The sequence below is a fragment of the Protopterus annectens genome, chromosome 2.part1 (genome assembly GCF_019279795.1).
Source record: "Protopterus annectens isolate FY-2018-M chromosome 2.part1, PAN1.0, whole genome shotgun sequence".
Taxonomy (NCBI): Eukaryota; Metazoa; Chordata; order Ceratodontiformes; family Protopteridae; genus Protopterus; species Protopterus annectens.
The window spans coordinates 1,275,001,454-1,275,073,542 of NC_056729.1; positions in this window are offsets into that span (position 1 = coordinate 1,275,001,454).

Here is a 72,089-nt window from a genome sequence, read left to right on the forward strand (position 1 = left end):
ACACAGAACATAGCTCCTTTTTACTGTAAGCTCTGTAGTACAGCTGTCTGCCTTAGGTTTTAGCATTCAGAAACATAGCTTAATCATACTAACTAAGGAAAACAATAGAGCTCCCTGCATAAAACATATAACATTTGAAAATACATAGCATAATCCTGAAGCAGCGGTTTAAATTCTTGAGCTCTGTATTAGCCCCTCTACACTCGCCCTCGCTATGCTTGGGCTTTCTCCACGCCCCACCCTGCCCCCAAATTCCACCTGCCCTAGAGGTGCTACATTTATAGCCACAATTGCCACTCCCCTAATTATAGAACCAATCAGCAATTGTAAGATCCACCCTAAAAGACAACACACTCCCTATTTATCTACTCTCCCACATCTACTACCCTCCCACCCCCATTCTTAAACAATTGTAAGTTGCAAACCCTCTTCAATGCCTCTACAAGCCTCAACCTCACCTTTCACTTCACTTCAAAGCCCTCCTACTACCTTTTACCCTTGCTGATAATTACGTATCTTATCACAGCTTATGAACATCTCTCCCTCCCAGGCTCTCACTACCCAAGATCACAGACCACTATTCATGCTCTTCCATATAACCATAATCACCCACTACTCCCCCTCCAACTCCCATACTACAATAACACTACAGCTCATTCGTACCAGTTATGTTAACCCTAGAACTAAACACTACTACAAACTTTTATTCAAACTTCAAAAACTAATAATTAATTCTCAAACTAACCTCACAATGGATGGGGACATCCACCCCAACCCAGGACCACCCCATCGGAAGCATCCAACCCAATATATAACATCTCCTCTAACCTTCAAAACTTAAACATCTCCTCTACCTCTCTCCTCATCTGCCACCTAAACATTAGAAGCCTAAACATTAGAAGCCTAATTAATAACATCTACTACCTGCATGTACTCTTGACAGTACACTCCCCAGATATACTATGTCTTACAGAAACCTGGCTTAAGCCATTCACCACTGACAATGAAGTTATTCCTCCAGGTTACAATATAATATGACTGGACCGCACCTCAAAGAAGGGAAGGGGGGGTAGCTGTCTTATATAAATCTTCAATTAATGTAGCTATTTGCAACTCTCCTCAAGCTCCCCAAGCTGATAAAGCTGAAATACTCTTTACAAAACTACAAATCAACCAGCATAAGCTTTCTATATAGGAAAAACTATACGTACACTCAGAGAAAGAATGTACGAATACCTGTATAGTATAAAAAACGGTAAACTTGACAATGCTTTGGCAAGACATATTACGGAGTATGTAGGACACCACTTCAGGTTTCAGGTCATTGATCAAATAAAAATGGATGAAAGAGGTGGACCTGCTAGCCTCTTGTTAGAAAGGTTGGAACTAATGTGGCAACTTTACACTTATGCATGTACCCATCCAGGTATCAATGAAATGTCCTCGATACTCTGTATTCTTAGACTTAAGAACTTAGATAGAAGTCACTGATTTCATTATTTATACAGACTTTACGTTTGTTAGTAGCTCAAGTCTAGTGTAATATTATTTTTAGTACATAACCTTGAGATTTGAGGCTTGAGGGTATCATATAGGTATACCCATTATTGAATGATGTTATAATGTTATTTGTACGATGAAGTCAGAAAGCGACTATACTTTTTGTTGGGCAATTATGTGCTTCCAATTGATGTATAAAGCCTTCTATCAACAAATAAGTGTATTTATGTGTGTATAGATGCTTATGAGACTATCTTAGACTATATATAGCATAGTCAATATTTATTGTACTTATTTACATTACAATAGTTTTCTTATAGATATTGTCTTAAATAGTTTCTGACTTCCATAACTTTGACATCCATAGATGAGATGTATTTAACCAATTTATAACGAAGTTGATATGAAGAACAACAAGACTTGCACATTTCTGTTATTGCATGGTTGTAGCATTTATAACATTAAAATGAAGTCTACACATAGCTGTTTTAGTAACTAATCAGGGTGGTAAAAATATATAAAATAATTCAAATAGAAAGAGTATGTATGCTGCAATGCCCTGAACATAACAGGACAGGACTATGTAAATATTTTTAAATAAGAAATGTAAATTTACTTGGATTGCTTTATATTAGTGTTCTAATAGGTATGTGCTGGTATAAATACAATTAATGTAGAGCACACTAATATTATAGAACACATATACTGTAATAAGCTTTGAGATTGTAAAGCAAAGTTTTTATCTGTTTAAAAAGTGTTTTATGAATGACGATTTAAAGATGGATAGAAAAGGTTTTATTTTATTTATTTTACTTGACCATGCTGCACAACAAAGAATAATTTTGATATTGTAGAAGTACATTGTATTTAATGTGTTTTATACCTTTAAGGAGAAGTGATGTCATGATCACTATAAATAGAAGGAAAGGGGCGGAGTACAAACCATTTGAAAAAGTTTTCAAACCTTTGGAAATGAAAAGCGTTTTACTTGTGTTGTTTTAATTAACCAAAAATATTGAAGTTGGTATCGCTTAATAAATATTTCTTACTTCAAAGTAACACAGAGTTGCTGGTGTTTGGATATAAAGTTTACATCACTTGGATACAAGCGCAAAGGAAGGGAATTTTGTCAGGTACATTTGCTATACTTGGTCTGTTTTTCTGCAGCTATTCCAGGCCTGTTGGTTTCTACAGTTATTGAGTTTGTCAATCATGCACCCACCCAGACCATCAGAACAAAGAAAAAAATAGCACCTTGGCTGTCCAAAGAAACTAGACAAAAAATGAATAGATATAAGGCCTGGTCCTCTTGGAAATCCAATAAAACCCCTAAGGATCAACTTATTTATAAAAAGCTAAGAAATGATGCTACGAAGTCTATAATATTAGACAAAAAGACAATTACTGTAACTTGCAACACAAACATCAAAATCGACCACAAAAATTTTTGTCCAGCTTAAACAATCGTCTTCATCTGGGTAATACTACTACCCCTACCCCTGCATCTATCCTCCAAAAACCTCCAGAAAATATTGCCAACACCTTCTTTATGGAAACTATACAATCCTTTGCCAACCAACTAGGCCCCAACAACCTAGACCCTATTGACCCCATATCCAATACCCAACCATCCTTTAACTTTCAACCTGTCCCAACAGCATTTATCCGATCCTTAATCAATAAACTAAAACCCACCACCCTATCAGCAGACCTAATGCTGGCTGAATATCTTCAAAAGACTGCAGATGCAATAGCATATTCCATTTCAATATTAATTAACAGAATCATCTCTGAAGCATATATTCCCTCCATCTGGAAAATGTCCCATGTAATTCCTCTCCATAAAGGAGGTAACTCCACTGATCTATCAAATTACTGGCCCATCGCAATTCTCTCCCCTCTGGCTAAATTTATGGAAGAATGTATCCACAAGCAACTCCTTCATTACCTCAATTTAGACGGTCTCCTAGCTGCCTTCCACCATGGATTTAGACCCCACCATAGTACCCCCTCAGCCCTTCTATGCTTTTCTCAAACAATAAATCAAATCCGTAATAATAATAATACTCTCTCCTCAGCCATCTTTCTTGACCTATCTAAGGTATTTGACATGGTAAACCACCAACTACTCATTCGAACACTAAAACCTTTTGCCATAGACAGCCTGGCAATACGCTGGTTTCAGTCCTACATAAGTGGCAGACAACAACCTGTGCTATGGAAGGATAGCCTTTCCTCCCTAATGCCAGTCACCCTTGGAGTACCTCAAGGCTCTATACTAGGACCTCTTCTAATTTCCATTTTCATTAATGATCTTCATACAGACATCCCCAAAGCAACCTGCATTCAATATGCAGATGACTACCCTAATCTGCTCTGCCATCTCCCCATTAGACCTGCAGACCGTAACCCAAAATACTTTCAATGTAATAGAAATCTGGCTCACTGGCAGGTGTCTTCTATTGAATCCAAATAAAACAAAACTGCTACTCTTCACCCCCACCCAGAAAGCTACACTCCCATCATTTACCATAACATACAATAATGGCACAATAATTTCCCCAGAAAGTAATACAAAACTACTAGGTGTAATTGTTGACAATGACCTTAAGTTTGACACCCACATTGACAAAACCATTAAAGCAATCAACAAAAAGCTTGGATCTCTATATAAGATTAAGGCATTTCTATCCCCAACTGCTGGGACAGCGATTGCCTGAATACATTTACTTTCAACCCTTCTTTATGCCTCCCCAATCTATACAAACCTGAGTAAATCTGACCTCAATAAGCTCAATAGCTGCTACAATAACATAGCCAGATTTGCCACAGGCTCAGCATATAGAACCCACCACTGTATTAACCTATGATCTCTAGGCTGGCTAGAGTTTCCTTCTCAAATCCAGTATAACCAATTAATAATAGCCCACAAAGTCGTCTATCAGCCCGAATGCACACCCATACTCAAAAATATAATTACCCCATACAGTAACCTAAAAACTCTATTGGCACAAACTGTTAAATCTAAAAACTCAGCAGGTGAGTCATTATTCTGGAACTCTGTTGGTACAATCTGGAACCGATTCCCTGCCGAACATATAGCAATCAGTCTATAAACCAATTTAAAACATCTCTCAAAAATTACCTAAAAAGTTATAGGCTGTGCCCCTGTACCTGCCCTGACTAGCCAGCTCACCACTTTCTTCACTACCTGGCTGTCTGTAAAATAGTCTCACATGTCTGTAACATTTGGCTATCATTCTCATATATATTGTACTACTGAATGATATGCTGCCTTATTCAGTCTTGTACCACTAAAATGCCTAAGTTAGAACAAGAAAACTAATGTTGTTAAGTTTTAAGTATGTATGTATTCCAAGTTTTTAAGTATGCATGTAATCCTATATTTTTGTACTGGTAGCTATATGTAACTGTATAAAACTGCTACTGTTAACTGTTATGTAACTATCCACATGTGGTGCTTTTCTCCCTGGGTCTCTGCTGAAAATGGACATGTGTCCATTCGGACTATCCCTGTTAACAAATGTAAAATAAAAAAAATAAAAAATAGGTGTTGAGGTCCTATATCTGTACTCGGCCTCCTACAGGTAACTGAGAGGTGATCTAGGCCTATCATATAAGGCATCCTCAGATTCAGCTTTGATGGATCTCTTGCACAAATACAAGACAAACAACACCAGAAACTCTAGATCCAAGGACCTGAACTTTGTCTGCAACAAAAATAGAACCTGCTGCAGGGACCAATATGTGTCTCAGAGAATCTCCACACTATGAAATAAGCTTTCCATCTATGTGAAGCAGAGTTCATACCTGACTTGTTCAAAACAAACCATGATCATTGGATGGGAAATTTCAGATTCATCCCTGGCTTAGCCACCATGTCTCTGATGGACAAAGGTATACAGTAAGTAAATTAATCCCCTACTAACATACCACCCCACCACACATAACCCTTAGCTACCTCATAAATAACATACTCCACCATTTAGACATGCAAGGATCTCTGGGACAAAACTGGGTTGGGTTGTATGGCTAGGATTGTAAAGACCATGGTGGTAATTTGCCTAGTATAACTCTATGAACCAAAGAACCTATGAACCTGACTAGACACTTGGGACAGCTTGAGACCACAGCAATTCCTCACAAAATGAATATTGACAAAAAGTCTTATGCAGACAGACTAAAAGCCCAACCCCTGTAGTCAGTCTCCTACAGACCATGGAATGGCAATCTATGCTAGCCTATAATGCATCCTCGCATCACACACCAATGAATCTGTTGCACATCTGCCAAACAAATTGCATAAGAAATGCTCAATCTAAAGCTCATCTGTGACATCAACAGGACATGCTAGATAGAAAATTATATGTCTCAAAGATCACCCATTCTCTGGAACAGTCCTCCCATCCATGTGAAGCAAAACTCATCCTAAACCTTATTCAAACGTCCATATTTGACATGCTTGGGTATGTATAGACTTGCAGTGCTTGGTAACAGCTGTGTTGTATGAATGCATGTGCCTTAAATAGAGCTCTATTTAATAGCAATGCGGCATTTGCAGTCATACACTTATATGCTTTCCAGAGGTCAACAAACAGCATTCCTGCATTTCAATGACATGTTGAGGACCACAGATATTGAGCTTTATACCTGTAGTAGTTTATCCAGTTACCCATTATTCTGGTGGCATATGTCCAGAACTGACAATGAATACCTTCAGGTCACTCATGATGCTGCATTACTAGGTAACTGGTACAGTGGTGGTATAGCTGCCTCAATCCAGTGACATGGGTGATGCACTTCCAACCACACATCCTTGCCAAAGAAGCTGTCCTTTGTTGTTTGATAAGTATGGATAATAGAAATCACAAAAGAAGATGAAAGATACGGTCCATAGCTTGCCCTACCTCTCTGAGCATGGATATGGCTGACAAAATTTAAGGGTAATGAACAAATGTAAACACTATAATATTTCACAGACATGCTCTCACAGTAGATTTATCCTCTCTAGATGTGACAAAATGGGATTGGTGTGAATATGGGACTGGCAAAAGTTTGGTCTTGTCTCTGCCTATTAACAAATAATTTGTAACAGTAATACTTACTTGTTTTCCCATAGCATAAGTGACTTGCAACTGCTTGGGCTGTTTTTATATGACTGTCATTTGGTTACACACATAAGTGTTGGTATGCATCTAAATGCCAAGTATCACAAAGTAATTTAGAAAACAGCAGTCATTCATATTCTGTATATCATACTTATACAGCTTTTTTCTTGGAGTCATACTGTTGGTAGTACTGAGTATTTCTTGTGTAACTTTAGTATGTTTGTAACACTTCTTGCTGTGTTCACTGAAAAAAACTCTATTACTGCTATGACAAGCATTTAAAGATTGCTGTTTCTGTGGTAATCTGGAATTATTATTACTCTTTATAGCAAGGAACATGGCTGTATGTATCAGTGTGGGGGAGTCATGCTTCAGCTGTGTGAATATTTTTGTGACAGAAGACAGCTTAGAAGACATTGTGACAGATTTCATCCTGATGGTTATGCTGTCACCCTGCTGGTGGTGTGCAGCCTATGTGCATTTCTGATATGTGCTACCATGGGTATTTTACAAGTCCTCAAAAGCAAGGTATTTCATATACTCATGACAAATGCCTTTATTCTTCTCTTCATTTGTGTTTTGTTATTGCATCGTGTACTCATTATTGAAAAGATGGCTTCTTTTGTGCTGTACAGGTCGTCTACACCTTCTTGTAGCATTCATTTTTTTTTTTTTGCTCACTGAATGTTCTACGGATATTAATAATTTCCATATGTTATTAGATATAGGTCAACTGTCAATAAGATGTAATTCCCTAAATACTCTGTTTTATAGTTTGCTTTAGATTATCACTTAATAACTGTTGGAAATATGTCACTCAACTATAGAAGGTTTCAGTGAGCACCAGAGCAAAGAAAATAACTAACTGAAGGCCGCTTTCAGTGCATCTCAAACTATTATTTTCCTGGACTCAACATGCGGGGAATACCACTCTACATCATGAAACTTGCATACACCAACTCCATGGACACGTATCTGTTGGGCAAATGGCAAATATCATTGGTACTGAAAGTCTTTTTCAACACATTTGCTTTCCATCACTGGCACTCGATGAAATATAGTGTAACTGTAAATAACTGGTTGATTTTTTTTTTTTGGATTAGGCTCTAGCCTCACCACTGTTTGCTTATATACCACTTTGAATTTCTCCTATAGTAGCTGGGGCATGCATTCCACGTGGAATACTGTTTGGGCTTACACTGCATATAAAATTGTTCTTGTCACCTGGTGGCATTTTATTCTGTTTTAGCTGAGGCATATGTGGACCAGTCTTCCTACCGAGTTAACAAGTAAATAAATACAAGTCATTTACTGATCTAAAATATACTTATCATTTGTTAAAGCTACTGGGCACTGTTGATTGATACATGCTTTGCTTTAGCTGACTGACACAATTTGTTTTGTTGATCACCATACACTTTGCTTTATGATAAACATGTAATACTAACCTACTTCATTATTTAAATACTAAAAAAGGTTTAGTTAGTGCCATGCTTTAGCCACAGTGCAAATATAAATGGTGGGAGCTACTTCCATGATTCACATTGCAGGAGTTTGTTGCACCTCAGCTGCAGTTGAGGATGATATCTTTTTCCATGGCAGTGGTATAGAGATGTGTTGCACATGTACTGCATTCTAAGCAGATGTACATATACACAGTTTGTGCTTCCAACAGGACTGTTATGACCACACAAAATAGCAGCAGAAGCAGTTGTAACATCTGAAAGGTGAAGTGAAACAAGACATTTTGATTAGTTATTGTGGAAACATCTCCCACCCAGCAACCACTGGGACATGGGGCCTAGACTGGGATCAGACACAAATGTGGGGCAAGATAAGTGCATATACAACTTCACCTTCAGATGCATCATCATCATCATCATCATCTTCTGATGGTTCCATGATACATTTATTTGTCAGATTCTGAGCCAACACTTACTTGCTAGTTACCGTCCTCCATATTGTATTTCTTAAAGTTGCAGAAGTGAAACATTCATATTCAGGGGAGATGGATATACATGAGTTTATTAGGCCAGTGTACTTCATTTGTGTTAAATAGTTGCACTGGCAGCTATTCTATTAGCTCTACATGCCATTAGTTACATAATTAAAATATATGTGTACATGTTATCCACATAAGTGTTTTTGTTTGTTATAGTGGTTCTTTGAATGTGTTTGGGGTGACACTGTGCCTCATGGTGTAGCTCCACATGCAATCCACATTTACTACCCACAGAATATCACGTTTGGAACAGTGAGATTCTAATAATTAGTATTCTGTATTTGACTCATGACAACAACTATATCACAGATTTAGGTGATAGGCAGATATGGCTATGGGTGATGCAGAGCTTCAGTAAACTTAACAACTGCTGGGATTTGTGGTTGTACCATCAGACATTTTTGACAGTGTGTATTTCCTGATAAACATGAAGAAGACAGTAGCATTCCATATTTTCAGTCAGATGTAGCTGGCTGTGGTCATTTCTGACAATACTGACAGTAATGGGCATAGAATAGCACATCCTTCTGCTGCAGTTGATGATTATATTTATGAGATATCAGATGGACTTGAGCTTGGCCAGAATATCTTTGATACTATATACACTTGCAGATGTTGATTGCAGTGCTAAGTGTAGTGGGTCATGCTGTACTTATATGTGTAGATAAAATTAAATAAAAAAATATTATCTTCAAACCTGCAGATGGAAAAGCAACATTTGAAAACTGTCTAAAGGAAAGTAAATTAAAAAGATTGTTATTGTGCTTCAAGTGGATTGATGTTTCTTCTATTCACTCCATTTAGCAAGAGTAACACTGTACCTTTTAAATTAATGATCATTTGAACTTTGTTTGATGGTGCTGCTGTTTACAGTCCTACATATCACAGTGCAGGAAAATATAGTAAGAAACTGTGATAATTTTGGATGAAAAGATGGAGAGAGAGATTTATTGAGAAGCTCCAAACCAACCCAAAAATGGCAATGGTAAGGATGACCAGTAGACAATGATAAGGCCTGATGTGAAATATGCTAGAATTTCATTAGATGGGGGATTCTACATGAGCAAAGATATTTAATAGGAAGTGTAAGTTCGTGATAAGGCAGTTGAGACATATGGGCAGATGTATTTTTATTGCTCAGCTATTGATTTCAAGGAAAACTGAAGCCAGACTAAAACATTTGAGGTTGAATATAATGCTGAAAGATGAGGAAGGGGAAGATTAATTGGACTCTTTCAAAACAATTGTGGCATTTTGAGAGGATGGTTGTGTTGATTTGCTTTATATTTCCAAAATTATAAGTATGGTTGCTTGAGGTTAAAATGTAGGGTTTCTTTTGTCTAATCAGCCTTCCAATGAGTCCATTTTTAATTCAATATAGTACAAATTCCTATGTCTCTAATTGCATGTGATACCTAGACCATGTAAATTTGTTTGAAGGGTGCAGAGCCAAGAACCGGGCACTTCCAGGAAGTTGTGGCATGCTTGATTGATGGAGTATGTGGTTGATCCTAATACATCTAGTGGACCCTCCCAGCAGGAGGAGGAGGAGTGAGACATGAGGTTGACTGTGACATTGATTGGGAGATTTGTTAAAGTAGAAATCTAGAAGAAGCTTTGCTGTGTATAACTATGAAAGTTATATACTTACCATAATGACTGATCTGTATGATTGTGACTCATCATTTTCAACACCATTAGGACATCAACTTCATGATTTGGTCAGGCCAGCAAGAGAAACTTTCCCAGAATCTAACTCCTCCTCTTTATCCATAATGCTCCACTAGAGTGTACCACTCTAGCATAGTGCAAAGCACATCTAGAAAAAGTCCTTATACACACACACACACACACACACACACACACACACACACACACACACACACACACACACACACACAGACACACCTGCATATAAACATGCTTTCTAGTAAATCCCAACTGCCAATGCTGCGGGAATGAGGGTGGGTAACTTGTAGATGATGCACTAAGTGTAGTTCATCCTTTTCAATGCCATTAGGGCAACATCCCTAGCTTGTCCTCCATTTGTCATCAGGAATGCATATATGGTTGACTGGAGCCTTGAAGGCTGACCTAGATTTAGTAATCACATTCCAGCTTGTATGATCTTGCATTAGTATTCAAAGAAGACCAAGCTGCACCTATACAAAAGTCATCAAGAGATGCATTGTCAAAGATTGCTTGATATGTTACCTCTGGTCTAGTGGAGTGTGCTGTAGGGGTAGCAGACAAGGTCTAGTCATATTTGAGCTTAATGTACTCTGAAAGCCACCTAATCCAACTGATTTTCATTAATATGGAGTCAAGTCTGTCAGCAAGCAATTGACACTGGTTTCTAATTGGTTTATATTGTTTCTGTAGAATCTCAGCTACATATGCACATCAATTCAATGCAATAAATGCTCTCCTTTATTAGACTATCTTGGAAAGAGTACTGGTAGGTTACTTGATTAATTCAGACCTGACTCATTTGCTGCTCCTAACATGATAATGGGGTTTATGCAAAAAGTACTCTATCTTTATTATAGCCATGTACAAAAGTAATGCCAAACAATGCCTGGAATTCAAAAAATCCTTACAGAACTGGCAGCCACAAAAATAAATGAATGAATAATTAAAATAAAATAAATAAAAAGATTCCTATGAAATACATTCCTGCCGTGCTCTGCTTTGGGGCTGTCTCAATCAGAAAAGAATTAACATTTCTGACATGAAATACAAATCCTGGGGAGAGTTTACTGAATCCTTATACACGAGTCTGATGTGGAATGTACTCCTCAGAAAAGCCTTGCATATTTTAAGTGATGTCAGAGAAAAGTTATAAAAGCCCTGACGGAAAGCTAAAAATTGCTGAAAAATTAACTTTAATGGAAGAATAACTAACTCTTGTGTCAAAAATCTGATAGAGATAATCTAAAATTGTTGGTACTGGTGCTTATAAAGGATGTCGACCATTTGAAGTGCAAAACATACCTGCTTGTCTTTCTATGTTTTTCTAAGGATTGATCTTTGGGCAGAAGTTAAGGATTTGGATATCAGTAAAAGTATAAACATCATCTCTAGTCATGAACTGTTTGAAGTAACCATGTGGTCATCCAGATGGAATGAAGCTCTGGGAGAGATTTCCATGATGTGTAAGGCGATTTCTGATGAGGTTCTTTCAGAACATGGGGCAAAAAAAGAGGGAACCATACTTGCTGAGGCAGAAAGGGTCATGATGTTGACCTTGGACTTATTCTGTTAGGTTTTCTGAAAAAAGAAAGTTGTGTATACAAGGACTTGGAGAAAGTGTACAGTTGTCCTAGTAGCAATTTCTGTGCAAAAGAGCCCCTTTACTACTTTCAGAGATGAGGGCTCAGGAATTAGGCGTCACTGCATTTGGTATTGGATGAAGATGCAATTCCGTTTCAGCAAGTCTACCCCCCACAGTAGTGAAGCTTATTTATGATGCAGAAGCTGAATAAACACTTGTGAGGCATTAGTAAACAGACAACAGGTGCTGAGACTAGCAACCAGGAAAAAAATGATTTCCTTAGGAAGAAGGACGGAGGATGTCTATCAAAGTGTTTGGATGAAACAGACGACTACCATATACATGCAACTTCTTAACTTTGCTCATATTTAAGCCTTGCGTTTATTCACTGCTGCTGTTTGAGCAGAGGTGGTTAGCAGTGCCTTGTGCAGACGTAAAAGCCTAGAAGCTCATTTTTTCCCTAAACAGCTGTCAGTGAAACCCTTCCAAGCTTTTCTGGTGCTCTAGGAGCAACTCAGCTGCACATTGAACAATGTTGCCTTACTGATCATTCTTAGCCTACACAAAGTATAGGTCCCAGAGCTACAAGCGCAGTCCTGTCAAATTAACCCTGTCCCTTCTCTAATAAAACATACAGTAAAAGCCTGTATCATGGACAGGCAGTTTCCCATTATCTTTCTGGCCAGTCTGATAGACATGAGCATCCTGAAGCAATGCAGCAATTGTCTCATGTATACTGACAACCACTTATGCCTTAAAACAAACAAATACTTTATGTGAGAGATGTAATACTTTCACTATGAAACTGGAGGCAAGACTCTCACATAAGGACAGAATGAATGGCAAAAAGGTTGTCAGCACACACACACTTCCCACACTAAATAAGGGTATGACCTGTCTCCTGTAGAATTTTGGATACTGACAAAGGCATTAGCCACCCCCATTGTGCCTTTTTTAGGCAGTGTCAAAATAACCAATAATAAGGGTATGACATGCACATATGTAGAGGTATTCACTACTAACTTACCAAAAGATCAGAGATGTCCAAAACAGAAACCACTTACACACAACAATGCAAAAAAAAAACAACCACAATGCATAATATCATAAACACCAGTGTCTCAAGAAATATGCCTCTAAGGTGTAACACCACAAAAGCTAATGTATTGGTCATAGGGGATACCATACTGAGACACAAAGATGCTCCCCTCACCAGACTGGATTAGAAACATTACATTTAGCTGGCTGTCAGGTGTCAAGGTCCATCATATCACGCAAGCACTCAAGTCACTCAATCAGAAGTACCAGTATGACTCCATCATAGTCAATGTGGAGTTGAATAACTTGAGACATAGCTCACTGGACTATATGAAGAGAGACATGACTGTGCTCTCAGATATGTGTCTTAGGCAGGTATAAGCCTAGAATTAAGCAGCATTCTACCTTCTCCAAGGATGATGCCATAATACAAACAAAAAATGATTAACTTTAATAATTGGCTTAGCTTCTGGTGTCAGTTCAAGAGGATCCATTCTGTCAACTTGGGAAGATATGATTGACAGGCCATGCTGCTTTGCCAGAGATGGTCTGTACCTGTCTCCTGTAGAATTTTGGATACTGACAAAGGCATTAGCCACCCCCATTGTGCCTTTTTTAGGCAGTGTCAAAATAACCAACCACTCAACATAACAAAATCCTCTCTAGATAAACTCTATGTACTGCTGCTCAAAGCTAGGCATCTAAACAAGAAAATGCACTCACTGGAAGCGCTCCTTAGTTTGGAAAATGCTGACATCTGTGCAGTCACCGAGACATGGTTCAAGGATGTAGAGGGCTACAATACCTTCCATATGTTCAAACCACAAACTGAGCATGAAAGAAGCAGATGCAATAAAACTTAAGGAGAGACTTCTATGATGTGTGAGTTAGGAGAATTCTGATGGGCTTCCTTCAGAAGATGGGACAAAAACAGAGAAGAAGTACACCTCTAGACTGGTCAAACCGTATAACTTTTTTAAGCTACTACACATCCAATTAAATGTAGGCAAAGCCCCCTACCACATCATAGCTTGCTATAGGTGCCCTGTGGCTGGTTCAGAGGGCAGTCTCTGACCTGGCCCTGATAGAAATGCTACACATTCTTAAACTGAACTACATGAAGGTCACTCACTCTAGGGATATTTAACCTAGCCTATGACATGAATAGGTCATGCTGGAGAGATATACACATCTCAGACAGACTGCCACTTGTCTGCAGCAAACTTCTAATTCATGTGAAATAGAGCCCCACCCTGACCCTCTTCAAATGCAACCTAGATCAATTGAGGCAACTCATAATAAATATGGCTTGGCTTGTAGGGCTCTAGCGCCATTAGTCTAGTAACCATCAATGAACCTTGGAACCTATGAATAAGAGATATGAATAAATTCATCCCCACTTTTTAGGTACTGGGGAAGGCAATTCTAAAAGGTCTGCAGATGAGACATATCCTCCTTTTCTGTATCATTTCCAGTACTTTCCTAAATTTGGGATCATCTAGGGAGAAAATGAGTATTCTCTGGCACCTCTGTTGTCAGTATCTGATATTCCAAAGGGCAGTCCATGTGTTTTCCTTTACACAAATGCTTAGTCTTTGACCTTTTTTTAATGAAGGTTCACAGGATGAAGATAATGAAGCAGATGCATAGCCAAACCCTCTTGAATAGTCTTAGTGTTGGTCCCCTGATCCTCTACCTCTATGGTAAGAAGAGGGGGTGGGGGAAGCAGGTACAGATTAGTGTAATCAGCCAAAGCTAGGACTTTTATTAAGGTGTTGAGGGGCATTCAGAAATGTCTGCAGCATAAATGTAGCTGTCCATATTTGGGAACTATTCCATTCTGAGGACACTAATGCCAAAGAACTGCTGTCCATGCTGACCATCTCTGAAATTGACAACTTTGATGTCACCATCACATATGGGCTGATTCTGACCATTGATGATCAGACTACTAGTTTAACCAAGGTAGGCACTGAGACTTTTAGAACCAAAAGTTTAAAAGCCAAGAAATCAGACTGTTGAACACTGAGCTTGACCTCTCAACCCTGATACTGGATACTGAAAAAGTACTTTGCGCAAATAATACTTATGCCCACCTGCCAACATCTATGGCAGCATCTCTAGTGAAGCAGCTATCTGTACCATCTCCAGTGCTTGCACACTTCAGTCATGCAAGAACTCGTACCATAAATGGAGGTGATGAAGTGATAATGAAAAAGGAAGTGCCATAAATAGATGAGGTGGTAATGAAATATGGTGGCAAGGTAGAACAAGAAGGGATAAATTATATCTCCACCTGCATCTGCATTATGCAGTCATAATATTTTAATAATCAATATCCTTGATGAGTGAACAACTACAATGGAAAAAAAGATTTTAATGACCTAGTAGATGAATCACTAGAAGGGAAAAATAAACCTAATTCTGCCTGTGAACACCAGAAAATACTGTAGTTATGCCCAAAGTATTCACACTACTTAAAGCTTACTTGGTTAGACTGCAAAATAAAAAAAGGGAATTACACTTCTACAGTGAGAATTAACAAAAGTCAACTGTCTTACAATATAGCACTACTAAGCTATACCTCTATTAAATCTAATCATAACTGCAATACAACAAAGACTCTCTAAATGTAGACCCCATGTGATTGACTATGATCCTTCCATATAAGCTATGTAAAACTATAGGTTTTGTAGAATGATATGCTTCGACTGGGACTGGGCAAGGTAGAAGGTTGGATAACTATGAGATCTAAGAACCATGAAGACATTTTCTCTATTATCACTGAATAAGGTTTTGTCATTTATGAAAATGTAGGCATCTAGCTGGCTCCCTAATGAAATGTTGCCACTTGAAATGCCAAGTGCCTAAAAGCAGAAAGAAAGACCAAAAAAAAAAATATATATATATATATATATATATATATATATATATATATATATATATATATACCAACACTGAAATAGCCATACCTCAAAGAAAATGGAATATTCAAAGTAATGGTATCTCGGACTTAGGCTATACAAATCTTTTGGCTATTCAGTCTCTATGTTTCAGGACTTGCTCTAGAGGGTCCCAGCATTTCAAGTGGTGACCCATCTGGCTCATTTAGGGGTTTATGATTGAAATACTGAATTTCTATGATAAATTCTACTGAATTGTTTAATTCCCTATTTCCAAAGATGAGGAGAGGTATTCTTATTGCTATACAAGGGGAAAGACTTCAGATACAGAATGAAAAGTTATACCTTGGAGATTCAGTCAACTCCTTGTGTGCTTTGAATGAAGCCTACATGGAGTTTATGTGTGTGTGCAGTGATGCATGGTGAGCAACATCATTAATTACATATTCATGCCACACAATGCATTTAAATGTAAACAAGTGCAATTTCATGGCTGGCAACACTGTTGCCGGCCAGGAAACCATGTAAAGCAACATGGATAGCAAATCTGTTTACATCAGAACACAGTGGGTTAGCTGGTTTGTGTGGAATGCCACAGTGGTCACCAGGGCTTAACATATAGTGATCATAGCTCTCAACCTCTTAGTGTAGGAAATCTGGACAAAGCCCAACATAATGGGGGGTGACCTAAAAATAAATACAAATTTTACATATTTGCTCTTTTAAACTTAGAAATGTGCTAGAATAACAAGGTTTGTGTTGATACATTTTCTAAAAGATTTGAAGTCTGAAACTCAAATGTATTTAATTATTTGGTAACTTCAGTCCTAAGATCATCCCAGTGATATGGCAAAAAAACACACATTTTATAAGGAACAGATCAAAAGATAAAAGGCAAAACATCTTGATGTTTTACAAAAATCTGGATAGCTGAGATAGTTATGTAAATGGTCCATACATAGTACAAGATAGTGTATACAGTGAAGAGTATTATAAAATTCTGTACCAAAGTTGTGTAAATGATCTGTAAGGGTACATGGACTGCCATGTAAAATAAACACTCAGTGGAAGTATGTGTATCGAATAGGGACACACAGATGTATTGTAGGAATGAACACAGAGGAAAAAGGACCCGTGAAAAAGCTTAATGTACAGCAGACAAGGGTATGTCAGTGGAAGACAGTTGTAGCAGAAACATCAATCACATATAAATATGGTACAGTACAGACTGCACAGTGAAAATGTGTATTATGTGACTGTCACACAAGGTGACATAAGAATGGGGAAGATGTCTGTGTGACATAAGCATTCTTACATGAGCAATGTAGAGAACATCTACCAGGGATGATATGTACAATTGGGGTAGGGTGCATATTGTGCAGCTGTGCAAACTAATTTGTCTGAATATGAGTGTAATCTCAGCAGAGGTCTCCAACAAGAGGGACATGGGTAAAGGCTCATGGACAACAGAAAAAAAGGCAATGCAAAATCATGTACAATAGCAGTATATTACCACCACTAATCCCATGTCTCTGACATACCATATGTGATTTAGAGTGATCAGAGATGGCTCTGCACAAGCACACTTGTACAACTATTATGACACATCTGGACTCTATGAGGGTAATTATGCACACTATCCTGATGCTGTAACATTTGCGGGAGGTATTTAGGAGGGACATTGCTATACCTGTACGTGAAATTATGATCAACACAGGCTAGTTGACTGGTGTGCATGGCACAATCCACACTGTCACAAATGTTACCCATGTCATCAATGTTGTCAAACAGCTAGGTTTTTAATGGTGCATCACTGGAACAGGTAGCACACCTGCATCTGGTGTAACAACTTGATGGGGGCTCCACACCATCAGGGAGTAATGTTTATACCACAAAGAGAATACCTAGGTATGGCCAATAAGATGTGTGATAGGTCATTGTGGCAAAGGCTGTACACTTCAGTTACATACCACTGGAAGGTGTGTAGTGAGGAACATGAAGAAGGGTGCATTGTACTCAGTTGTTGCTATGATGAAGGCTGTGAACTATGGAAGTATTATGGTCTTTGATGTGGATGTCCTTCACATACTCAGTAGTTGTGTTACATACAAAGAAGTAGTCAGCAATGTGGCCACATGCTGGTGGGTGTTCCACATGATATCTACCCCAAGACAAAGGTCACATACCTAGTGGTTTGATTATAGGATGTGATGTGTACATTATTCTAGGGTTGTTGTCTTCCTGATGTAACACATCCCACCATGTTTTTGTTTCATTGCAGATGGTGTCATGGCTGTGGCAGCAATCTTTGGTGTGTGTTGATATTGCTTGTATTGTACTAATATCATAGATGGAGTCAATGATTGCCCACAAACAATAGTCCTTCAAACAGATATGTGGACACAGTATGTGTATGTAATTTGTGACATCTATGAATTAAATAATGGACAGGAAAGGGCCTAGCAGACAGCCCTGATGTATGGACCTGATAACTGGACCTGAAATATAGGTCAGTTCACACATTTCAACATAATTAGATGCCATTAGATGTGATAAAGTGGTCTCCACATTTGGTGATCTAGGTGTGTATAGTCACACCTGACAGTGTTCAGTGAATATGTCACTGTAGATTTGTGTCAAATGCCTTGGGTTTGTCAAGTTCAAATTGATAAAACAAAAAACAAAAAACAAAAAAAAAAAAAAACACCAGCAAGTAACAAAAACCTATAAAACAACAACCACTTGTTTGACACACATACCATGGCCTGAATCACCACAGCACTTTATTAAGAAAATCATTAAGTGCTTTGTCCCTCTTAAAGGAACTTTGTTAGAACAAAGAATATTAAAAACATCACATTTAAAAACACTAAAATCTTCTACCTCATGATCTCATCAGACCAATAGTAATGATCAAATAATAAAATCATTACAATGTAAAATGTTTCATTTTCAAGACAGGATTACTAGAGCACACATCATCGAGTCCAGAAAAACTAGTAGCACCTAACTGTACTTCCTATTCATGTTTGCATTTACCTAAATATTTCTCTACTACTAACCCTCGTAAATCTTTCTGAACCTGCTCTATGACCAGAAAACCAAACCTATGTGAAAGTTCCTTTTCAGTATGTTTATATAATGCATTGGTTGACTTGTTTTTGTGACTATCAGCCATATATTCATAAATGCATTATTTTTATTTTCTAGATGTTATTCTCTATATAAAATGCTGGACAGTCCCTGCACTGTGCCAAATAAACCATCATTCTAGAGTCACATGAATATTTTCCCCTTAAAAAGTATGCCACATCTTTAATCTGAAAAATTTTATTGACCAAGAGAGCAGCATCCACATTTAACCATACCTCTGTTTCTCCCCATGTTAATATGTCTACTCTCTGAGGCATTATTTTCCTAAAAAAAAAAATTAAAAGATTTTGCCTTCCAAGCTTGCAAATTTGTATGATTCCTAGTAAAACACTTAGGACTAGGAAGTTTTGGATCATTTCATGGAAATGCCTGCACAAGTATTTCTATACACTGCAGTGGAAAGCTAGGATATTTTGATCAGCAAGGAATACCAGTTGGAGATATACTGAAGGGGAGGGAGGTGATTGGCAACATATATTTTGATGGTGTGCTGAAGTATAGGGTTTCAGAAAAGGATTTGCTGAATTAATTTAAGAAGTGGTAGGAGAAGGGAAGAAATTCCTAAAAACAGCTACTTCCTAGGTCTGTAGAAGATCCTAAAGAAATCAACACTGAAGAAAGTAGAATTGCTTGGGATCACAGTACTAGATAATAACAAAAAAAAAAGTACACTACAAGATGGTGGAAAAACTGATAGGTCCCATGGGCAGGAACGATAATTCAGATAGCGGTAGAAATAAGGAATAAGGAGGAAATAACTGCACCTTATATGTCAGATTTAATCCATGATTTTAACCCAAACTGCCCCAATAGAGCACACACCCCAGATCAATATAACCTGAACTTCCAGGCCTAATCTCAACCATAGGTTTAAGCATGTGGGTTGTAAGTTAATTTGAATAATGTTTTTCCATCACACTATCCCTATAACCCAAAGCCAGACTAGTGCTGCTGTGTTAGCCTGTAGCCCAGCACAAGTCATTTGCTAATACTTATAAATACAAGCACACAAACACAGATACACAATTTGTGGGATAAGATTACACTTGTAGGTAAGAACACAATTACTCTAAGCCCTTATCTTCACTCTCCATGTCTAAGCCCTGAGCACTCCCTGCAAATAAAAACTCTGCTCTCATTCTTGACATAAACTTATTCTTAGGAATTGTTCTAGTCCTTGCTGTTCTTTGTTTAATTTTATAATTATTCCAGACCTGGGATATACAATTGTTCTGAACCCTTGCATATACTCACTATGTCTCCTAAAGTGTAACCAAGCCACCAGCATAAGTGTAGCCTTCAAAAGTTCCACAATAATAAACCTAATCTTGTCATTTATGGTTATCACTTCCCAACCAAGTTGGCATGAGGAGTTTTTCTATGCAGTAAGCAATGATATAGTTGACTTTCACAACAAAAATGGTAATCATGCACACTGCTAAGGTGCTGTTAAGACACACTGATTATCACCCTTTGTATATTACATACTAGCTAGTAGGTGATAGAATGTTAGTCCTTCCTAATAACATAATACAGTCCATCGACACATGGCAAGGCCTTTATTTCCAGATATATGCAATCAAGAGAACCAAGACTTCTGGGGAATAAGGTGATGCCAGAGAAGCCAGTGTAATGTTTCTCTTCCACAGAATGTTATGGACATGGATACATTTATCCACATGGAAGTAGCACATCGAGGAGCATACTGATTATTCAACAGACCAACACCTGCAATATGCAAAATGTGCCACCTTTTTATCTCTGGAACTTCACTGTAGCTAGTATAGTAACTGCTACATATACCCTGATGTAGGAGTCTGTCAGTACAAGAAGTCCTCATATTCCTCCTAATCTTGTTTATGGGTAATATATGTCAGCCAATGACCATTTAAAGTCCTTGCTTGCCTGAAAATAGTCTGTCAGCTGTGGGGCAGTTAGTTGGTGGTAGGTCATACACTGCCAGTACCATTTTCTTCCTCACTGCCTGCTGTCTTTCACACTACTGAGTAAGGGATAGCATCATTTGTAGACAATTAGTCCTGTTATATGAACTCTATTACTGCACCTACAATCTTTGTTTGTTGTAACTCTATAAATTTCTACATGCACTTTTGCTCTTATAGTGTTGCACAACTTGCACCATGCCTACTGCTCCCAGTTAGTTGTGATCTGCCTTAACTCATTACAACCTGAGGAAGTCTCCAGGTGTTTCAGCAGTTACTTCCTACTGATGCATCTAGTCATTAAATATCATTCATATTTACATTAATAATTCCAAAATGGCGCTATCTAGAAGGTATTAGAAGAATTTATCTTAAAGCTTACATGATAGTGAACACAACTGTTTTAATATTTGATCTCTGTCTGGTGCAGCGGGATATTAAATATTACTTGTATGCTATTTATGTGTATGCTACTTATTTGCATTGTAATAATTTTATATTTCTCCAATATCTCAACAATTAAGTGATACAGTGAGAACTGCTAACATAATATGAAAGCTATGGTAAACCAAAAGGAGCAAAACTAAGAAAATACAAAGCAAACTGGATGACCAGGAAAATAAAAGTAAAATTTTATTGAGTGCTTTCATTAGTATTTAACTATGACTTCTTCAGAATAAAATCAAGTTACACACCGAGTGTTATATAACCATTGCAATAAATCAATTAAAAAAACTGTAAAAAGTACATCCACTTTTAAAGGTACAGGCTCCCTTAATGTATTTTACTAGCAAGTCATGTAAATTTTGACCATAGGTATTATATTTCTTTGTACAAAGGTGTTGGGATCTCAACCAGGTTTCACTCAGAACAAGGATATCTGGAGTATGATGGAAGATCCAAGCATGTAGTTCACTTGCTTTGTTTAGAATACTCCTAGTGTTTATTGAATCGAAGGAAAGATGTTTGTTTGGGAGATTATTGACTTCGGGGTTAGGAGGGCTAGCAGTGGGGTGTGTTGGACCAGGGTTGGGATGGATGTCTTCAGCTAAGAGAATGTTTTTGTGGAGGTAGATGAGTTTGAGCATATTAGCAGTGGAGGTGTAGTATTTGGTTTTGTGTTTGGTAGGCGTGAGTTGGGTGTTAGGTAAGTATATTTTTGGTAAAGGATTATTTAATGAGAAGATAGATGGAAAACGGGAGAAGGTTTGATGATTATTTATATGGCTACAGCAAATTGGGTTTGTATTGGAGATATGTTTGGAGTGTAAATGGATGTTAAGCAATGTGAGTATAAGAAGGAGGAGTAGGACAGGCAGTAATAGGATGGATGTAGTTTGAAATGCATAGATTTTATTCTTGGAGGAGTACATATTGTAGGGTGTTTTTAGTTAATAAAATGCACAGGGTTATAGTTTGTTGGTCTGTTAGATAGGTGATAATAGTGTATACCAGCTAGTACCAGTAGAGAGGGGGGGGGTGAAGTTAGAATATTTTGTTGTAGCAGCAAGAGGGTTGAGATATAGACTATTATGGAGTGAAAGATAGGAAGGGGTGGGTGTCTGTTGTGGGAGGTGCAAAGTAGTTAGCTATAAAGGAAATGATATGTGGGGTGGGTGGGAGAAGAGTGAAGTGAGCCCAAGTGAAGAAAGGGCGAACGGAGCAGGGAAGCCAAGCCCAGAGTCAAGCACAGTCCAGAAACAATCAGTAAACCCAAACAGAATATGGCTATGTACTGTTAATAGTAAGAAAAAGAGGTTTTGTTGTGTAGTACTATCAGGTAAAAAATATCTTAGAGCAAGCTGGGTAAGAAATATCTTAAAACAGGATAAGGAGTCCAGCATTTAATAAACATAAGTTTGTTGAAACTAACAGGCAGTCTATTAAGAAATGGGGGGGGGGGTCCTTGCTGCCAAGCTACTTTCCAGCATACCAACTGGCTAGAGAGTACAGTAGATTATGCCTTAAATAAGTATATTGTAAAATGTAAAAACTAAGCCAACATAACACATAAAGAGACACTGCAAAGTAAAAGAACAGAGCTGTGTGATGAGCAATTTTCGTTGCAACTGTTTAATGCAGCATGCAGGACTTTTAACAGTACGCTGTCAGTATGGAGGGGAAAAAGACAAACTTGGCTGATAGCTGAGGAGAGAAAAAAAAATAATTGTTACCAAATATGGTGTTTAGCACAGGAAAGATAGATGGAGGCATTTTAGAGAGGACAGAAAGAGAAACTCAAATAATATAAACACAAACTGTTAAGACTATCACATCTGCATTCACTTTAGCACAGTAGTACAAATACAATACTACACAAAATCTAGTTTTAAAATGCTGCTACAGTTAATAATATACTTAGAAAAAAACAGTTAATACAGATGTATAATCAGGGTGAATAAGTGTTACATTCCTCTGAACATAGCAGAACACACAGTCACAGCTAGACAGCAGGCTATTATACCTGCTGCATTTACAGGATAAGGTAGGAGAGGTGGAAGTTTAGGGTTTGGTGATAGTACAGAGATCTGACTGAGAGAGAGAGTCAGTTAGAGTGTGAACAAGAGCAGATCCAGGAGGAGACTAGTTGCTGTTTTAGGTTGTGCTTAAAGCTAGATGTACAGCTTGTCACACTGCCAGCCCAGCTATCAGGAATTTTGTAAATAATTCTATGTCATTTGTGAATATTGATATGATTTATATAGAAGTGTGTGTAAAGTACTGAGCTAAAATTTAACCATAGCATGCCACATTGGAATAGAGGTGACCTTTGCCTAACATACAAGGCCATGTCAAACCCAGATTTGATGAATATGCTTCACCTCAAAAAATCTAGATCCGTCAGAGCCACAAGGGCGGGAGACTTAAACCTCGACACGGCTATTAATAGGACGTGCTGGAGGGATAGATTCATCACCCAAAGACTCCCTATGCTGTGGAATAAAATCCCGGTATATGTGAGGCAGAGCACCTCGCTGGCCTTGTTCAAGAGAAATCTTGACCAATGGATGGGAGATCGCAGATATACCCCAGGGATTACCTCAGTGTCACTGCTCAACAGAGGCACAGCAAAATAATGGGTATAGTTCCCCATACTAAAGGGGTGGCGTAAGCCACAAAACTATGGGCTAGGCTTGTAAATGCCCTCGGGCAGATAGCCTAGTATGAACCTATGAACCTATGAACCTATACCTGCACTATTGTGACTGTTTAGATGCATATGTTTAATGAAAAAAAAAATCAGAGAAAATAGTTGAAATTAAATTGTTTTATTATTGTGTCATAAAAGTTAGTTTCAATGCAGCAAGGAGACAGGATGTCTAGAACTAGGATGAATTCTACATTGTTTTGTAAGTGTTTTATTGTTTTAAGTCTCCTAGCAGTTGCAAACATTTGAAGGCTATGAATTTTCACAGAGAGATGCTAAATTCTGTTAGATTTTGACAAAGGGGGTTTAGCTTGGGAACTAAAGTCAGGTGACAAAAACTGATGTCATCCAAGCTAACCCAGCAGTAATATTTGATATTAATTTAAAAACTCTCTCAGAGAGAGAGACTGTACATTTTGTATTTTCTTTGATATAACAAGAACATCCACTCATCACCACATTCTGCACTTGTCTTGCTGTAAGTAAATTCTTAGGGCATAGTAACTCTTTTAGTTTCAGATAGGAATTTAGCAATGTATAGCTTAGATGTTTTATTTATTTATTTGAGACTGTTCTGCAATGTTGTTTTAAATATTTCCTGTGATTTTGAACTCTGATGTAACTGATTACTTATTTAGTATTGTCTTGTTCTTGTATTATTTATTATTAAATATATTAAACCTTTTAATTGTGGCTGGTCTGTTTAGAGATATTTAAGCTCTTAGAGTACTTGCATATCTATATAGTGACACTGTACAAGCTACTCCTAAATAGCCTTGCTATTGGTCAGACTACGATTTGGATTAATAGTAATATTACACAGTAAGACTGGACACCCTTTGTAAGGGCCTTAAAGTAGCTGATAAGAGTTGGCTGGTGGCAGTCGGGACTATGTTATAGTCTGGGCAGAAGGGGGCATAGCTAGTGAACCTGTGCCAGCCTTCCCCAAGAGTGTGTGTGTGCGCGTGTGTGTGTGTGTGTGTGTGTGTGTTTGTATATAAATCAAATCTCAAAGTGTGTGTGTGCGTGTGTGTACGTGTGCATATGTGTGAGTGTGTGTGGGTGTGTGTGCGTGTGTGTGTGTGTGTGTGTGTGTGTGTGTGTGTGTGTGTGTGTGTGTGTGTGTGTGTGTGTCAGCTACTGGGGCAGGGACACAAAGCACTGGTTGGACAGAGAGGGTACTGGAGATCTTGGTTTGGCCACTCAGCTGAGATCTCAACCCTGTAACTGTGCCAGTGGGGAGTCTTATTGAGGATATGGAAATAGGGAGAAACTAGCTCCAGACTGACTGTGATTTCTGTGTGCTGTTAAGGGAAATTTCACTTTACTGTGTGTGTGCTTGTCATCTTCCCAGTGTATACGTTCTCCACTCTTGCCAGTGGTGAGGATTGAGGCTCCTTGATAACTGGGCCAGTGCTGGGGCATCACACAGCTGTCCTGTTTTAGTGGGATAGGCAGGAATTTCCACTGTCAGGTGACATATGATAAGTCTAGCAAGTTTCAAGCTCCTATTAGTTTGATAGTTTTTACAGTTTCTATGGTGGTATTGTTAAGTAATATTAAAGGATATTGAAACAACCTGTAGGTTGTTAAAAGAGATCAGGGTGGGAAAAGTGTTAACTTTTGGGTTGCTAATATCATGATGGGAAAGGACACCATTCCTAAGTCAAAGTATGATTAAAGTTCATGAAATTAGTATTGTTTCAATCTTTGATGTCAGCCAGATGTGCTCTTCTCAGCACCCGCAATGTGCCCAGTAATGACTCCTTCTGCAATTCGTACAGAGTTACATGTATTGATAACATATCTAAATACAATTGCAGATTCTAAGACCCATTGCTCTCACTACTATTAAAACTGTCTGGGTATCTTTCTTCCACATTGCTCTTGTTTCTGCCTGCAAATCCTGATATTTTATGACTTTATGTCTCTCTGTACACAAGACACTGTAGACACAGGGTGTAGCAATTTCAATGATCAATGCTACTTTGTCTGCTTTTCAAGGACTATATTTGGTTTTCTTGCATTTATCTTTTGAACTGTTGGTAATGGGTGATCCCATGTGATGGTGACTTCATCATTTTCTATGATGCTTTGTGGCTCATGTTTCCAGTGTTTATCAGGTACTTCAATATTATAACATTTGCACAATCCTCAGTGCAACAGTCTTGCCATATTATTATGCCTTTCAGTATAGGGTCCTTCTGCCATTAGTATGTCACAACCAGCAACAAGATGTGCCACTGTTTCCAATTTGGTTTTACAAAACCTACATTTGCCTGTTTCTCCCACATGTTCAATGAACTTTGTAAACCAACATGTACATAGTCTACTATCTTGGGCAGCCAATATTAACCTTTCATCTTTTGCTTTGAATTTGCCTCTCCTTAACCATTCCTGTGTTCAGTCCTGATGACCATGAGGTTGTTCCAGGAGTTTCCTATATTTGCAACTATATTTATGTGTTTTCCACATTTCTTAACTTCTCATCTGATCCTTCACCTTATATTCTTTCATTTGTTTTTTTTTTTGTTTTGTTTTTTTTTGGCACATTCAGTTGCTGCCTGATTTTTATCTACTTCTGGTTTGATTTTCATTCCCACTTGACACTGATATGCTTCTGATAGACTAAATAGGGAAGGGAAGTAATCTTAGATTTATTCTCCTCATGTTTCAAAACATTCACTGTGTCTGTGTCTTGTGAGGTCAGAAGATTTGTATGCAGTCCCACAATTGCAGATATACATGTAATCAATTTCAAGGAGGCCCATACCTCCTTCACAACTGGGAATATATAAACTTTGTATGCACTAATGTTTATAAATCATTCGATAAGCATGAAGCATCCTTTGTGTTTTTCTGTCTGATCTATCCAACACCATTTGAGGCCAGTCAGTCACTCCAAAACTGTAAGTTAGGACAGGAAGAACAAATTATAGCTTGAACTTTGTTCCTAGATGTCAGTGCTGTTTTCAGGATTAATTTAATCTTCTAAAGTATTCCTTACTGAGTTTTTTTTTTTCACATTTCTTCATGTTTTATTGTTCCTCCTTCATCACTTCCCAAATATTTATATACTCCCTCTTGCACAAGTTATTTTATATCACATTCTTGTCCCAAACTAATGTTTTCTTGGTGCTGTAGCTTTTATGATTTCAAGGTCGCGTTTGCAGATTTATCAAGACCAAATTACATTCTTATTTCATCTGAAAATGTTTTGACTACTTGCAATTGTGCTTTCAGTTCCTCATCTGATGAGCTATGCAGTTTTAAATCATCCACAAAGAGAAGATGAGGAGTATTTCCACTTTGTTGCTTTCTGGGAGCCAAATTATAGCCAATACCTACTCTGTTAAGCATACAGCATAATGCATTAAGGGCAAGGCAAAAGAGCAGTGGTAACAGAGAGTCACCCTAGAATATCCCCCTTTGGATTTTTATCCCTGGAATAATAATTTGTCCTTTATCATGGCTTAACTGTGAAGTGGTTTGCCACTGTTTCATGGTTGCTGTGATGTTTATCAGTGTAGGGTATATCTTATACATTTATAAGCACTCTTTTATCCATAAATGTGGGATACTACCAAACTCTTTTTTTGCAGTCTGTCCATGCCATGCTTAGATGATTCCCATTTTTACAGTTCTCCACTATGACTTTAACAACAAATGATCATTTGTTCCATATGACTTTCTTTTATTAACCTTTTGTTCTATTGCCATAATTGAGTTTTCATCTAAATGACTATAGACTCTATCAGCATCAATTCCAGTGATTGGTCTATAGTTTTTAGGGTAGCTTGCAGGTTCAGTCTTAAGTAGGAGCATTGTTTTTCATGTTTGCCAGGCTGGTGTCTGTTTTGGGTTTGCATATAAATAGTTCTTACTCATGAGAAAATTGCAATGGGGCAGTAGTTGGAGAGGTCTGTGGCTGATCCACCATCATTTTCTGTGGCAGATCTATTTATGATTATTAAGATGGTGTATACCAGGACATCAGCAGCTAATGTAAAGTACTTGGGTGGGAGTTTGTCAGCGGCTGGTGCAGTGATTTTCAGTTTTTGAAGGTATTTTTTGTTAATTAAGGTAGGTATTTAGGTGAAATAAATGGGCAGGGTATTCGGAGTATTGAAAGTGGGGACATAGAGATGGGAGAGCAGATTAGATTCTAGTAGTGAAAAGACAAATCAAATGAAGTGTGTGTTGAATTGGGTGGCTATGGGGTATATGTCATTATTTGTGGTAGGTGATGGGGCGGTGGTTTGACTGAGGTATAGCAGGATTATTGTGGTTGTCTAGAATTGCTTGAGATAGTGGTGATGTTTGCATTGAAGTGAGTGAAAAAAAATGCAATTTTGTATAGTTTATTTTATTTCTAATTTATTTATTTTACATTTGTTAACCGGGTTAGTCCGGCTGAGCTTTTGGCTCATTTTCAGCAGAGACCCAGGGAGAAAAGCTCCTCAGGACTAGAAAACAATGTATTAAATTTTAGTAACATAGTAGGAACAATCAGCTATAGGATCTTACAAGCAGAGAACTGGAGAGAAAAAAAGCTCCTCAGGCAATTCAATTATACAGAGTATTAACAACTGACAGACAAGTATGTGAGTTGTTACAAACAAGGTTTTAAACAATTAGCAGAATAAAATGTGACTAGTTGCAATATTATTTAAGCTGCTTAGAGCAAAATTAGTTAATAGTTAGGCAGAAGCTTATTCAAAGTGGCTAGGATCTAGTTGTATAGGAGTTTGGAAACAAGAAAGGAAAGTAAGAATGGCTAGTAGGAGATGTAGGGGATGTAGAGTATAGGAGACAGACTAGACAGGTAAGTTGTTCTGAGACTGTAAGAATTAAGAGTGGTTGGAGATAGAGGAAGGGAAGAGGTAGAAGAGGCAGGGGAATAGTGTTAGAGATACATTAAGAGCGAGGTGGTGAAATAGGTGAAAGGATGGTGGTTTCAGGGTGGTTGGCTACAGTGGCAAGACCACTTTGCTTTTAGGTATTTCCTTGTGGCTAATTTGAAACTTTTGCTATGCTGGAGGGATTTTATTTCCAAGGGGAGTTGGTTCCAGGATGTAGCTGGGTTATAGTTATAGAGAAGGGAGACTATTTTGGTTTTGGGTTTGTAGATGTCTAATAGTTCTTGATTTGAGCTGCATAGTGTCCTAGCAGGGGAATATTTGGATATGATAGTGGAGAGGCTGGGGCAGAAGGAGGGTAGATAGAGGATAGAGGACAGAGTGGATGATTTGCAGTTGTTATAGTTGGAGCAGCTGAGTAGTGCTAAGCAGTGGTGTGACTTGTAGGTTTGGTTAGCTGCAAATCTGGCGATCTTATTATAGGTAGTTTCAAGCTTGGAAATAAGTATAGAATTTAGGTTTTTAACTATATGGCAGCTGTACAGGAGTGTTGGGAGTAATAAAGCCTGGGAGAGAGTTATTCGGACAGTATTAGTTAAGTATTTCTTGCTATGGAAAAGATGTCCAATTTTCTGATGAGTTCTTTTTACTGAGTTAGTAATATGGAGATCAAACTTAAGCTGATCATCTATTGTAACACCTAGCGATTTAGTACTAGATTCAGCTGAGATGATAGTGTTGTTGCAGGATAAGATGGTAAATATACTTTTGAGTGTGGGGATGTTTTTAGGGAGGAAGAGTAGGAACTTAGTTTTTTTTTGGATTAAGTATTAGTTTATTATCACTAAGCCAAGTCTCAATGGTGTGGAAGGATGTCTGGGTAGTTGAGTGGAGGTCAGTTGCGTAATCAGCATATTGCACAAGAGATGACTGGGGACAAGAGGAGTAGAACAAGTTGGTGAAACTATTAAAGAGTAGTGGTCCAAGAATGGACCCTTGGGGGACTCCCATTTGTACAGTGAGAGGGGAGGATAGTGTAGAGAGTCATTTAACTGATTACTTGTGGGTAGAGAGATAGCTGGACAACTGAGAGATATTTGCAGGAGAGAAATTACAGTAGTGAGTTTATCTAGAAGGAGTGGGTGAGAGACAGTGTCATATACTTTAGAAAGGTCAAGCAATAGGCATGAGACAAGTTTATTGTTATCACAAGCTAGGAAGACTATATTGATGAATTATATGAGTGCAGTTGTTGTACTATGCTTGGGATGGAAACCATGCTGTGTGGGTGTGAGAAGGTTTTCCTGGTGAAGGTAATGCATTACCTGCTTGTGAATGCATTTCTCTAGGATTTTTGAGAGTGGAGAGAGTATGGCAATCGGTTTGAAGATGGATATGTCTGTGGAGTTGCCCCCTTTGTGAATGGGTAGAGTAAGGAAATTCTTCCATACAGTGGGGACATAGGACTCAGAAATGGATCGGTTGATTAAAATGGATACAGGATAGGCAAGAGATTCAGAGGCATTCTGCAGGAAGTAAGAGGGTAGCTTGTCAGGTGCTTGTTCAGGTGTAGGATGGTAATAGATATTTCAGTGTTGGAATTGTTGGGGTGACTCAGTGGGTATCTGGTGATGTTTAGTGAGCTTTTAACCTGTTGTTTACATCAGTTTCTAAGTTGTCTAAAAGTTTGCCACTTTGGTTGTGTTTGATCTTTATACCATATCTTCCAGACTTTGTCTCTATTTAGCATGAGTTGTTTGGATTCTTTGTTGAGCCATGGATTATGGCTACATTTGGTTCTTTTTGTTCTTATGGGTGCTAACTCATTTAGTATGTTAAGAATTTTCTAGTGGTAGTTTTTTTAGAGTATTCCAGTTGTTTTTGTTAAGAGAGAGTCCTTACTTACTTGTTTTAATATTGTATGTTGGGGTGTGATTAGTTTGTATTATAATAAATGTGGGAATATGGTCACTGATGTTGACTGGGACACAGCCAAAGGTGTTTTTATTTGAGGGTAAGGTGGTAAAGATCCAATCTAGTAGTGAGTGCCTGTTGTTTTGTTTGTCGATTGCAGTGGGTGAGGTGATAACGTAAGTGAAGTTGAATAGGTTAATAGAGATAGTAGGGGAGTCAGTGTTTACAAGTAAATAGTCTTTAGTCACATCACCATGTATAATAGTTTCTTTATTTACATTAGTGGAAAACCACTGAAGGAGGTCTTTAAGAATGGGGATTCTGTTGCCGGGGGAATATATAAGGCAGCAATGTAAATAGTTTTGTGCTTGTTCAGGTGTAGTATGGTAATAGATATTTCAGTGTTAGAATAGTTGGGGTGACTCAGTGGGTATCTGGTGATGTTTAGTGAGTTTTTTAAAAAGTATTGTGACCCTTCCAGCTTTTTTGTGTACTTTTATCATGTCTTATTATATTGAGATTATATTGAGTCCTGGGGGAAGTATTTCTTAATCTTTAGTGTTTGGTTTTATCCAAGTTTCAGTGATGATTAGAATGTCTGGTTTGTGTGCTACGATGCATTCATGGAAATCTAGAATTTTGTTGTAGATGCCTCTGAGCTTTATTTATTTATTTGACATTTGTTTAACAGGAAAATCCAACTAGGACAAAAAGTGCTCATTTTCAATGGAGACCCGGGAAGAAAAGCCCTACAATCACAATCTTGCAAAAATCAAATATAGATATTTTAAATTACAAATTACCATGCAACACTATAAAACATAGAAGTTGCAAAAGAACTAACATGACCAAGATAAAATATAATACATTTAATAAACGGTAAGCACTTTCACACCTCATAGGCGCTTCATCAGACTATTACAAACAGCAGTAAAAAACACACAGATAAATAACTAATGATCTAGACCACGATTTAAGAATTGGTTTTGAAGGTACAGTTCCATTCAAACCTGAACCTTTATTAGCCTTTAATCTCAAGATCCATGTAAGTTCAACACATTCTGTCTTATTAATGAGATCTCCCCCTTTCAGATTAATATTAACCAACTGTAAGAGAACATAAAAGACTGCACAGAAATCCTCTTTTTGTACAGTTTTTCTTAGTTATAAAAGCTCTTACCTTCTTTGGGGAAGTGCACAAAGGTATAGTTACAGTGTCCCAATCCTCATACCTTTTAAGCCCTTTTTCTTCTTTATTACTTAACCTTACTGCAAATTTCTTCCTTGCCATCTCTTTTACTACTTTGGCTTTGTCTTTCTCCTTCTTTCACTGTTTGCGCATACAACTTCTTATCTTTCACAATCTGTCCCTCACCTCCTCCTCCTGCATTCTGTCCATAATCTCACCCTGCAATGCTGTCATCTCACTTTCAGATTCACTTTGATTCACCCTGTCTCTTAAATAAATATCCCACAACCCTCCCAATTGGAGGGTTGTAACAACACATTCTTGTGTCGATTCCTCGTCCCTGTAGAGGATCTGGTTTAAAATAACTTTTGAGTCAATCAAAGGCATGATTGCCTTTTCCTCTATAGCCACATGTTGCTTTTGAAAAGGCTCAACTGCCCTTTCTTTCTCATTAAACTCAAACTCTCGCTCCTGCAAAGACTCGCCTTTCTTTCTACACTATTAAACATTTCTGCCATAATAATGCCCCTGTTTAAATCATGTACACTTTTTTCTTTCATTAAATCCATTATGTGATTAGCTTCTAGCTCCATTATTCACCTTTCATTTTCTCCCTGCTTCTCTGATCCACCACTGCACCAGGAATGGAAGCAGGGAGTGTAACATCGATTACACTCCCTCTGCATAACACTTGCAGACTATGGAAGTTCCTCAGTGTCCTGGCAAATTTCCCATAGTCAGTATGATTATCACCCTTGTGTCTCTCTTGAAAAGAGCCCATTATCCTAGTGGGACTAATCTGGTCAATGAAGTTTAAATTAAAAAATAAATAAACAAAATCATGACAAATTAATGATTAAGATTTGCATGAATCACTTATGGATATGATAGAAGTACACATCACAACAGGAACGAGCAAATTAATACTAATTAGCTGCATATTTCAAATTAGTAAGGTATATTATTCCTTACTTACTTACTGTTCTCAGTCAGAGTCAGATCATAATCAAATGAGATCTAATCACGGTAATGGACCAGGACCTCCCCCCACCACAGCTGTCCCTGTGTCCATTATTACATGGCTGTCTCTCCTTGTTCAAACTGTCCATGTTCATATTACTTTTTCTGTACTTTTACAATGATTACAGATATTTGGATTTAATTTGAAACGTTTGTTAAACATGTTATATCACAGATGATGATAGCCATTTGCTACACAGAACAAAGCAGTGCTGCATTTTCAACAGACTTAACATGAGAAACAATAAACTTCTCTGGCCTTGAAACTCACATTCATCGAAAAAGCATCTGACCAGTGGTGGATCAATTGTATCTTGGGCTATAGACTGTTTTTAAACCATAGGTGCGATGCACACATTTTTAAGACTATGCATAAATGCATGCATTCGCTGATTTGCCTTCCTGATTACATTACATTGCATTCTTTGTTTAATACAGCAACAATTGTTAAGAGTGTGTTTTAAATGTGTAGTTTTGAACATTTTTTCCAGTAAGCAGTGAAACAAAATGTATAAAGCAATAATGACAAAACTATCCATTTCAGAAAATTTCAACCATAAAAGGCTACTCAAACTGATGTCATTATAATCCTCCAATATCAGTCAATATGCACAATCTTTGCAGTAGTAAAATTAATCTGAATAATTCCACAATAAAGAGAACTATTATTAATACAGAGGCTGCTGCTGACAAGCAAGTTTACATTTCAGAGCTTCATCTACAAATGTAGTACCTGTTGCCATGGAAGATTAATTTGCCAGGGGTTACATTAAAAATGGTGTCCTGTTGATATTGTCATAATATTTATTGTCCCGGTCCCCTTCAATAAAACACATCACACTAAATGACATTTGCAACCTTTATTAAACTTTCATAACATGGCTTTGATACCAATATTATTAATTACAACTAAACATCATACAGCTTATTTTCATCACAACATAAACATCCCTGTAATGTTAATCAGGACAGCATGACTTTATTCATCCTGACCCAGTAAGTAGTGTCCATACCTCTATTCACTTACTTTACTTATGAAGCAGCATCCAACAACTGACTTCATATACCATTTACTGAATTACCCCTCCAACCAAATAAATAGTGTCCTTACCTCCACTCAATATATTTACCACTTATTGCCTCCAACTGCTCACTTTCCTTTTCCAACTTATTGAAATGAACATCCAAACATCAGAGGGGGAACAGAAGAGGGCAAGCCTGTCCCTCTTCTCCACCCTACCCGGACTAATAAAATAACAACAACCCACCCAAAAAGACAGGGAGGGAGGGCAGGCAGCAAGTTCACGCCAAAATGTGATTCCTTACCCAGCTGGTTTAACCTAAGACCCTTTAAGTTCCTCTCCACACCTTACTTTATTTCCTCCCAATCAACCCTCCTTCCATTTAAACCTCTTATCCCCCACCCTCTTACCTCTCACTAATATATTTGTCTAACCCCCTACTGAAGATGACCCTGGACAAATTGGTCTGTTGCCAAACTTCATTTGTCCTGGTCCCCTTCAATAAAATACATCACACTGAATAGCTTTAGACGACCTTTATTAAACTTCCATAACATGGCTTTGAAAACCAGAATTATTAATGTCAGCTGAACATCGTACAGTTGATTTTAATCACAACATAAACATCCCTGTAGTGTTAATCATGACAGCATGACTTTACTCATCCTGACCCAGTAAGCAGTGTCCATACCTCTATTCACTTACTTTACTTATAAAGCAGCGTCCAACAACTCACTTCATATATGATTTATTGAATTACAAGTCCCACCAATTCCTTTACTTATGAAGCAGCATCCAACAACTCACTTCCTATAACATTTATTGAATTATACATCCCATCAAGTCCTTTACTTATGAAGCAGTGTCCAACAATTGACTTCATATACCATTTACTGAATTACCCATCCAACCAAATAAACAGCATCCTTACCTCCGCTCACTTATATTTATCACTTATTGCCTCCAACTGCTCACTTTCTCTTCCCAACTTATTGAAATGAACATCCAAACATCAGAGAGGGAACAGAAGAGGGCAAGCCTGTCCCTCTTCTCTGCCCACCAGCCTGAGCAGGCTGTTCCCCCTCTCTCTTACCGAATTTCCAACCTAACCATGCCTCAAAATCATAAAGACAGCCGTCATTCAGTATATGGCATCCTCTCTACCCAACCTGGATTCATGTCATCACCTCCCACTGCCTTATCCCATAAACAGCCAAAATAGCAACTTGCCTAAACAGCTAAAATTAAACCCTGATCCCTCTACAATGCTAAAGTGACAACCATAACCACATAATCTAACATAACCTCTGTACAATGGGTAAACTCTTGCTTAGCTAACTATCAATAGTCATCATTCAGTGTACCCATCCTCTGTAAACCAAACTAGATCCCTGCCATCAACCCCAAAAGCCCTGTCATCCAAGTACTGAAAGCCGCCAATTGACTAAACATGAAAATAATTAAAACAGGGCCTACATCCACAAAGAAACACAAATCCAATGCCTTGCTTAAGCCTCCTACGTAGACAAAGCACAAAATCCTGAACTATCCCCGAAAACACCCACATACCTGCAATGCTTCCTGAAACTCCACTACCCCAAACCAGAGTAATTCAAACATGCCTTATTGAACGCAAATAAAGTAGGATTACCTGTGACCCCACTGTGCCACACCAAACACCAGAACATACATTCCAACAGAATTCATTACCTCTCAACTCCACTTCCTTCAAGCCACTAACCATTGCTCACTCTAACTGCTGTCTGCAACCTCACTGTGCACCACTCTGGTGACCAGGATACCTCCTGCAACTGGTATCAAATTCATCACCTTCCAAATCCACTTCCTTCAGTCCCCGACTGCTTCCACCTGCAAAAGAAAGAACACTGTAAATTCTCTGCACGCACAAATCAACTTTCTGAATGACATTAGGCAATGTCATTTCTGAAATGCCCCTGCTACACTGCCCTACCTCCCCACTTCAATCTGACACCATCGTACACCCCATCAAATCCTTTCACAGCCAAAGCAAGAACATACAACAGAATCAATGACCCTCATTAAAACACAGAAAGTAAAGTGAGATACCAACTGGAGATGTTGTAACTAATCACTATAGAGGAGGGATAACTTAAATATCTATATGCCTTACCTGGGTCATCCCTTGATTTCCATATAAAACCTATACAGCACAGTGTAGGCCAAGTAAACTTATATCTTAACAGTCCCTAAATCATTTACATAATCAACACTACAAGAATATCCTCATACAATCACTGAAGCAACTGGTAACAGGGGCTCTTTAGATCAAGGTGCCACGTACATTAGAAGGAAACTAATATTAATGTTCTGTCTCGGCAAATTAAACAAAACCATTTCAGTATGGGGTCTATATTATAACATTGAAATCTACAAAGATCGAATGTTATAGTATCAAACCCTAAACACCGAAATCCGCAAACATCAAACAGTCAGAATAGCAATTTTTTTCCCAGGGAAAAAAAATCGCTATTCCGAGAAACATACACACAACACAAACACACACAAAAAACAGCAATCCACACACATACACTTAAAATCCTACACCTAAACCTAAACTTAACTTTACATACACTACTAGCTATCCACTTACCTTAACCCGACCCTAACCCTAAGGTCCGTCATTATCGCACACTCACCTCACTCGTGCCCTAACCCTAACTCACCTAACCCGCCCCCTAACCCTAACCTGCACACAACCGCACACTTACCTGACCCGCTCCCTAACCCTAACTCACCTAACCCACCCCCTAATCCTAACCTACACACAATCGCACACTTACCTGAACCCAACCCGTAACGTTCCAACATATCGAACGCTGAAAACAGCAAAGCCACAGCAACGGCCCACTGAATTCTTTCCCTGGGAAAGAATTCGGTGTCCTGCACCTTCGCTGTTTTCAGTGTTCAACAAAACTGGTTCGATATTATAACTTTCGAACTTTATAAAATTCGATGTTATAATATAGACCCTGCAGTATGTATGACAGCAACTTATGATAACTGCAATAGTCCCCAAATTGGGTCTATATCAGTTGAGCGAAAACCCCTTTACACGAGTACTTAAACATCACCCCTTGTACCTTGAACCGCAAAAATCCTGAAAGCACTAAACCGTGAAAAATAAAATATTGAACTATCATAGTCAGCCAACCCCACCACCCGTTACTTAGTACCTACCCAAACAAAATAAATAAACCACATACATACACTAACCAAACCCTACAGACATACACCCAAACAAAATAAATAATCCACATACATACATTCAACAAACCCTACTTCCAACGCTAAACTAAACCTCACATACACAACTATCTATGCACTATCCTTAACCCCTCCCTAACCCTATGTTCCATAACTACCACACACTTCCCTTACAGACATGCACCCAAACAAAATAAATAACACACATACATACACTTAAAAAAACCCTACATCTAACACTACACAAAATCTTACATACATTACCTATCTATGTACTTACCTTAACTCAAATCCTAACCCTAAAGTCCTATCTATCGCACACTTACCTTACAGAGCTATACTGCAGACGGGCCAACCAAAACAAATCGACATTTCGGAATTCGCGGTTATGGACGTTCGAGGTTTAAGTACTTCACGCAATGCAGTTCGATGTATTCGTATTCACGTAAAGACGTTTTCGCTCAACTGATATAGACCCCACAAATCCCCCCAACTACACTGAATGACATGAAAACCGTGCATGTAGCAGCAGCAGCAGCACTCCCAGCCATGGAGAAGCCACCATCTTCCCAATCTCAACAGGACTCCAGGCACACTGGAATAGTCAACAGAATATATGTAGTCCCTAAACTGTAACCCCCTACCACCCCGAACATGCCTGTCATCAATTCCCAACTTTAAGAGCAATGTTAGAGAAAAGAAAAAAAAAAATCTGCTGTGCTCACCTACTAGCATTTGCCTTCCTCTCAACGTCTTGAAAGATTCTGCCACTTCTGGGCATTAGCCAAGTCTGGTAACTGCAAATAGCGGTAAGCCTGAGTGCAGGCAGTACCCCTCACCAACCAGAGCAACACACACCTCCACCCCACCCCACCTTGTAATGTTCTGTCAAACCTTTACTCTAGTCCAACAATCCCACCCCTGTAGTCTAGTTTGATGGTTAACAGTACTAAACTCACACAGCAACATAGCCACCAGGGACCCTTTCCATAGACAGTTAATCCTCTTCTTCACAACTTCTGGTAGCCAACGACACCAACCAAACTAAAACTAAATAGGCAAGATCCTTCCTTCCAACTTCCTTCCTGCCTGCAATCTCAAAATTCCCCACCAAATACCCCCATCACCAAATTTGCCTTAGCTTTCACCAACCGTGCTGTCAAAGCATCAAAGCCTATAGATCAACCCGTCATCCCATTCTTACCCAAAGAATGTAAAACCCCACTACCATACCCCCCAAAGCATGCCCCAAACTCATGCTACAGTAACTCTACCCCATTATGGACAAACCCAACACCCCTTAAACACTGCCAAGCCTGCTTCACCCTGCCTGTAACTTAACTTTTAGTTACCTTTCCCCACACTATGCACCAAGTCTGACCTGCCTAAATCTGTACTTACTGAAGTAGGATTACCTGCAACCGAGTTACATACCACTCCAGCAGCCAAAACATCCACTGCAACAGCAGCCATCACATTCTAAGAGCACTTCCTATAGTCCACCAACTGGTGCCCCTCTGCACTACCCATCTGCAAAGACAAGATAAGTGCTGTGCACATACTCAAACCAAACTCCTTAACCATAGACACTACCAGGGGCCACCTTGCTCATCAATTGCATGGTCCCTATCTTAAAGAACCCACCAAAAAATATTGTAAACCAAATAACAGAGGAAAAGAACTGCCAACACTTAACTGTCAGTAGGAGCTGTGCATGTTGTGTAAGAGGTGAAACATAACCATAGGTTCATAGGTTAATAAGTAGGTACTAGGCTATCGGCCAAAGGGCCTACGTAAACCTAGCCAACAAGGCTTACGCCACCCAAGAAAGTTATTTTCCTGTGCCACTGTTGAGCAGAGACACAGAAGTGATCCCTGGGGTGTATTTTCTATTTCCCATCCACTCATCAAGATTTTTCTTGAAGAGTGACAAGGTGGTGACATGGTTTAGGTCTCTAGAGCATGTAGCTCGGAGGGATTGAGATTTCTTTTAGTGTAGCATGTCCAGCAACTCTGGGTTTGACATAGCTTTATATGTTAGGCAGAGATCATCTCGGAGTAGGTGATATGCTACGGAGTAAAGCTGGAGTTTTTTGAGGTGGTGAGTGTAGGTCATTTGTTTGAGGCCACTTTGTGAGGTACTTCTGTGGCCTTTCCAGCTGCTGCAGATGTTTTGTGAGGTACCTTCCAAAAGGGACGTTTTACTCTATAATGCGTCTAATGAGTGTCGAGTAGAGGGGAACAATGAACTCTTTTTTCCTGGATGAGAACCCTTTTATAATGAGGTGTGCTATGTAGAAGGACTTCCTGACTACTGTGGTGATGTGACTATCAAAGGAGAGACTACTGTCCACCTGGGTCCCAAGGTCTCTTATCACGCATTCAGTGTTAAGTAGATTGCTGCCTATGTGGTAGTTCATGGGTACAGACTTTTTATCTAAGGGGATGACACTGCACTTTTTGGCATTGAGTTTGAGGCCATGGCTCTGACACCAGGCATCTGTCTCAGTGAGGCTCTTCTGTAGGATGTCCACATCATTTGGGGACTTGACTATGGCTCCTAGTTTGCAGTCATCTGTGAACTTCATTAGCCAGAGGCCTTCTGTGTTAGCCTGTACTTCAGAGAAGTAGATACCAAACAGGAGAGGTCCAAGGACGGAACCCTGTGGTACTCCACTTGTCACTGCTTTGAGGTCAGATTTGGAGTCTGCAACTTTTACAGTGTGGGTTCTGTCAGTGAGCCATTTGGCAACCCATCTTGTGACGTAGGGATTTATACCTAGTTTAGTGAGTTTAGCTATAATTCCAGAATGGGGGATGGTGTCAAAAGCTTTGGTGAGGTCAAGATAGGCTGTGTGAACCACCTTACCCTCATCTACAGCTTTGGTGACTGCCTCAAAGAAATTGATCAGGTTCAGGAGGCATGATCTGCCTTTCACAAACCCGAACTGGGTGCTCCCATATGCAAACTGGCTGTCATGATACATAATCAAGTGTTGAGGCTGCCACACATGCATACAAATATGTCATACCTGGGCACTAATCAACAGTTAGCTTATCAATATACCAAAGCAGACATACCCCTTTTTTTTTCCTAAATACTGAATACGGTATCATTGTTGTTTATACTGCTCGGCGGTGTGTCAGGCTGTTGCAGTGGTTTTCATAGCATGAAGATTCTGAGTGGGTACGAAGTCTGAAACTCGGATGTCTTTCATTATTTCCTAACTTCCATCTGTAATGATTTGCCCAATTTGTTAAGAGGTCACATAAGAGTTAACTGGCACACCATTTTCCCTTAATGTCACATACCCAGCAAACAGTCAAATACTGCCTTACTAGACCCTCAAACAGTTCACTGAAATGTCACCTGCAGTAGTGTAGCTGCATCCTGTAGTACTCCAGCTGTAAACCAGCTGAATAACCCCCCTTCTTTATTAAAGTAGCTGTCTACCTTAGTAGACAACTCAGTAGGGCCCCTACACCACAGTATGTCATTGCATAGTGACTTTCACCTCCAATCATCCTAGTGATTTCCAAAAAGCCACAAATCATGAGAAGCAGATCCAAGATATAAGGCAAAACCTGGACATTCTGCACAAATCTGGACAAGAATCAGACATGTCCCCAACAGGAAGCCATTCCATACCAAACACCCCTTAACTGCAATGCCCACTAGATAAATGCAGAGTAGCTTCCGCTGTAACCACTCCTGAACAACACAAAACAACACAAAACTGCTGCTCTACTGACTGATGACCACTCCCCTGCACACACTACACATTCAGCACACAAACAGCAAACTCTGCCATGACCCTTAGTTAACCACTTCCAATAATAAACTCCATAACAAAAACAAAATCTTCTCAGAGAAAACATGCCCCCCACAGGATCAGTACAATCCATAAATAACTGTGGGGCAAAACTCAAAGCTGGAGATTTTTTGTTATATAAATAATGTGGCTACCGATTTAAGGGGTCTAAAAACTCAACATCTATCAGTATTTCTAAAATCAGCCTGTAAGATTCCCATAACTGGAATATTCGCCCATGCTATTCCACAAAGTAGGGATTGGGGATGCAAGTATACACCAAGTCTTGCCAATCTGAAAACACCTAGTCAATCAGACATACATGCAAGCACTCCCACCTTCCTTTGGCCTCCACACATTATGCAGCATGAAAAAAATATTTTAAGTGCATCCCTACTTCCCCAGCCATGTACCACCCAATCTATTATTACTAGGATATGAGGTTCTCAACCAGGTGTTGGTGATCATGGAATTACTTAGATCTTCACGATTTGCAGAAAAAAAATATTTATGAGGAACCGATGAAAAGATGAAGGTGCCAGCCCCAACAGCTGTAATAGTCCCTTGCCACCCCCACACATGTATCCATCCCCACTCCCCTACCATCGGAGCAAGAAACAGCAGCCCCACACAGCCCGTGAAAGGAGGCACTGCCTAGGAAACACCAAACCACCAATGAATCCAGAGCAAGTGGACACCAGGAAAACCCAAGACTCTTCACAACTGATCCACTCCCAGTCACCAGTCAATTCCAAACCCACCACACCAAAACCGCATGACGTAAAGCATACACAGCCTGTAAATTTAATATTTTCTCTTCACACAATGATCACACAGGAAAGCAAGAGAAGACCTGAATGGAGCACTTCACAACACTTCCACCCTTCATATTCTTTCTCTTGTTATTTATTTATTTTCTGTGTGTCAATACCCAGTAGAGTGGCAAGCCACAAAACTGACTTAACAGTCACACATAACTGAGAAGTAACAAATAAATTGATGGATTCCAGTGGCGGGCTTCTCCTGCCTTAACAGTCCCCACTCTGTGACACCTCAAGAAACCAACACAACACTCTCTAACAGCAGTGATCCCACTTCACCCAGAGACCAAGCAAAACTTCCTGTAACTAAGTGATGCCTCTCACCTGCCCACGAACAGCCCAAAACCCCATACTCCGACTGCACAGCCACCAGTGATCGCTAACCAACTAACTTTAAATTGTAAACCAGAGTAGGGTTAAAGTAAAACAAAAGTACAAAGCCATACATGCCCTTTCATTTTCCCCTACACTGGTCCTCAGGCTCTCCCTACAAACACCATGCCAACAGCTGCAATCTTTCCAAATGCCTCGTGTGAAAAGCTGTACGGTCAAGGCAAGGCCCCACTCCACTGATAAACCATGCATGCACAGGGCAGCTGCCACTCTTCCTTACTCAGACCCACGAAAAGTTCTCACAGCCTGACAAGGAACCGAGAATCACCATCCAACCACCACCAATGCACATTTCCACAAACTACTTACCCGAAACTCTTCCTTCAGCAACATCCTCTCAACCATATGCCACCAATGCCTGTATCTAGCAAAACAAAAACACTTACCTATTCAAATCAACTGATAGGGTAGTAAAATGAATAAAATACTGCAATTTAATGGTAACCTTTCCATGCAACGAATAGAACCAGGGAAATACTGCACCGGCCTATTAACGATCCAAACCCCCCCAAAGCACCCCTCCTGTAGTAGCAAGCAAAGTGTAATCACTGCTGTTTCATGATTTAGAGTAACCAGCACTAAACCACCCTAGTAATTCCTAGCTACCACCATTACCCCTTTTCTCCTTGCTTAATGTTATTAGCCCAAAGCCTACCTGTCCTCCAAGGTACCTATGATCATCAAGGACATAAACCTGCCAGTAGCAAGTTCACGCCAAAATGTGATTCCTTACCCAGCTGTTTTAATCTAAGACCCTTTAAGCTCCTCCCCACACCTTACTTCATTTTATCCCAATAAACCCTCCTTCCATTTAACCCTCTCATCCCCCACCCTCTTACCTCTCACTAATACATTTGTCTAACCTCCTTCTGAAGATGTCCCTGGACAAATTAGTCAGTTGCCAAACCTCATTTGAACTAGTTCAGGTATGCAGCGGGGAATGACTGGCAAACAATGACAACAAGTTCATAGTAACTAGTCATGCAGTTATAGAGACCATTACAGAACCTAACTCAAATTCCTAATTACTCCAAAACACAGGCTGGATAAGGGACATGCTTTGTGGCAAACAATTTTTTAAATTAAGGTAAAATATTACAACCCTGCACCCTTGCTACAGAATGCAACTCATTAACAAGTCAGAGCATTAGTCCTCAGCACTAACTGCCAGAGTATCAATTTTAACTAAATGTTGAAATCCTTTGCAAGCTCATCTTGTAGAAAAGACTAGCAAGGTAATACACAACCGCAAATACATAACAGATGCCGACGATCAGATGGGTCTGATCATAACTCCAAATAACGTATGTTATATGACCCAACCAATTGTCAGCACCTATGCAGTTACTAAAATGCAACATGCTTAGGCTATATTACACAATCCTGGCCTGTTAATGAATTAGCTCACACGTTAGTACAATGAATAAAGCAAAATAAATAAAGACAGCATAAGTCTTGTTGCAACTTTTGTTCAACAGCCCACAAGTCATACGAAAATCAAAACTATGACTGCATACAACATACTGTTTTGTTGGGGGGGGCTTACCTGCTTATATAGGTTCATAGGTAGGTGCTAGGCTATCAGCCCAAGGGCCTACATAAGCCTAGCCAACAAGGTTCCCTGGCTTACGTCACCCAAGAAAGTTATTTTCCTGTGCCACTGTTGAGCAGAAACACAGAAGTGATCCCCGGGATGTATGTCCCATTTCCCATCCACTCATCAAGATTTTTCTTGAAGAGTGCTAATGAAGAACTTTGCTTGACATAGATGGGTAGCCTAGTCCAGAGTATGGGAAGTCTCTGGGACAGGAATATATCCTTCCAGCATGTCCTGTTTATTATGGTGACAAGGTCTAGGTCCTTAGAGCCTGTAGCTTGGAGGTATTCGAATTTCTTTAGCTGTAGCATGTCAAACAGCTCTTGGTTTGACATATCTTTATATGTTAGGCAGCGATCACTTCAGAGTAGGCGATATGCTACTGAGTAAAGCCGGAGTTTTTTGAGGTGGTCAGTGTAGGGCATTTGTTTGAGGCCAGTAATCCTCTTTGTGAGGTACTTCTGTGCCTTTCCAGCTGCTGCAGATGTCTTGTGAGGTACATTCCAAAAGGGGCGTTGTACTCTATAATGGGTCTAATGAGTGTCGAGTAGAGGGGAACAATGACTTCTTTTACCCTGGATGAGAACCCTTTTATGATGAGGTGTGCAATGTAGAAGGACTTCCTGACTACTGTGGCGATGTGACTGTCAACGGATAGACTACTGTCCACCTGGGTCCCAAGGTCTCTATCACACATTCGGTGTTAAGTAGATTGCTGCCTATGTGGTAGTTCATGGGTATGGAGTTTTTACCAAAGGGGATGACACTGCACTTTTTGGCACTGAGCTTGAAGCCATGGCTCTGACACCAGGCATCTGCCTCAGCGAGGCTCTTCTGCAGGATGTCCACATCATTTGGGGACTTGACTATGGCTCCTAGTTTGCATTCATCTGAAAACTTCATTAGCCAGAGGCCTTCTGTGTTAGCCTGTACTTCAGAGAAGTAGATACAAAACAGGAGAGGTCCTGGGATGGAACCCTGTGGTACTCCACTTGTCACTGCTTTGAGGTCAGATTTAGAGTCTGCAAGTTTTACAGTGTGGGTTCTGTCAGTGAGCCAGTTGGCAACCCATCTTGTGAAGTAGGGATTTATACCTAGTTTAGTGAGTTTAGCTATAATTCCAGAATGGGGGATGGCATCGAAAGCCTTGGCGAGGTCAAGATAGGCTGTGTGAAGCACCTTACCCTCATCTACAGCTTTGGTGACTGCCTAAAAGAAGTCAATCAGGTTCAGGAGGCATGATCTGCCTTTCACAAACCCGAACTGGGAGGGATCCAAAGTTTGGAGGTTACCGATGTCTTTGTTTATGAGTTCCATGATGATACGTTCCATGGCCTTGCAGACCAGGCTCATCAGGCTAATAGGTCAATAGTTCCTGGGATCAGTGGTGTCTCCCCCTTTGTGGAGTGGGATAACTGTTGCTTTTTGCCATTCAGTGGGCACAAAGCCTGATGCAAGGCTATTATTGAACATGATGCTTAAGTGGGGAGCCAGTTCGTTCTGAAGTTCATGTAAAACGCAGCCTGGGATGATGTCCGGTCCCATGGATGCTGTGTTTTTGGCTTTAGAGAGTGTAGCTTTTACCTGCGTAGTTGTGATTACAGGGACTCTGCATTCTTCCTGTATAGATATTGGCCCTTTAGGGGATGGGGGGGGGTAAAGTTAGCACTGAACCTTTCTGCCAGGATGTTGGCAATATCAGTTGGTTCTGTAATTTTCATGCAGTTGTGCTGTAACTCAGAGCACATCTGGGTGTTGCCATCGGGATTCTTGACATAGCTATAGAATGCTTTGTGGTTGTCCTTAGAATTAGTGGCAATTTTGTTTTTGTAGCTAGCTTTGGAGGATCTTATAAGGGATCTCAGCTTCTACTGAGGCTGACCAGGGAGCTCCTCCACTCATGGGATTTTACTCTCTTTTGCAACAGTTTCTTTCTTCTATTGTATAGTTTGTTTATGGCAGGGGACCACCAGATTGGCTTCCTTTTTTCGGAGGATAGCATCTTGGTTCTGTTTGGGATAGCACAATCCATGCACTCGTGTAAGTGCTTATAGAGTGCATCTGTGTAGAATTCAGCAGTTGTAACTGTATTGTCCATCTGCATGGGTGACATGAAGTTCACCACTTATGTCTAAAGAAGCATGAAGTTGGCTTTGGAAAAATTTTTTACTGTGGTTTCCTTAATGCGGGATGGGTGCGGGATGTGAATATCAAGGGTGATTAGCTTATGGTCGGATTGGACCAATGAGGGGTTGATTTCAGGTGTGGAACACCGATCACTCATGTTGGTAATGACTAGTTCTAGGATATTGTTGCCCCTGGTGGGGGCGTGGATAAGTTGATCCAGGGCATTGGAGTTTATGAATTCCAGAAAGCGTTGAGCTAAGGAGTTGGTACACGAGTAGTTTTCCCAGTTAATGGTGGGGTATTGATGTCATCCATTATTAGGGTGTTTGGTTGAACCCTAATATTTTCCAGTACATCAAGAAAAGAGGAGTGGGAATCCTGGGGCATGGTAGGGGATCTGTAGCAAGCTATAATTTGGATTTCAGAGTTAGTTGCACTTGGATAACCTTGGATGCATTATGCCGAGCAACTAGGCTGGAGGTGTGGATATCCTTAATGAATATGGACACACCTCTGTCTTTGGTGTTTTGGTCCAGGTTACATGGCCGAAAGTATGAGTTATAGCCTGGTAGTACAAGGGTGCTCTCTGGAGCCTTGAACCAGGTCTCAGTCACTGCACAGATACATTACACCTACATCTCATTCTTGATCACTCTTCTCTGTCTTTAAGATTAATTATCTGATCTGACATTTCCGCCCCATTTGGTATGTACCTCTCAAGACATCTGCAACAACTGGAAAGGCCTCAGAAATACCTCACTAAAAGAATCACAGGCCTAAAGCAGATGCCCTACACTGACCGCCTTAAAAAACTCCAGCTATACTCTGTCGCATATCGTCTACTCAGAGGCGATCTCTGCTTAACATACAAGGCCATGTCAAACCCAGAGCTGTTGGACATGCTACACTTAAAGAAATCCCAATCCCTCAGAGCTACACGCTCCAGGGATCTAAACCTTGTCATCACAATAAACAAAACATGCTGGAGGGATAGGTTCCTGACCCAGAGACTCCCCAGACTCTGGAATAGATTGCCCATACATGTCAAGCAGAGTGCCTCTTTGGACCTCTTCAAGAGGAACCTTGACGATTGGATGGGAGAAAGGAAATTCACCCCAGGGATCACGTCAGTCGCCCTGCTAGACAGGGGTCCAGGAAAGTAAATAATGTGGGAAGAAATAGCCAGGGAATTGTTATGGCTAGGCTTGTATAGGCCCTAGGGCTGATAGCCTAGTACCAACCTATGAACCTATGAACCAGTACAGGTCTGACCCACCTAAATAGCTAATAATGCTCTATATTTACAGCACATGCATCCAGTGTCAACAGAACCAGATTGTGGACAAATTGGGGCTGTACTGCATGGTAATGAATCTGGCCCTTGCCAGACATATTGGTCTGTCTCTTCCAATTACCATAAACAATGTTCAAACCTCTTACTGAACATACCATTTTCTTTTTAAATTTTACAATTATTACAGAGATTTGGATTTCATTTAAAACTTTTATTTCAAACTTTACAGAAAAACAGTGCTATATTCTAAACAAAACAAAGCACTCTTACATTGAAAACAGTATGAGAAACTGTAAAAGTCTTTTCCCTTGAAACTCTTATTTAATGAAACTGCATCTGATACCCATTAAACTACGAGAGATGTTTTGGGTGTCATACTCAAATAGCATATAGTAAATTACTAATTATTGTCTGCGAAGGATGCAGGAATTTAATGGACAGCTCAAAGTTATAACATACAAAGCCAGATTATGGTCAAATGGAGCACGCTCAGCCATACTAATATCCCATTACTTGGCTGTCTTTCCTCAATTACTATAAAAAATGCTATTCAGTGTTCATACCATTTGTTTTCTTCTTCTTTTTTTCACTTCTACAATGATCGCAGAGATTAAATACCGTTATTTAAAATTTTACAATGAAAAATACTGACAGACATTTGCAAAATAAAAATTGTCTCACAGTGAAACAGACTTAGCATGAGCAATGGTAAACAAGTATTCCCTTGAACTTCACATTTATTGGAAATGCATCTGGAAATTCAATAAACAAGACCTGTGAAGGGACCCATAATAAAAGATTACATAGTGAAGCGCTAATTAGCTTTTATGTAAAGGTTGCAGGATTGCAAATGATAAATGGACAATGCATTTGTTTACAACTTGGGACAGCACACTGGATGCAAGTGCCATTTTCAGGGGCAGTCTAGGAGTACTATCTGGTGAAGTAACGTGTCTCTCACAGAAGACAAATGAGGACTGAGGGACTCAAACCATGTACTACAGAAAGCAGTTCTTTAACAGCTCACTGCCTTATTCATCTGCATTAAGTGCTACTCGAGTTGTTGTAGTTCAAGCATACTGCATTCCATACCTGTGTGCTTGAAAAAACATCTAAATTAAAAAATATGTATAGTTAAACAATTAACATTAAACTTGCAGATTTCATACTGTACAATTTATTCACAGCTAAATCATAAACACACCATCAACAGTCAACAAAACAAAGAAACCAAGGATCACATCCAAAGACCAAAGCTCATATGATGATGCTTCAATTTACTAGAATCAATTTCCTTCTGTTACAGCATAAATACTCTGGTTTATAGGAAGCTATGAGGCCTGCAGTCCAAGGAATCATTAAATAGACTAGCCCAAATTTCCAGTTGCCCCAAAGTACTTGCTGGTTAAGACACTTGCTCAAGAACAGCGCATAAATTTGAGGCAAAATTAAAGACGTTCTGCAAAATTTGGAAACAGGTAAGAGGAGACTACTCTAAAATCACCTAAAAGGTTAACAAAGCAACACTTTTTGCATCAATGGGTATTTTATTTATCTTCTGTTAACCAGGTTAGTGCCATTAGCCTAGTGGCTTCTTTTCAGCGGAGACTCACAGTGATATTAATACTACTAGGGGGAATTTTGCATCTACCTGAGCTTCCACCAACTCAAAACAGATGGGACCCAGGTTAATATTTATCTAAAAGACAATACAGTAAGGAGTGAAACAGCCCAGTATCAGAAATCAATTTATTCGGTATGGGAATTGAACCCACAGCTTTCTAAGTCACAGACAAGTGTGCTACTTCTTGGACCATTGACACTGATTATGAGTTATGACACTATGAAAATCTGTGACTGACATTGACAGACTGTAGTTTTCAGTATTTAAAAAAAGTCCTGGCAACTGGATTAAGGTTCTTGCCTTCCAATAATTAAGGTTCAGAGTTTGACTCTGAGCAAAGTAACTTAGCTAGACAGTGCCCCTAACAGAGGTATTTCACAAACACACACACACACACACACACACACACACACACACACACGCACACACACACAGGCACATTCAGTAATCTGCGGTTGAATATCGTGTACTCACTGTCAGACACAGCCTAGCCCATGAAGCTTCATTATCCACACTGGAGGAGGTGCTGTTACTCAAGTCTCCCACACATTCCTGACATTGACTCATACATATATATATATTTTTTTCTTAAAGTGGAGATACTGTCTTTCTTTTTTTTTTCCTTAAGGTTGAGCATTGAGATTTTCTTAGAGTGGAGTAGTTTTAAGACAGCAGTGTTTTTGTGTTATTTTATTTGGTTATTTATTTACTTATTTTTGCTAAAGTGAATAATTTTTATTTATTTATTTATTTTTTAAGCTAGGCCAGGCCTCCCACCTAGCACCAGGACCTAAACAGAGGTAGCCTAGTGTTGGATATAGCTCTGTTCTCGGCTGTCCTGTATAGCACAGTCACTCTACAAAGCACTTGACCCTGTTGGGATACCACTCACATAGTACATAACCATCTAATGCATGTACCTGTAAACCATTAAAAACAGTCCGAAAGCTTGTACATGCCAATTTAATTACAGCAATATATGTCTATGACTTGTGCCAATGAATGAGGGTGTACGAAACATAGCAAACAGGATACAGTTGCATGCATGTTTATGAATATGCCTGAAAGTTATGAAGTATTCCTGATGGCTTACATTAGTAGTGGATTACTTTTAGGGACAGTATGTTTATTATTCTCTAGGACTTCACAAACACTTTTCCTAATAACTAAATGACTTGAAAACATACTAAAAGAGAAAAGAGCTTCTTTTTTAAATGTATTTAACCTAGGCTTCTTAAGAAACATGAGGATTTAATAACTATACTATTGCAGATCCAATTCAGAGAATGATGAAAGAAACAGATCTCTTTTCAGTGGAATACTTGGGCTGAATATTGCTAGAAGTTTAACATATTCACCTACTTCTGGTTAAATATCAAACATCACATTACTCTCAAATGTATGAGGAACTATGGGTAGGTTGTAGCAGTAAAAGTGCTACAATATAAACCAGAACTAATACACTTGGACACTGGGCTCTCAATCAGCAGTTCCCAACTTAGAAGGATGAAAGCTACCTGTCCTGCCACCACAGTGCTTGCCACAAACCTTCCTAATGTAAAACAACTGGTCTGAAGCCCAAGTGCTTAATCCAAAAGACTTAGAATGATAGCTACACTTTAATCAAGTTACAACCAAGCAGTAATAAATACAATTGAATACTTTAGAGAATGTCTGGATTAGTGCTCAAGTTACACAAACAAAGCTAGATCCAGCAGGCCCGAATCCAGTCTATGCCACAGCAAACAAGGCGCACCAACTTCAGTAAGAAGCAGTTCAGATATGCATGCACTATAAGCCTTTAACCAGAAATTCCCAGCTCAGAAGGGCAGAGTCCAGCCACTCCTCCCACAAGAGTGCAGACCACGAACCCTCTTAATGTAAAATAACTGGCCTGAAAGCCCAATGCTTAAACCAGAATTAATACACTTTTAGAATAACAGATACTGAGCCCTCACTCAGCAGTTCCCAACCTAGAAGGATGTAAGCTACCTGTTCTGCCACAACAGTGCAGACCACAAACCCTCTCAGTGCAAAACAACTGGTCCGAAGCCCAAGTGTTTAAACCAAAAGGCTTAGAATGAGTTACACCAAGCAGTAATAAATACAATTGAGTATTTTTATGATGATGCAAAAGTAAAATGAAGTAGGTAGAAACACAAGTACAGTAAAAGCAGATGAATTTTTTTTTTTTTTTTTAAATCTGAACAAGTGCTGAGATCAAAGAAACAGATTTGAGTGCTGAAACTAGAAAACTGGCTAGTTATAAGAAAAAAAAAAACAAGCTAGAAGGCTTCCCTCAAACACAGAAGGGCTTGGGGGCTCAGAAGCCTACAAATAGTCTATACCACTTAACAGGGGAGGACTTTGGCTGACAAAGTTTGCAGACGACTGCAAACTGGGCGCCATAGTGGAAAGTGCATCGGACACGGATATCCTTCAGAAGGGACTCACGGAAACAGATAGCTAGTGCCAGAGCCATGGCCTGAAGTTAAACACCAAAAAATGTATAGTCATACCCTTCGGGAAAAACAAGGTAACCCCAAGCTACCATATAGGTGGCAATCCACTAAGCACAGAAGAGGTTATTAGGGACCTGGGGACCCAGGTTGACAGTGGCCTTTCTTTTGACACTCACGTTGCTAAAGTGGTTAGAAAGACCTTCTACATTGCCCACCTGATCATGAAGGGATTCACATCCAGATCTAGTGAGGTCATTGTTCCCCTTTACTCTTCACTTATCAGGCCAATGATCGAGTACAATGCCCCATTCGGGATGTATCTCAACCGACATCTGCAGCAATTGGAGAGACCCCAAAAGTTCCTCACCAAAAGGATAAAGGGACTCCAAAATCTGTCATATGCTGCCAGATTGAAGAAACTCCAGCTCTATTCAGTTGCATACCGTCTGCTCAGAGGTGACATGTGCCTGACATACAAGGCCATGTGCAACCCGGAATTAATGGACATGCTCCACCTCAAAAAATCCAAATCCACCAAAACCACTAGAGCAAGTGACTTAAACCTATAAATAGGACGTGCTGGAGGGATAGATTTATCACTCAGAGACTCCCTATGCTGTGGAATAAAATCCCGGTCCATGTGAGGCAGAGCACCTCGCTGGCTCTGTTCAAGAGAAATCTTGACCTGTGGATGGGAGATCGTAGGTTTACCCCGGGAATCATCTCGGTGTCACTGCTGGACAGAGGCACAACAAACTAATGGGCACAGTATTTTTTCATATAAGGGGTGGTATAAGCCACAAAACTTTGGGCTAGGCTTATAAATGCCTTAGGGCAGATAGCCTAGTATAAACCTATGAACCTATGAACCTATATACATTACCAACATAATCAGCCAAACATCCTAATTAGCAAGTGTTGTTGTTGTTGTTGTCTTTCGGCTTTTCACGGTTAGGGGTCGCCACATAGCAACTCCGGTCCGCTAATGATTGGCAGTGGATTTTCATGAACGCCAAGGTGCCAGCTCGATGTTCAACCTTCAACGAAGGCACGCCCATTTACGCATGTCTTTCGACCGCCCACCCAACCCTGGGGAGGACATGCAGATCCACTCTAAATTAAAACCAATTATTTTTAATAAATTCATATTTGTGTTACGCCTGCTTAGCTACTATTCAGATTTATTAAATAAACTTGATTACTATGAATGTGCTAGTTGCCTTCATGCATATTCCTGATCTAGCATTAATTACATCAGCAGCTAACATTATTGTTTAGAAAAGTTTAGACAATGCTACCAGTAGTACAAAAATGGCTTCTTAAAAATGGATTTCACATAATGACAAATGTTCCTGTCGTCTGGGCCGCACACAGTTAAATTCCATGAGCAATGAAGAGAAGATATAAATTAGTTTCTTGCGAGCAGATTCTTACAGCAAAAGAATGTGAAACAGCATTATTGAGATAAGCTGCATATGTTTTGCCAGTTATTTTGTTCCAGATCTTAAATAGCATAGCTGCAATTGTATATGACTGTCAAATATACAGCAATATTCAGTTTTGAAACAAGTATTTCCTTAAAACCTTAGGAATGTACATATTTCAGTATAGTCAGATGTGACAGCTACAGCAGATTTCTCCTAGCTACTAGTAAACTCTTGGGACTTTTACACTGAAATAAAATAAATGTGTACTCCTCTGTAATAGTCTTCTGGGAATCCTACAACCTTAAAATTCAGCACAAGTCACAGCTGTGCAGATTTGGGAAAATTTAAAGTTTTAACTAGAATAACGAGACAGAAAAGTGGTTTTATAAAATCTGTGTCTACAAAAATATCTCTTAGTACCTTAGCATTTATTGATGTTTGCTAGTCACATTTTTGGCAATTATCTAATTCTATACCCTGGTCATGTATTTCAATGTCACTAATTATTTGCCATTTTCACAAACATCATCAAATGGCATGTTAATAGACATAACTGTTTGTATATACGCATTAAAGTTTCTCATCATTAAAGACTGTTTCACCTAATAGCTTCATGCATGAATTACCTCAAAAAAATATTAGTATATGTACACAGACTCATTCCAAATAATTGAATCTCATTATCTGTATTAAAAAAATATGGTATGTTAAATGATTCAAAATATAACAGTACTTGTTGGATGTATTCTATAACTGATGATAGTGTTATATACCATTGAAAGAAATCTGACAATATTGCACTGCATTCTGTAATCCAATATAAATAATATTGGACCACAAGGTAAAATATTAGGGGTTCTATCTAAATGTGCATTTCTTGACCAAAAAAAAAAAAAAGAAAAAACATTGTGAAGTTCATAGGTTGATATGTTAATGACCACCAGGTCTTTTATGAACCTATTCATGCAGCTCAACCCAATTGCATCCCCTTGTAACATGTGGACCTTAATTGGAGGGGATATGTTTGTTTAGAGTCTGCTAAAATATTATGTGGGGGTGTATGTTAGTTAGGGAATATTTACTGTCAGCCTATGTCTATAAGAGACATATTACATTTGAACGGGGTTATAAATGGTCTCTGTTTCACATAGATGGGGAGCTTATTCCATAGTATGGGCATCCTTTGATTCACATATCTGTCTTGCTAGCATGTTCTATTTAAGTTGTAAGCAAATTTCAGATTTTTAGATCTAGTGTTTCTGGTGCTGTACATTTTGCCGATGTGCAAAAGCTCCATCAGGGCTGGATCTAAGGATGCTTTATATGTCAAACACAGATCGCCTCTCAGCAACCTGTAGAAGACTGAGTACAGAGACAAGGCTCCAAGACATTCTGTATCAGACAGTGCGTTAATATCCTGGAGTGTCTTGGTGAGAAAACTCTGTGGGCATTCCAACTATTGCATATGCCTAATCAGGTATATGCTGAAGGGGGGTTGTCATCAATGATGGGCCTGATACGTAGATTGGTACTATAACTTCTTTGGACCTGGATGCCATATCCTTACTTATAAGTTGGGCAACATAAAATTATTTTCTTAATACCTTGGCTATGTATTAGTCAAAGGCCAGATTACAGTCTACATATGTTCCCAGATATCTAACTATTGGGTCAAATCTTAGGAATATCTTATCAATGGCTGCAACTGTCGTCCTTGGGATTCCGGATACTGGCTAAGGCTCTTGCCACCCCTATAGTGCCTTTTTTAGGCAAGGTTCAAATGACAAATTCACCACCGTAACAGGTACAAGCAAGCAAAATCTGAGGGTAATGCAACTCAATGCTACAAGTCTAAACCTCAAAATGCACTCATTCGAGGCACTCCTTAAAATGGAGAACATCGACATCTGTGCAGTGACAGAGACCTGGTTCAAGGCTCCAAAGAGCATCCCTGCATTACCAGGCTATAATTCATACCACACCTTTCGGCCACCTAACTTTGACCGAAGCACTAAAGGCGGAGGCGTGTCCATATTCATTAAGGATATCCACACCTCCAGCCTAGTTGCTCAGCATAATGCATTTGAGATTATCCAAGTGCAACTGACTCTGGACAAGACCGCAATGCAAATTGTAGCTTGCTACAGATCCCCCACCATGCCCCAGGATTCCCACTTCTCATTTCTTGATACACCAGAAAATATTAGAGTACAACCTAACACCCTAATAATGGGCGATTTCAACTACCCCACCATTAACTGGGAAAACTACTCATGTACCAACTCTTGTGCTCAACGTTTTCTGGAATTCATAAATTCCAATGCCTTGGATCAACTTATCCACACCCTCACCAGGGGCAGCAATATCCTAGACCTGGTCATTATCAACATGGGCAAATGGTGTTCCACACCAGAGGTCAATTCCTTGTTGGTCAGATCCGACCACAAGCAAATCACCCTAGACATCTACATCCCAGCCCCACCCCCACATTAGGGAAACCACTGTAAAAAATTTCTCCAAAGCCAACTTCACACTTCTTAAGACAAAAGTGGCAAACTTCACGACACCCATGCTGACGGACAATAGAGATACGACTGCTGAATCCTATACAATTGCACTTTATAAGCACTTACACAAGTGCATGGATCGTGCAATCCCTAACAGAACCAAGATGCTATCCTCCAAAAAAAGGAAGCCAATCTGGTGGTTCCCTGCTATAAACAAACTCTACAACAGAAGAAAGAAACTGTTGCAAAAAAGAGTAAAATCCCATGATTGGAGGAACTCCATGGTCAGCCTCAGTAATTAGCTGAGATCCCTCATAAAATCCTCCAAAGCTAGTTACGAAAACAAAATTGCCACTGATTCTAAAGACAAGCACAAAGCATTCTATAGCTATGTCAAGAATCTCAATGGCAACACTCAGATCTGCTCTGAGTTACAGCACAATGGCACTAAATTTACAGAACCAACTGATGTTGCCAACATCCTGGCAGATAGGTTCAGTGCTAACTTTATCCCTCTCTCATCCCCTACAGGGCCCATCTCTATACTGGAAGAATGCAAAGTACAAGTAATCACAGCTGCACAGGTAAAAAACACACTCTCCAAAGCCAAGAACACAGCATCCATGGGACCTGGCAACATCCCAGGCTGCATTCTACATGAACTACAGAATGCACTGGCACCCCACCTAAGTACCATGTTCAATCATAGCCTCACCTTAGGCTTTGTGCCCACTGAATGGTGCACAGCAGTGGTTATCCCACTCCACAAAGGGGGAGCCACAACGGACCCCGGGAACTACCGCTGCATTAGCCTGATGAGCCTGGTCTGCAAGGCTATGGAGCGTATCATCATGGAACTTATAAACAATGACATTGGTAATCTCCAAACTCTGGACCCTACCCAGTTCGGGTTTGTAAAAAGCAAATCACGTCTCCTAAAACTGATATACTTCTTTGAAGTGGTCACCAAGCTGTAGATGAGGGTAAGGTGGTACACACAGCCTATCTAGATCTCGCCAAGGCTATCGACACCATCCCCCACTCTGGAATTATAGACAAACTCAATAAACTAGGTATAAATCCCTATGTCACAAGATGGGTTGCCAACTGGCTCACTGACCGAACCCACACTGTGAAAGTAGCAGACTCTAAATCCAACTTCAGACTAGTGACAAGTGGACAAGTACCACAGGGTTCAGTCCTAGGTCTTCTCCTGTTTGGTATCTACTTCTCTGAAGTACAGGCTAACACAGAAGGTCTTTAGCTAATAAAGTTCATAGATGACTGCAAACTAGGAGCCATAATCAAATATCCTAACAATGTGGACATCCTACAAAAGGGCCTCACTGAGACAGATGCCTGGTGTCAAAGCCATGGCCTCAAGCTCAATGCCAAAAAGTGCATTGTCATCCCTTTTAGTAAAAAACTCTGTACCCATGAACTACCACCTAGGTGGTAGTCTACTTAACACCTTAAGTGTGATAAGAGACCTTGGGACACAGGTGGACAGTAGTCTATCCTTTGATAATCACATCTCTGCAGTAGTCAGGAAATCCTTCTACATGGCACACCTCATCACAAAAGGTTTCTCATTCAGGAAAAAAGAGGTCATTGCTCCCCTCTATTCATCACTCATTAAACCCATTATAGAGTACAACTCCCCTTTTGGTATGTACCTCACAAGACATCTACAACAACTGGAAAGGCCACAGAAATACCTCACAAAGAGGATTACCGACCTCAAACAGATGCCCTACACAGACTGTCTCAAAAAAACCCAGATTTACTCTGTCGCATATTGCCTACTCAGAGGTGATCTCTGCCTAACATACAAAGCTATGTCAAACCCAGAGCTGCTGGACATGCTTCACGTAAAGAAATCCCTCCGAGCTACACACTCTAGGGACCTAAACCTTGTCACCACAATAAACAGAACATGCTGGAGGGATAGATTCCTGTCTCAGAGACTTCCCATACTCTGGAATAAACTACCTATCTATATCAAACAAAGCTCCTCATTAGCACTCTTCAAGAAAAATCTTGATGATTGGATGGGAGATAGGAAATTCACCCCGGGGATCACTTCTGTGGCTCTGCTTGACAGGGGCACAGGAAAATAATTTTCTTGAGTTGCAAAAGCCAGGATACCATTTGGTTAGGCTTATATAGGCCCTAGGGCCAATAGCCTAGTACCTACCTATGAACCTATGAACCTATGGAGCATTTTGCTTGAGTAGATTGTTTTCCAAAAGGCACTATAATGCATTTCTTTGCACAGAGTTTTAATCTGTGGGTTTGGCAACAGTCATTCTTCTGTCTTAGACCCTCTCACAGGATGTTAGTGTCAAGGGGAGAATTTATGATAGTTCTCAGTTTGCAGTCATCTGTGAACTTGGTGAGGCAGAGGCCCTTGAGATTAGGCTTGAACTAGGAGAAGTAGAAGCCAGACAGGAGCGGGCCATCTAGTAGCCTTGTGGTACTCCACTGGTAACCTGCCTCTTGGCAGGGGTGATCTCAGCAATCCTGACTTCTTGGGTCTATCTGTGAGCCAGCTGGCAATCCAGCCATGATTACATTCACAAAGAACTCTACCAGGTTAAGTAGGGATGTGTATGTATGTGTGTGTGTGTGTGTGTGTGTGTGTGTGTGTGTGTGTGTGTGTGTGTGTGTGTGTGTGTGTGTGTGTGTGTGTGTGTGTGTAACTTGATGGATCTCTGCTTAAGACAAAGGACCACACCATATTGACACCATCCAAAAATTAATCAAGGACTCATCCTCAAAAACAAATCCCATCTCTAGCATTACCTCCATAGAACCCTTTCTCCCCTCTAGTTAATCCACCTTTCTCACTTTAACCCATGCCTAAATCCCTAATTCAAAAATTTCTAACCAAACTAAAACCCTGCTCATGCTCTGCTGATAACTTACTACCAGAATACTTACAACTAGCAGCCAAGGCTATAGCTTACCTAGTCACCATTCTAATCAGTTGCTCTGTCACTGAATCATATGTCCCCCTACTGTGGAAAAAATCCATTATTACCCCACTTCACAAAGGAGAAAATGCCCACGATCTCTCAAATTATTGGCCTATCTCCATTCTCTCCCCACTGTCAAAAATCCTAGTAAAATGTACTGAAACCCAACTACTCAATCACATCATCAATAATAACCTCCTATCTCCCACTCAACATGGCTTCCGTCCAGGCCATAGTACAACATCAGCTTTAGTCTCCTTTACTGATATAGTGAATAAAGCTCTTGATGCTGGCCTACCCACTTCTGTACTCCTGCTAGACCTTTCGAAAGCGTTCGACACAGTATCTCACTCTAAGCTTTTGCAACACCTAGAGGAACTTAATTGCTCAAAGTGTAATAACCTGTTTTTTTCTCCTACCTAAACAACAGACAGCAATCAGTTAGATGGCAAAACCAACTATCAGATTACTTAGCAAACAACACAGGTGTCTCACAAGGATCCATTCTAGGGCCTCTACTTTTCAATATATATTCATTAATGATCTACATAAAGTCTCCCATCAAAGCATACTAATTCAATATGCAGATGATTCAGCGATCATATCATCTTCAAATAATTTCGTTAATCACCAGAAAATCACACAAGATTCCTTCTCCATATAGAAATTTGGCTAAACAACTCCCAATTAATGCTTAACCTCCAAAAAACTAAACTGTTATTATTATCACCATAACTAAACTGTTATTATTCCTATCAAAACCTCCAACTCCTGACCCCAACACTAAAAAACTTGGAACAATAATTGACGACCAACTAAAATTTGACATTCATATACAATAGAGTATAAAAATAATAACCAAAAACTCGGCCTTCTGTACTGAAATAAAATTTCTAGCTCCTAAAACTAGATCAGCTCTTGCTCAAGCCTTTTTCCTTCCTTCCCTTCTGTATGCCTAACCTATCCTTACTCATGTCCAGACATCCCTCCTGTCCAAACTGGAGCAGACCTATAACAACATAGCCAGATTTTCCACTAATCTACCATGCAGAGCTCATCGTTGTCTTGCCCTAACCCAACTCCAATGGCTAGAATTCCCCCAGCTCCTTCTCCTCTCCCAGCTACATCTTACCCACTTCCTGCTAAACAAACCCTCAGCCTGCATCTCACTCTTTTCACTTGTATCTCACTATACCTCAGCCTGCTCAATTTGCAGCTCTGACCAGAACCTACTTAATATTTACAAGCCTCACGAAAACATACACAAGCTGCTTTATAGACACTCAGTCTCCTTAGCCTGGAACAGACTGCCCATAAACATACATAACATCCCTAGCTCCCCTTGTTTCAATGCTGAAGTTAAAAACTACCTCCTGAACTCTAGAATCTGCTCATGTCAAAATCCTCCATGAACTCAAGTACCTATTTAATTACATAATCCTCCCCTTTTAACCTGTCAAACTGTTACACAAGTAACTACTCCCCCTTTCAATAATATGCATCCAAAATTTCACTTCCTCACTCAATAACTACTAGTGGTTTGAGATTTGAGAATGCCTATTATACTAATGGTAAAACACTATTTTTCAAATCCAAAAGAATTCATCTGTATCTCAAGGGCAATGCACAATGCAACTGAAGAAAAAAACTTGTATATAGTAGACACCTGATCACTGTTATTTTTATGTATCGATTCTGTATTTTATGTACTATTTTATATTTTCTCTACTATGTGCATATTGTTAATTTCTGTACATTTTTCTGTATTAAGGAAATACTTTAATCATTATTGTAAAGTTTTCTGTATTTTCTGGAGCTTTTCTCCTCGGGTCTCCACTAAAAACAGGCCAAATTGCTCAGCTGAACTAACCTGGTTAACAAATGACAAATTAAATAAATAAGTAATACAGAATTCAAAATTCTCTCCCATAACAAAACTGAAATCATACAGGTACAATTCACAAAACTTCTTGGAATTACAATCGACAATAAACTATCCTTTGAACAACATATACTCAACACAGTACAGAAAATCCACTTCAAACAGGGCAAACTATACCGGCACAAACTCTACCTTGATAAACAAACTAGTATCAAATTAGCTAACACTTTGCTTATTCCATCCCTTATGTATGGAAGCGCCATTTTCACCATCTTCCATGCATCCCTCAATAATAAGCTACAACAATGCAACAATAAGATAGCAAAATTCACATCTAATCTGTCTAACCGCTCACACCACTGCAATGCTCTCTCAAACCTGTCCTGGCTAGAATTTCACCACTATCTCCAGTTTACTCAGCTAACTATTGCCCATAAATTAATTTTCCAACCTGACAGCTGCCCATCTTTCCAATCCATCTTATACACATATACCCCTACTCGAGTCCTCAGCTCCTCAGAGCGAACTCTTCTAAGTGTAGCTAAGACCAGCAAGAGAGCAGGACAGTGCATATATTCCTACAACATAGCCAAGCTATGGAATTGCCTCCCCTCTTCCATTACCCAACTAGAGTTCCTGAAGCCCTTTAAAGCTGCCCTAAAAACCTACTTTTTACAAAATCCAAGCTGTAAATGTAAAATACACTGTAACTCCCCCTTAATCCTATAACTTATTTTTCCTAGAATCCTTGCCTTCTAACACCAGTGATTTCATTCTTCTCCATTGACTGGAAATACTTTATTTCTTGCCCTTTACTATGTAGCCTACTTTACTATGATAATAGTTTACATGTGATATTGTGCATGCATATAAATTTGTATGGCATTTGTTTGCAATTGTGTTTCTGTGATATTTTGTTTCTTTAACTGTGGAGTCTTACTCCCCAGATCTATAATTTAATTGTATAATATGTTTGCTTTTTGTTGTTTTTGTTTTTAACTGTGGAGCTTTTCTCCCCGGACCTCCACTGAAAATGTTTTTTTTTTTTTTTTTTTTTTTTTGCCAGTAGACTTTCCTGGTCAACAAATGCCAATAAATAAATAAACCAACAGTAATTTTCTACTTGTCCATTTTGGTGAATGGGGCATATGTGTCCCATACAATGGAGTCCTCTATGACAAGGGTCCTAAGTAAACTTTTTTTGCCTTATGGGGTTTGTTTTGGGGGGGGTCTTTTGGGCGTAGACTTATGTAGGGTGTTTGGTGTTGTTTCTGTGTATACTTTAGAGATTGCTAGGATAGGTATTGTTGTTTGCAGACTTAGGAGGTCTTTGATATTTGGCAAGATAGCATTTCACTGCCTCAGCATAAGATGGTTTATGTGTCTAGACACTACATGTGGTAGATGTGCCATATGTGTTCTTGGTAACATTTTTTGCATGTGAGATTTTTGCCAGCAAGGAAATTGTGTAGATATATCTCTCATGTACTAAGGATTAAAAGATCATCAGTGAAGATGTGACAATTGCTATATTATCTCTGGATACCCATATCTACTAAGATGGCTATTGAGACAGTTGGAAATTGCATATCCATGTTGTCCGGACCTGTATTAGGGTGGGCTAGTGTGGTTTAAGGACTAGGTTTTATAGAGGTCTCCTAGGATGGTCTCTTTGTGTTAGGATTAGAGTTGAATAGTGCTAGGATATGATATTAGATGGTATTAGGATATGATATTAGTGCTATCTGACATACAAGCTTGCTGCTCTAAACCTAACTTTATGCACTGAGTCAGTGAACTGCAAGTTACAGTTCTAATGCTAGTTTACTAGGTAAACATCTGTGTTTTCTAACTTAGATAGACCAGGCCACCACCTGCTGCTATTATCTGAAATATCCCAGTCCTCTAAACTCATTCACTTTGGAGCAGCTCAGAAAATGCTGACTGTTTACTTCCATCACAAGAACAACAGTGCACCCTGAACTCTTTTTCAGATAATCCATTTGTAACGCCATGCCGAAAACAAATGTTCATAACTCTTTAACCATAAGATCTAGACTAAAAATGTAAATACAAAAGTTGTTCAGTGGACACTGATCTTTCCAACAGTGTAAAGGTTGTTAGTATATACCTAAGTTATACTTGCCAAGCAATGCTGATGTTATGCATATTATTTACCTTTTTTGGTAACAACAAATCACAGTATCTTGGTGAACATACCATATAGACTCATGGAATTAGTAATTATTTGTTTGTGTGAATATCAGCTTTAAAAGGATACCTTAAACCATTACTGTGTGATGTTGCTTTGCTGAGATACTCACAGAAATATGATTAATATTATGTTTCTCATTATCTGACAATTAAACAAAACATAATATCTCATCACCTGTAACAGAAAGATACTACATATCAGTGTACAAGTTGTGTGGTTCAATGACGGCTTCAAAATGATCCATCATGTGTGTCAGCACCATGCTCCCTTGCAAAGAAATCAGCATAATAATTAATGAGAAATATTGTACTTTCCATAATGCAACACATAAGCTTAGTGTTTGACTTTTGTCCTTGTCATAGATGAGAATTAATATTTTTGCAGAAATTGCTATGTATTTGTTCTGCTGTGAATATTACACTTCACCCCTGACATTGCCTTACCTTTTTGCACACATATTCAGAGAAATGTGGCAAACACATTCATTTTCATAATCCTACATGCAAACAAATGATGACATCTGCCCATGTATAATACTCACAAGTCATATTATTACATAGTTGTACATTTTGATTAGTAGCTTCAAAAGGATACCTTACTTATCACCTTGCCATCTTTCTTAGCCATGTTATTTGCCAAAATATGAAAAAAAAATCATAAATTTCATAACCTAAGTCATAAACCAACTGTGATATCTGTATATGTATGTGGCATACATTTACAGTTCTTTTACCATTTTGTAAGTACTAATAGTATCTTCAAAATGAAGCCTTGCTTAGCATGTTGGCATGTTCCCTACCACATTTATTCGCCAAAATATATAAAAAAATATAATAGGCTTCATAACCTAAGTCATAAATGGTGATATCTGTACACATGTACAGCATACGGATGCAGTTATTTTACCATCTTGTATGTACTGTCTCCAAAATGAGGTCTTACTCAGCATGTTGAAATGTTCTCTACCACAGTTATTTACCAAAATATGAAGAAAATATAATAACTTTCAAGCCAAGTCATAAATAAACTGTGATATCTATACATGTGTACAGCATACAGACAGTACTTTTACCATCTTAAATGAAGTTTTACTCATAGCAAACTTATTCAACAAAATTTGAAAATGATCATAATTTTCATAATCTGAGTCATAACATGTAATATATGTACATATGAGTGTAGCATACAATTACAGTCTTTTACTATGTTAAAAGTAGTGAAAGAGGTTTTCATAAAATTTAATAGAGATTTCCTTGCCATAGTGGTCCTACTTGGTCATGACTGCTTTCTATCCTTTGTCACTAGGTGAATGTTACTGGTATATCCTGCATTGCTGCCTTCATGCCATTATAGAGATCAGTTAAGAATAGGTCAATGCCATCTTCATTTAGGTGAATTACATCACTTCTGAAAATGTGAACATCTTCTGTAGTGATGCGGTTATGGTTGATTGTTGATCCACCGACCCTGTACATCAAGCCATGCATGAACCCATTCTGTAACCATCTGGCCTTGTGTGCTGGCCATTGGCTGTTTGCATTTCTCCAGCTCTGGTGAGAAATTATGTCAGACCACACAAAATGACAATGTGGCCACCATGACTGCACGTGTTCACAAATTGCCTTGATTTGAAACCTCAGTTCTCCAAGTGAACGAGTGATGACATTGTTCCCTCCAATGTGCAACATAAGTATGTCAGGCTCAGGGTAGATGGAGCACTTCTCTTCCAACAACTGCAGGAGACCACTCCAATGCATACCTCTTCTTGCCATCGAGTGTACCTTCACGTTAAATGTGGGGAAACTCAAGTTGTAGTATTTGTCACTTCAGGAGGAATGGCTGGCAGCCCAGTGAATGTAGGAATGGCCACACACCCACACTCTCACTTGTCATTCCCCTCCTCTTTAAGCCATGTCACTGTCATTAGGTAGAAGTACCTGCACAGGGAAGAAATGCAAATAGGTTACTGGTAATGTTTGGGAGATTTATTAGATTACTGCATATATATGTGCCAGTTCAAATCTTCACTCCTATCCACAGCGGCATTATTCTTTTTATAAGGTTTATTATTTGCAATGAAGATGCAGAGGTAAATACCTACCAACCAGGAAAATACCAACTGACACACACTATCAGAACAGAAGTAGCCACAAATCACTGTAAATAGACACATTCTTGCCCTAGCCAAAATACTGCATGAATGGATACCGACAAGAGGACACAGAAAGAGCATGTGTAAAGAGAAAAAGCAGGGTCAGAACTGTCATTCCACTAATGAACCCAGGACTGGCATGGGGCTTCATTGGCACTCAAGGGCATCTGAACTGTCCTATACCTGTGCTGGCTACCCACTCAGACTGCTAAGACCAACACTGTCTCATGACTTCTTTCAATGTCGGCAGTCTGCCTTACCTCTCTATTTTCCTTTTCCATGTGTCCTTTCAGCAATGGTTATAAGGAAACGAAGGTGGGAACTGATTTAATGTGTATTGCCCTGACTTAAATACTTCTACTTTAAATGAAGGGAGGGAGAGTGCCTTTTAAACTAGAACTTACAGCTGAAAAATACAACAGTATAGAACAATATGATTTTACATACCTGCACAGATGCAGTTGGAAAACAACACAGCAGAACACTATATAGTGACTAATTCACAAAAATATGAACAATATAACCACAATAGATACTTTCATCTGTGTCTTACAATAGAAACAACTGGGGAAAAGAAACAAAGGAATTTGGGGGATGGGGCTTCTGTATGACTCCACATATGCAGAAACAAAACTTGGCATGTGCATTCATCAATGTGATAACGACTTTTAGTAGGTTCATAGGTGTTTACTAGGCTAACGGCCACAAGGGCCTTTTTAAGCCTAGCCATACATCCCAAATTTCTGACAAGTTCTGATACCCTTTATATGTGTAAGCACGGGCCTGGTTACCTGTTTGCATTAGAGACATAGGTGCCAAACCAGGGATGAATTTCTGGTTTCCCATCCAATTGTCCAAATTGCACTTGAATTAGGTTAGGGAGGAACTCTGCTTCACATGGATGGGGAGCATGTTCCATAGATGGGGTAGTCTCTGGGATACATACCTATCTCTCCAGGTTCTATTTCTATTACAGGCAAGGTTTAAGTCTTTAGAATGGGTAATTCTACAACTGTTTCCTTTATGATATGCAGAAAGTCCATCAGCATGGGGTCTGACAATGCCCTATATGCCAGGCATAGATCTCCCCTCAAAATCTTGTAGGAGACAGAATACAGGGATAGGTCCTTGAGACGGTCTGCATAGGACATATTACTTATGCCCTGTATTCTTTTTAATGAGGAACCTCTGTGGACATTCCAGTTGTTGGATATGCCTGGTTAGGTACATATCAAAGGGTGCACTGTACTCAATGATAGGTCTGATGAATGCCGACTACAGTGGAACAATGACTTCCTTGGATTTAGATGCCATATCTTTGTTTATAAGTTGTGCAACATAGAATGATTTCCTCACCACTGAAGACATGTGATGATCAAAGGCTAAATTACTATCTATGTGTGTCCCTAAGTCCCTGACTGCTGGGTCAGCTCTAAGGGGTGTGATGTTAATATGATAGTTATCAGGGATGGATGACTTCCCAAAGGATACGATTATGCATTTCTTGACATTTAATTTTAGTTCATGGCTCTGACACCAGTTATTTGTCTGTGTCAGTCCCTCCTGGAAAACATTTGTGTCAGTGTGAGATTCAATAACAGCTCCTAATTTTCAATCATCTGAAAATTTAGTCAGCCAGAGACCACTGACATTGGCCTTGACTTCAGAGAAGTAAATGCCAAAAAGGAGCGGTCCAAGGGACTGAGGGACTTCACTTGTGACTGGCCTGTTTGTAGAGGTGGACTCCCCAGTTCTAACTTCCTGGGTCCTGTCTGTGAGCCAGTTGTCTATCCATCGGGTGACATATGGGTTTGTACCTAACCCCCAGAGTTTGTCAACAATGCCCAAGTGGGGTATTGTGTCAAATGCCTTGGCCAGGTCAAGGTAGGCAGTGTGAATGATTTTGCTCTCATCCTTTGCTTTGGTGACCTTTCAAAGAAGTCCACCCGGTTATGTGAATAACAGTGGCAGCTGATGGAGCTTTTACCTGACAAGTGATAATGACTCAGTGTTATAATGTAACTGCAATTAATAATGTGATAATGACGTGCATTTCATTACTGCATGGTTCTGTATGTTCAGACAAAGGTGATAATTGCTGCACCCTCTTGAGCAGACATTCATTACATTCCTGGTGCAGGTGTAAGGTAAAACTGACTCTTCACCATCTCTCAGTAAAAGTAGTATAACATATTACTGAGACATTCCTGTCAGCTATATTCTAGATAAGCCAGAAATGTTGTCCAAAATATATGGCTGATCCATGACAGAATTAGTGTACAAGTAATAACATTTATTTCTCTGACCCATCCCACTGGTTACAAGGAGGCACACAAATAGCAAAGTCAGGAATATCTAAAGTATCTGGATGATCTATGTAACAAATTAATGCAAAAGTAGTAATAGCATTTATCTCATGGAGCCATCCCTCTGATTTAAATCAGACGCATAAGTGATAAAAGAAGAAATTTGTTTCCAAAATATCTGGATGAACAATGCTTGAAATAGTGTAAAATCAGTAATACTATATGTCTTAATAAGCCATTCCTCTCACCCAAACTGTACACAGGAATCAGACATGCAAATAATGGTCAGAAATATCTAAACTATGTGGTTAATCCATGCCTTCCTCTCACCCAAACTATGACAAATGATAAATCCAGAAATATTGTCCAAAACATATGGCTGATCCATGCCAGATTTAATGTACAAGTAATATGGATACCTTACCTTTGCTTATAAGTTGAGCCACACAAAAGGATTACTTCACCACTGTGGACACATGGTGGTCAAAGTTCAGGCTACTATCTATCTGTATACCTAGATCTCAATAACTATTCAAACAATCCCTGGAGCAATTGACACAATGATCAATTTTTGCTTTTTATACAATATGCCATTTTTTTCCTGCTGAACTTAACTGAAACTGTTAATAATTAATAATTTTATAATAGTTAATAATTTTGCTAATTTAGCAATCTGATATTAGTATTGTAGACTATTTGGAGCTACCTGTTAATTGTTATGTTATCTGTGTCTGAACTCTTACTTGTAATTAAATTTTTTTCTGTGGAGCTTTTCTCCCTGAGCTTCCACTGAAAACGGGCCCCCAAGCCCAGTGGACCTCCCCAGTAATCAAACTGAAATAAATAAATAAATAAATAAATTATTTTTCATCCGGGGAAGAGCCCTGCCCTAGCTGACATACTAAACTTTCACAACCCCAAAAGGGAACTACGTTCATGTAACAAATCCTGATTGAAATCAACCTATGCAATAACAGCGCTGGGGAGTCCCTATTCTCTTATGATGTTGCTAAAGTATGGAACACCCTCCCACCAGGCTACAAAGTCACACAAGCACCTTCAAGGACCTTCTTTATTCACACCTTTATGCTAACCCTCTCTGCAACTGCAAAGAACCCCCATTGAAGACTCACTACTCCATATAAGTGACCCGCTGTATGCCTCCATTGCATACACTATATTCTCACGTGATATACTCACCTGATATGTACTTTTTTTGTAAATATTGCAAATAGGGATTCTACTTCTGAGTATCTTATTGTTTGAGTATCTTATTGTTTTACAAAATTGTTCTTGTACTTCTTTGTTTCTCTTACCTTGTATACCAGTTTTTTTTTTTTTTATTGTTATCTAAACCATGCATGTACTCTGTTAACTTCCTTGGAGCTTTTCTCCGCAGGACTCCACTGAAAATGGACACTTTGTGTCCAGTTGGATTTATCTTGGCAAAATAATGTTAACATAAATAAATAAATAAAATAAATCAAGAAATTAAAATCATCCTAAAAGCCTCATGTATTGAGAGAATTGTTCATGTATGTGTACCCAAGCCAATGGCCTACTGTTTATAAAGTATGGAATGTACTATGACTTATCATATGCAGATAGTGTAGTATTGGAAAGGTCAAAATACACAGACATATAATGCATTGATTAGTGTCTCCATGGATGGTTAGATGGTCACCAAGAACATGTGACAGGCCACCACCTATAGGTAGTAACTCTCATGGCACTAGACAAGGATCCATGTTCATGGCCTTTGATGTGCAGTTTGATGTTGCCCCACTGCTAGCCAGATCTCTGATGACATGTGGTGTACCACCAATAGCTATTTAAAATTCACATGTATCTGTAGTGGTGATTGCAGCACCCTCTGTACAAATTCAAAGCATACACTCTCATGTCATTGTGCGTACACAAAGTGTCATTGCTCTTTCTTTGTGGTGTCACAGACATATGGGGTGTGGCAATCCTAGGCACACAGTGGACAGAAGTGGTGTAGTCCCTTGTGTGCTGCAGGTCAGTTTATTGCTGTTGTGCTGATTATATCTTCTCTGTCTGAGCCTAAGGGCAAGTTTCACAAATATTTCATTGACAAATGTGTGCATTTATTGTGTCTCTAGCAACATGTGTTAATTTATTCAGAAATTTTAGGTAACATAGTGGGACTACATCTGTAGGAGCTGCATATACAGTAGATCAACTCACAGCTTGCATATCTATATATATATATATATATATATATATATATATATATATATATATATATATATATATATTTTTTTTTTCCCTCTAATTGTACTGTTGTGAACAAATACCCATGTTTGACCTATAGGTGCCTTATGAGTGGGGCACAGATTAGCTGAGCAACATCATTAATCCCTTGGACAGCACCTTATCTTACAGCATCAGGTTTGCACATGTTATGGTCCCTGTCTGCACCCACATCTCCCAGCTGTTCCAACTTTTGTCATGATGTAGTCATTGTCATACTACCTGTCGTCATGTTCAGTGGTATGCAACATATCATAAATATGGCATGTACCTTACATGGCACATATTGTAGTGCACAGCCAAATGTATCTAGGAAGAGGAAATGCATTTTCATATGATCAGATACTCACTCCATGATATTTATTGTTTGCTGTTGAGTGCTGCTGTACACTTTATTTGCTTTGGTTTGCAGATCTCCTCAACAGTGTGAGTAGCCATTGCCATGGGGTATGTTATATTCTGAAGCAGTAGTCATATAATGTGCTTCTATTTTAAAAGGTACCTTGTTAGTCATATAATGTACTTCTATTTTAGAAGGTACCTTGTAGGGTACTCACTAACTAGATGACATTGTCATGACTGTTGTCATGTATTCGGTTAGGTGTCATTTAAAATACAATATTCTCTTTGCATAAGCCTAGAAATGCAGCCGTATTAAAGCAGGCCTCACAGTTTACATTAAGTTTCAATAAATCATTGAGAATAAACTTGCATAGAATTACTGCAGCCATATTGTTAACCGAGGGAAAAGAGGATATTTTTTTTTTTTGGTCTAATGATGAAGGCATCAAGAAGACAAATCATACAGCTGGGTAGGAGTAAATGACAAATGACATAGAAAAAATACATACAGAATCAGCTTGCTGTGACCATGCGTGACAGTCCGATTTTCTTAAAAAATTGATATATGAGCACTTGGCAACCCCACAATGAAAAATAAGTTGAGAATGTAACTGACAAAGTTCAGTACAGTTAAGAGTGGAGCTGAAATATGAGTGTAGAGTAACTTGTGCTTGTGGAGGGCACTCGGGTGTGACATCATACAAACTGTAGCACCTCAGCGAGCACTCGACAAAGGAGCCATGTGACAAAACTCAGAGTTAATGAGTTAACATTAAAACACAAAAAGATTGCTATAGAGTGTATGCTACCACAAAACAACTTTAACAAATTATTTAGACAAGGCAGTTTCATGTTTATATAACCAAAAGTCTGACAGTTTGAGTAAATACAGTAAATTCAGCCTTAAATATAGATAAATGCACAGATAAGACAAGAAATCAGTAGTCAATCACTAAAATAGCTTCTGTAAGTGCCATTTTAAAATACAAGTATTTAGCTTGTGTTTGGATGGCACATGAGGCAAGGAAATCATTTAAGAGGTAAGGAGAGAAAGCATTGCTAAGCTCTGTGTGAATCAGTAAGAGCCTTACAAACATGCCACATTTATACGGGTATGCAGGTATATGATCTAGTACAAAGGTAGAACACAAACAAGTACAAACAAAATACATATGTACATAAAAAAGGTCTTGAATATAATATGGTTTCTTATTTATTGAGATTTAATATTTATTTAAGAAAAAAGATCATTTAGAACAAAATAAGCGATTGTTATCTGACTGAAACAGTGATAATGCAAATATTAGTGGAATGGTAGCAAAATAATGTAGGAATGAATACTACCAGACACCTGTGCAGACTCTAGCCGTTTGAACAAGACGATGTGTAGAGGATGGATTTTCAACTTATGTACGTCTCATGACCTGATCAAGCATTCTGCTATTCATTTTATATGTGATGAATTAGTTTGTATCAGTTGTGCAATATTGTTTCCTAATGTTGGCATACTGATCAACTACCAAGTCTACTACAAAGCAGAAGAAGGTAGATCTTCTTCACTCACACTTATATTTTAGACCTGGCTTACGTATTTGTAAACTTCAAAGGATAATTCTTCTGTAGAATAATTAACAAAGCACAAAACTGCAAATATGCCACACATTTGCTGTCTATACATTCAGAGAGTAAAATCATACTGAAACCATTATTGGAGCGTTAAACCCAGACACTGCAAAATGTAAACAGAAAAGTAGCAAATGTCTCCTAATTGTATCAGAGAATCAAGCTGCAAGACACAAAATGTATGGGAAAATAGAAATGAAAATATAGTTCATTTGATGGCAAAAGAATTAAGCCGTGAGCTATTATTGACAAACCAATATTAAAGAATTTTATGGATAGTGTGTTTGCGAAGAAGTAACATCACAGAATGGATTCAGAATGGTTAACCACAATGCAAAAGCCTTAACTCAGAAGACTGCTCACATTGTGGTCAGCTTTTCTGATTCAAAGACTGCTATTTCACCTTGGTTTGTCCCTGATAGGGCGTGTAGCATGAAGAACATACTCACTGAGCAAGCTGCATAATATGACAGCAGTCCAGGGGTGTGGCTAATAATATTTAGCCATGTGCTGTCCCTCATAAATGGAAGTGGCTCTTGTTTAACTCGCATAACAATTTCAAGACAGCTCTGTTTGCTTTTCCTCCCTGTATAATGACATTATTTTTCTGTATATGTCTGTTCATTCCCTTATATAAAGCATGCCATCTTTCCTAAGAATAACATTAGATCCTTGTTTAGCTGCTTTATTAAAAACTTTAGCTTTATGCTGTAGACTATTTCATAGCTATTGTATGTTTACTCTATCAAAAGCAAATTTGCCAGTCTTTTGCAATTTTACTCTACACTAATAATTTTTCTACCCTGATTTTTTTTTTTGTATTTTTGCTTCATATTTATTTTAAGCATCTATAAAGTAGTTGAAAGGGGTAACTTTCTTTCTTTTTGCCACCTAACAGTTGAACTTTTGTGAA